This window comes from Ailuropoda melanoleuca, chromosome 6 (genome assembly GCF_002007445.2).
Source record: "Ailuropoda melanoleuca isolate Jingjing chromosome 6, ASM200744v2, whole genome shotgun sequence".
In the NCBI taxonomy this organism is placed as follows: Eukaryota; Metazoa; Chordata; class Mammalia; order Carnivora; family Ursidae; genus Ailuropoda; species Ailuropoda melanoleuca.
In genome coordinates, this window is record NC_048223.1 from 69,944,860 (window position 1) to 70,016,948 (window position 72,089).

Consider the following 72,089-nt stretch of genomic DNA (forward strand, 5'->3'; position numbering starts at 1 on the left):
AAGAACTTTGCATCCTCTTCTGGGGAAAGGTTAGTTAGCACTTTCAGTCATACACGTGATAGTTGCATTATGTTAGATCATGTTTTAGTATTTCCTTGCCCTGTGATGGAAGTCAGTGGAAAATTAGAATTGTGACCATGCTGTTGTCTTTATTTAGACATTAAGTATGACTTAAGGAAATGTGTGTGAGTGTCATTTTGACAAGCGTAAACTCATAATGTTTAATTTTGTGTGTCAACTTACAGAGTATTTTTTATAAGATTAATATTTAAATCAGTGTACTTTGGGTAAAGCATGTTGCTCTCCATTTGTGGATGAGACTCATCTAATCAGTTGAAGGCATAAATAGAATGAAAATACTGACTTCTCTGAGCAATAGAGAATTATCCCGAAGACTGCCTTAGACTTCATCTGCACTCTCAGCAACCTGGGTCTGCAGGCTGCGGGTCTTTGAACTGGAACTGTACCATCAACTCTCCTGGGTCTCAAGCTTGTCAGCATATACTGCTGATTTTGAAGTTGCCAACTTCCATAATTGTGTGAGTCAAGTCCTTATAATATCTCTGTATATATATATGCACATCTTATTGGCTCTGTTTATCTGGAGAACTCTGAATAATACAGAAGTATAGGCTTTTATGTTTTAGTTTATTCACTGAATAGGAAAGACAAAGAAGAGATGCTGGAGGAAGTGCCCGTCTTGGACCACAACTACACGTTGGGTTATAATTCTTGCCAACTCTACGATGAACTTATTTGCAATAGCACTGCCTCATTCACCAAAGCCCAGGAATACATTTTTTATTCTGAAATGCAAGAAATCTGGCTCTTCTCTTCAAATTCTCAAGGTGATTTTTGAAAACCATGGATAAAAATGGAAGCTTAAAGGATAAGAAGCCTCCCTGGAACTTTATTCTGATGGATTGTTCCAGAAAGTATAAGAAGTGAGAATTTGATGGCCCATTTCTGGAGAAGAGGTTTCTACATACTGAGGTGCTTTTTGCCAAATGTTGGCCTAATTAAGCCCGAGAAAACCCATTTCTCTGCGGGCCTGGAGCTGCCGGGTAGAGACAAGCAGGGCTGCAGCATCATGAGACTTCATTATAATGCTGGCAAGACTCTTTTATTCGCAGTAGTTGGGAGGACACCTGGCTAACTGGGGTTTACAGGATATATGATTTCTGCAACATTGCAGGTGGAATGTTAAAGAGCATAATACAGTTTCTGGAGGAAGGTGCTCTGCAGTTGCTAAGAGCCTCAGTATTCCATAAGGATGCCAAAACCTATACCCCGCTTCATGTTTAGAATGTTCTGCAAAGCAAATTAAACATTTGAGACTGTGGAGGTGGACTGATTCCTCAAGCCAGTGACAGCAGTGAATAAGATCAGGCCACCAAACAAACTTTCCAGACTGATCTCTATGCATTTCCTAAAAACAAACAAACAAAAAAGCACAAGGTGCTTATAGCAGGGTCATACTCTATAAATAACCTAGGCCAAGAAATATCCTTTCTCTCTACTATCCTCAAATTAAATTTGAACTAGTTTCAGTGTGAGCCTTGAAACTAGTTTTGTTGGTCTTTCTTTGTAAAACAATACTTTGTTTCAACATTTGCTGAACAATGGATTTCATAGCAGTGGCTCCGGGGCCATTTGCTCATTTCCAAAGGGTTTCATTTGTGCTGTGCAGATTACCTTGGTTAGTTTCTTCTTCTTCTTTTCTTTTTTTTTAAAGCAAATTTAAACTTTGTTGTTAACAAATTACAAAGACAAACTCTGAAACTAAGAATATGATTGTTTTTACTCTAGAGGAAGTTTTAGCCCTCTTGTTTTAAATCTTAGCAGTTTTATGCATGTAACAAACATAAGCTGCCAATATTTCTGACAGCAAACAATGAAAGAGAGTTGCAATTTTTCAGATCTTCCTTTATCCTTCGTTCTATAACTTCTAGGATGTTCTTTTACAATTTTAAACCAAAAGACTTTTTGAAGATTGTGTTTTGTGGGTTAGATTGCGTTTGCCACTGTATATAGCCAATCACAATTACAAAGTAATGGTATTTTAATTTTTCTGTAAAGGATAACTTTTATCTACAGTTCATACACCTATTTTTTCCTTATATATATTTCCTGTCCCATCATACCTTGAGATAATTTTTTTATTTCTCAATTCAACATAGTTTCTTAACTAAGACCAGAAGATTAAGTGTATTATTATCCCACTTATAAGATGAAAATATTTTCAACAGGAGCCTTGCCTTATAAGAGATATCAAGATACTGTGTGCTTATAAAAACAACTTTATATATATATATATATATATATATATATATATTTGGCATATTATATATGCCCATAATTTTAAGAAAAAAATCACACATAATTAATACAATCTCTTATTATGGTAAAGATTGCTTCCCCCAAAAAAGGTCTTTGCTAGCTCTTCAGTTACTTACGAACTGACCTTATGACATTTTATCTTTCTCCTTCAATATTCTTTCTTGATCATCAATCACTGTTTTCTTTCTATTCTATGTCAGTGAGAAAAGTAGTGATGCAGCCACAGATAATGAACCATGAACAAGCTCTTGCCATTTATATCATAAATATGACAGTGTGGTGCCTGCAGACAGTGTTATTTCCGGTCTGCATTCCTGGACACTGAAGTCAATAAAATTGCTACCAGTCATAAAGCATGGACAGGAGACATACTTGTGGGCAGTGAATCTTCTGACAGGAGCATGAATTACTATTTCAGGATGACAAAATCAAGGCATTCAGGGCCTCTTGGAGGAAGATGACTCTACTACACTTTGGGCTTATTCCTTAGACATCCCTGTCATGATTTCCTATAACGGCCTAAGAACTGGTCTGTTTACTTCTTTCATCACTGCTAAATAAAGCTTTGCCTCAGTGTCTCTACTTCCCCTGATATGCAGGTGTAATAGGTCTCTAAGTCAACTTCATCACTTTGACCACTCTCAGAAGCAAGCATAGCCCACCACACATTTTAATCCTGTTTGAAGTCTTGTACTGCTGTGTATTGTGGGAAACAGTCATTGGTTAGGACTGGTGAAGAGTCTCTCCTTGACCAAATTCTAGCCAGACTTCTCTGAATTCTTTTCAAGTAGGTCCTGAATTTCAGCTTCCATGTTCATCTCTGCATTGTCTTTATTTTAGCAAAGTCCGGTTAAAGTCAGTTTATCCAAAATCCCCATCATCTAACTGGCCAACTTTGATATAAGATCAAGTTCCTCAACCTTCACCATTCCAGTTTCTCAACCTTCACCATTCCCTAGGTGATGTGTGATCACCTTGGCCTGGTCTTCAGCAAAAGTCCTGTTAACCAGAATCCCCCTCCTATCACCAACGCTTCCCTTTTTTTTTTTTTTTTTTTTTTTTTTTTAAGTAGGGCCCGTGCCCAGGGAAGAGCCCAATGTGCGGCTTGAACCCACAACACTGAGATCAAGACCTGAGCTGAGATCAAGAGACAGACTAAGCTACCTAGGCACCCTGATGCTTCTTCTTAATTTTCCAAGTATTAATCTCCGTCTTGCTCCTTGAATATAAATTCCCACTTTCCCTTGTATTTGGAGTTGAGTCCAATCCCACTGCAAAACTCCACTGTAGTGGCTCCTTAAACCTATTCCAATAGTCCCTGCTGAATAAAGTTTGCCTTACCATCTTTAACACACATCATGAATAATTTTAACAAAATTTTTTAATTAGAACTAATAAACATTCAGAAAAATAAAATATGAGTCTTAAGTTTTAGCTTCCCAAAATTTTCACATCACCTTTTCTCTCATTCCTTCTTTAAAGTTTCTTCAATAATCATATTTACTCTATAAATACAGAGCTACCTAATATACATTCCTTCTTTGAACCACACATTTCCTATTTCTCCTTTTAAACTTTTTGGAGCTTTTGATAGCATGAAAGAGTAGGCTATCAAATTAGCATCTTTTATGCAACCCAAGATCAAATGGAATTTATAATTTATTCTTGGATTCTTGCCTCCTTTTGCACATATTCTCTTGACTGTTTTTTCTGGTTATCCTTCCTTGGCCCCACACCTACTCACTAGCAGGATATTGTAGGGATTTAAGGAAAGCCTCACTCCTTTCTCTCTGCCATGCAAGTTTTTCTGACCCTGTTCCATCAGTTATAGTTTCTGCCTGGATCTTCTCCCATGGTTCCAGAATTACTAGTTTGCCATGTCAGGGCGAAATATATGGTAAGGGTTTCATATTGATTCTACTTACTATGTGCCTTATCGTTGCTCTGCTGATTTCTTTAATCCTGCCCAAACATCTGTAAATATTTCTTGCCTTAAATTATTTTGAATTAAATTATTTTGAATGTGTCATCTGTTTCTGAATGGAACCCACACTGAAATGTCTGGACAATTTTTCCCTTTGCCTACATGGGCCCCCTTCATATAATTAAAGATTCTTTTTGTTCAATGCTAGCTCAGTCTTTACTTTGTCAAGAAAAAACTCTTCAACTAATGGTTTCAAGAAACACTCTAACTTTTCTTAGAAAGTTAAAATATTATATTCCGCTACATAACTATCTTACTGTCTACCTCATTTAACTCTATTTTCTGTGAGAGCTGGGCCCAGGTTTCCCTCGCTTTTCATTATATTCCCAGTGTCCAACCAAGCCTTCTGCCACATTGTAGGCACTCAAAAAGTAAGAAAAATTGAATGAGTAAATGAATTGTATTCTGATTCAAGTTAACATGCACTGTTTTCTCTCATATCAGTAACTCCCTAGGCATTATTCTCTTTTTCTGAATTTGCCACATTGGGCCATTTGCTGACTTTTCTCTCTACAATTCAGTAACAGATATTGCTAAAAATAAAATAAAAAATTCCTTTGAGGAAGAAAAATTTAGGTTGTACAGGCTAGCAAAGAAATCTTTAAAAAAATTTGTACTCATTTGAGTGTGGTAGTTTTGCTGATCAAGATATTTGTCAATATAGGCATCATTACTTAAAATAGTTAAGAAAATTTCTGCCACAGGAGACTGATCTGACTTCCAGATCACTTGACCTTTCCAGATCCTTGTAAAGGTCAGGATGCAATTCCCCCAGCTCTACCTAAAGCTCTCTCTCTGATTTTGAATTTAGCTAGAATGTTTCCTTTCTCTTTCATTATTCTTTTCCCTGTTTATTAGTTTAGTGCATCTATTAGATACTCTCAGTGATCTCACCGTATTTTTAATTTAATTCCCAAACAATTGTAATGTAATTCTTCCTCTTAATACAAATAGATTTATACTTGTTTGCCACCTCCACACTCAGTTTCTTATTTATTCTGAGGAAAATAAGAATATAATCCTACCCAGAAGTTTTCTTCATCTTGTTTAGCTAGTAGTTCAGCTTCTGGTGACAAGTAGAATCCGTTTTTGTCTTGGCCACTTACTTTGGTAAAATTTTAGAATTCAGTAAATTTCTGAATAAGCATTTCCATTGATAACAAGCCAGGAAATTCCTAGTGGGAGAAGTTTTGGGGAGTATCAGCAAGCTGCAAATAATTGTAAAATATTCTATTACTTATTAGTGTAACAAAAACCACAGTCCTTATTTTGTACTTTATTTCCTCTTCAGTTTCCAGAACACTATTCTTTTTTTTTTTTTTTAAAGATTTTATGTATTTATTTGACAGAGATAGAGACAGCCAGCGAGAGAGGGAACACAAGCAGGGGGAGTGGGAGAGGAAGAAGCAGGCTCACAGCGGAGGAGCCTGATGTGGGGCTCGATCCCATAACGTCAGGATCACGCCCTGAGCCGAAGGCAGGCGCTTAACCGCTGTGCCACCCAGGCGCCCCTCCAGAACACTATTCTTAAATAAATTTTTATACCAAAATTAGTGTACTGATGGTACAGCATCTTCAAAAATCATACATTGGCATTTAGGTGAAATACATTATTTAGGATAGTTTATGATTTCTGATGTTAATTTTTATCTTTTCTCAGACTAAATATTGACTAGAAAGCAGAGTTTTAAAAATTAACTTGGCCACAATCGGTAGCAATAGTTTCGTATGAGCTATCTCCATATACTAGAATTTATATTCACAATTTTTAAATAAAAAATCACAATAGCTACAGCTTATTACGTGTTGGTCATTTTCCATGAATTGAGACAGGCTGCTTTATGTGTTTATTGTCACGTTTTTTTGTTTTTTTGTTTTTTTGTTTTTTTTTAAGATTTATTTATTTGACAGAGAGAGAGACATCCAGCGAGAGAGGGAACACAATCAGGGGGAGTGGGAGAGGAAGAAGCAGGCTCCCAGCGGAGGAGCTTGAGTTGGGGCTCGATCCCATAACGCCAGGATCACACCCTGAGCTGAAGGCAGGCGCTTAACGACTGAGCCACCCGGGCGCCCCTATTCTCTGTTTTTTATGATCAAAACAGTATGGGTTTATCTCTACTTTATAGATAGAGGAATAAAGCTTAGAAAACTTAATAAGTAAGACACACAGCCAAAAATTAAAATATAGGTCTTCCTCAATCCACAGTCTCTTTTTATGCCACCTTAGAAGAGTCTGAAGAGCAGGGGTGCATGATCGCTCAGCTGGTTGAGCATGAGATCAGCCCCACCAGGGCTTGGCGCTCAGTGTGGAGTCTGCTTGAGATTCTCTTCCTCCCCTTGCCCCTCCCCCTGCTTGCATCTGTGCGTGCACTCTCTCTCTCTCTAATAAATAAATAAATATTTAAAAAAATGCAAAGTGGACACAATATAAATCTTTGTTTTAGACTGCAATGAAAATAAAGTTCAAAAGATTTTATTTTTGTGTATGGTATAAGAAAGTGGTCCAGTTTCATTCTTTTGCACATAGCTAGTGGCCCAGCTTTCCAACATTATTTATTGAAGAGACTGTCTTTTCCCCATACATATTTTTGCTTCCATTATTGTAGATTAATTAACCATATAAGCATATGGTTATATATAAGCCTATATAAGTTATATATAGGCTTATATATTTTTATATATATATAAATATAAATATATTTATATTATTATATTTATATTAAATATAAATATAAATATATTTATATATATAAGCATATATTTCTGAGCTCTTAATTCCATTCCATTGATCTATATGTCTATTTTGGCGCCAGTATCATATAGCTTTGTAGTATAGTTTGAAATCTGGGACTGGATTCCTCCAACTCCAGTCTTTCTTAAGATGCTTTGGCTACTTGAGGTCTTTTTGGTTCTATACCACTTTTAGTCTTTTTTTTTTTTGTCTAGTTCTATAAAAAATACTATTGGTATTTTGGTAAGGACAAAAATAATTCAAAATGGATTAAAGTCCTAAATGTAAGACCTCAAACCATTAAACTTTTAAAAGAAAACATAGACAATAATCCCTTAGACATCAACCTTAGCAATATATTTATGGATATATCTTCCAATCCAGGGAAATAAGAACAAAAACAAACAACTGGGACTACATCAAGCTAAAAAGGTTTTGCACAGTGGAGGAAAACATCAACAAAACAAAAAGGCAACGTACTGAATGGGAGAAGATATTTGCAAATGATATATATAATAGGGAGCTAATACCAAAGATATATAAAGAACTCATACAACTCAACACCAAGAATAATAATAATAGCAGTAATAATAATAATAATAATCCAATTAAAAATGTGAAGATGACCTAAAAAACCTTTTTTTCTTCCCCGAAGAAGACATCCAGATGGCCAACAGACACATGAAAAGATGCTCAACATCACTAATCATCAGGGAAATACAAGTCAAAACTACAATAAGATATCACCTAACACCAGTTAGAATAGCTAGTATCAAAAATACAAGAAATAACAAGCATTGACAAGGATGTGGAGAAAAGGGAACACTTGTGCACTGTTGGTGGGAATGTAAATTGGTTCAGTCACTATGGAAGTTCCTCAAAAAACTAAGAAATAGAGGTCTAACAGGTTCACTGTCTGGGTATTTATCTAAGGAAAACTCACAATTTAAAAAATAACACCCAAAATATCTTGCCATATGAGAAACTAAGAAAGCATGACTAATTCTCAGGAATAAAGACAATCAACAGATGTCAACACCAGATGACAGAGATGTTGGAATTATCAGATAAAGACTTACAGCATCAATTATAACTATGCTCCATGAGGTAAAAATTAAAAAGAAAAATGATCAAAAAATTGAGAGAAATTCTCAGTCACAAAATAAAAACTATAGCGAAGTAATCAAATGGGAATTCTAAAACTCAGAAAATATAATATCTGCTTAAAAAACTAACTGGTTAGACTCAATAATAGAATAGTGATGAGAAAGGAAAGAGTCAGTGAACTTGAAGGTAGATTAATTTAATTATTCATTCTGGAGAGCAGACAGAACTGGGACAGTAACAAAAAGCCTAACATTTATGTCACTTGAGTCCCAAAAGGAGACTAGAGATTGTTTCAGAAGAATACTGTGAAAAGTAGCTGATAACTTTCCAAATTTGGCAGAAAAAAATACATTTACATAATCAAGAAAATCAGAAAACCTCAAATACCATAACCTCAAAAAAACCATGACTAGACACAGCATAATCAAACTCCTGAAAACCAAAGATAAAATGTAGAAATATAGACCTATATATATAGCTGTACTAAAGTTATAGATTAGATATCATGTTATATATAGATATAGAATAAATATATAAATAAACATAAATTAAAATAGGTATAAATATAATATATAAATATATAAACAAATATTTTATTTATATTATACATATTGTATATATATTAGATATACAGTTTACATATATATTTATCTAATCTATATATACATATTAATATAATACATATTTATCTATCTAATCTCTATATAGTTTGTATATCAATCTGTCCATATGTACATGTACCTATGTATCTAGCTATATGAATATATCTTGAAAGCTGCTAGAAAAATATGTCACATTAGATAAAGAGGTACAATGATTTGTGTGACTGAAGATTTCCCATCAAATACCACAAAGGCTGGAAAAAGAAAACAGTGGAACAACACATTTAAGTTCTGAGGTAAAATACAAAGAAAAACAACAACAACAAAAAAACCATCCACCCAGAATTTTGTATCTAATAAAAGTATCCTTTAAGAATGAAGGCTATATAAATACATTCTCAGAAGACAAAAACCTAAGAAAATTTTTCACTAGCACATTTAATATAGAAGAAGTGGTGAAGGAGTAATCCCAGGCTAAAGATAAATTATACCAGAGAAAAACATAGAACCTCAGGGATATATAAAGATCAACAGAAAATATACAACTCTGAGTGTGTGTTATCTTAAGATTAGTTTAATTTTCTCTTCTTAAGTTTTTAAAACAAGTATACCAACCAATTACATGGTAAACTTTTCCTGTAAACAACTCAATAATAAATATATTTGGCTTTGTGGGTCAAATGGTCCCTATTTTAACTAATCAATTTTGCCAATAAGGTTCAGAAGCAGGCACAAATAATATATAAGCAAATGGGTGCAACCCATTTGCAGCCTGGATTTGGCTCATGGGTTGTAGATTGCCAGCCCTAATTCTAAACGTACCAAATAAAAGAAAGATGTCTTATTGAATAAAAACATAAGACTTAGCCATTCTCTCCACAAGAAAACTGTAGCCAATATAAATACATGGATTAAAGGATGATTAATTCCAAATAATCAGAAGGGAGCAGGAGTGGCTATTTTGATATCACAATGTACTTTAGAACAAGGTATATTTTTAGAGACAAATAATCATAATAATAGAGTCAATTTACCAAATAATCATAGCATACTAGATATGTATACATCTAAGAACAGATCTTCAAAGCACATGAAGCAAAAGCTGATAGAGCTGAGAGAAAAAACAGACAAATTTATAATCATAAATTATCTCAACTTTCACCCTAAGAAAATATAAAAGGAAGAGCATATAAAAATAAGCAGAAAAGGGAATAATGGTAAGGTATCTATAAAATTAAAAATGGAAAACAGTGGAGAAAAATGACTGAAAGCTATTTCTTTAAAGAAATCAATAAAATTGATAAACATGTAGCCAGACTGATTAATTAAAAAAAAAAAAAAGAAGACACAAGTACAAATACAGGAATGAAAGAAGGGATGTAACTATAGACACTAAAACTACAAAAAGAAAATAAGAAATATTACAAACTTTTTGCTTAAATTTGACAACTCAGATGAACTGGATGCATTCCTTGAATGTCACAAACTGCAAAAGTTCACTATTTAAGGAAAATCTCAATATTTCTTAATCTGTTAAAGCAATTGAACTTAGAGTTAAAATCTTTATAAAACAATAACAATAAGATAAATTTTAGCTTAGCTATCGTAGTGTATGTACTACCAAACACTTGAAGGTGGAAACATCAATTCTACATAAACATGTCTAGAGAACAAGAGATTAAACTCAACTCATTTTATGAGGCCCTCTTATTCTGGTTCCAAAACTAGACAAAAATATTACAAAAAATGAAAGCTACAAACCAATTTTCATTATGAATAGAAATGCAAAATGCCTCAAAATATTAACAAATCTATTCCAGCAACATATAAAGGACAGTATAATGTGGAAAATGGGATTTATGCTGGGAAGGCAAGGCTGGTTTGATTCAACATTAGAACGTCAATCAAGTGTAATTTATTATATCAAAGGATTAAGAAGAAAAAAACATATAATCATCTTAGTCGATGCAGAAAATGTGTTTGGCAATATCCAATACCCACTCATGATTCGAAATTCATAGAAAACTCTGACTACAAGGGAATTTATTTAATGTGACATTGAACATCTATAAAAACCTGCACCTACCATCTTAATAATTAATATCCTTCTTAATGCTATTTTTTCTGTAAGATTGGAAATAAGGTGAGAAGGTTTATTCAGCTTTGCAGTGGAGGCCCCAATCAATGAAGTAAGGCAATAAAAAGAAATAAAAAGTATACACATAAAAAAATGAAAATATTTATATTTGCAGACCACATAATTTCCCAAGTAGAATCATCCCCCCAAATTTACAAAGAGCACAAAATAAAACAAAAATTGATTAGAACTAGGAAGTTTTCAGGATGCAAGGTAATGAAAATAAGCAATTGTATTTTTAAACACTAACAGTAATCATCTGAAAATTTTAAAAATAAGTATTAATTACAATACTTCCCAAAAAGTGCCATGATGTACTTTCTTATATATCTAAGAAATCTGTGAAGGATGTTGATGATGAAAGCTGCACAACCAGACAGTGTTCGATTAGCATGGGTCCCCCAGGCACAGATTTCAGACATCATGGTTCATTAAATAATGCCAGTATTGCAAACACAGTTCAAATTCAGTCACCATAATATACTAACCATGACTGATTGCATAAAATAGAAACTTTGGCGCTAGTTCTCTAGTCCACAAGTTTCTGCATAAATAAGCAGATGTACAGGGTGATCAGTAACCAATGATGTCACTTCTTTAACAGTGTGCTGAGTGGTCACTTTGCATCTGTTCTTTAGTTCATGCTCATACAGAAGAGTGTGTAGCTGTGTTGTCTCTTTATGTCCCCATGAGAAACCCCCATGGCATTTTTCAAAATGAATAATCACAGGAGGGATTGCCCAAAAGAGATGAGAGTACAGCAAGGACACAAAAGGTGATCGTGCTGGAAGTGAAGTTATAATCGAGCATAAATGGAGTTACAGAAGAAATGGCTGACGGGGGAATGTTGACACTACCGTTTCAGAGACTCTACGTATGCAATCAGAGGAACTTAAAAAGGAGACCATAAATGGGGGAAAAGTAATCAAAAGTAATGCAAAAGATGAAGACATCCCAGAGGAAGAAATGTTTACAAAAAACTTTGCATTAAGGAAACTCTCAGGGATATATTATACATTGAAAGTATAAAAGGTAGAATGACAGGAGCTAATACAAGCTTAGAAAGAAGGATGACAATTCACAAAAGCTCAGAGAAGATGCTCCCTCCCTATCATTACTTATAAATGACAAGGAGTAGGCAAGCATTGTTCAAACTTCTCTAAAATGTGGAAAGGAAATCTATAAAAGTAAACATGAAAAGAAATGTAGCTTGCTGAAATAAGGTTGTTATTTACCTTTGCCATTGCATATTCACTTACTTTTCTGTAATGCTGGTCTGAATATTTAGACTTATTTTACTTGGTTATCAATTAAAGTGATCATAATTATTTTTTGTTAGTTTGCTTATTAAGCAAAATACCATGGTCATGAAATGTATTTTAGTGTATTGTAACAACCTTCTACAAAATATGAGTTCAGGACAATCAAAGATAGTTAAATTTTATAAAATATGCTAATTAAACCATTTTTTGTAAATCGCTTTTTTTCCTTTCACTGTTTAAACTATCAGTACCGTTAAAAATCTGCAAACTGGAACAAAGGAAATAAGGAAGCTAATTACCAAAAGATGTAAATTAAAAATGTCAATCAGACTAAGGTTTATTTTTGCTCCCCCATTATTACAATCATTGCATTTCCTTAATATTTCATCTTATTTGGGTGAAATCAAACTCTGAAGAAAAATGCAGGAGTAGCTCTTTGAGATCCTTCATTTCTCTGGCAATATTCTGCCCTGGTATGTACAGGAAGGACCTTTCACTGTTTCCATAAATCTCAACAACTGGTTTTAGTTCAAGCGGTTCAGAGAGATACCATTACAAATATTTTGTTGGGGGCGCCTGTGTGGCTCAGCGGGGAACCTGCTTCTCCCTCTGCCTGCCACTCTCCCTGCTTGTGCTTTTTCTCTGACAAATCAATGAAATAGTTTAAAAATAATATTTTGTTTGTTTTATAATTCATTTACAGCAATGAATTTTAATTAATTTAATCTTGATTCATTTGGGATTCATCAGATTAACATAGTTTGTAACCATTCTGGTTCCTGGTGATTTATTTTGAAGCAATGGACTACAGCGTGTGTGTAGGAATACTGGAGTGCGCAATCGTCCTGGAAAGGAATACCCTTTTGTTTCAAAAGCACCGAAAGAGAACCCATCATTATTATCATTAAGTGTGCTTGTTGCTTGTTTCATATTATTATTATTATGCTACAGGCTTTGATCTAAACACTTCAAAGAGGGCCTCTGGGTGGCTCAGTCAGCTAAGTGTCTGCCTTTGGCTCAGGTCATGGTCCCAGGATCCTGGGATCAAGTCCCGCATCAGGCTCCTTGCTCGGCAGAGAATCTGCTTCTCCCTCTGACCCTCACCCCGGTCTGGTGCTCTCTCTTACTTTCTCTCTCTCTCAAGTAGATAAATAAAATCTTAAAAAAAAACAAACAAAAACCACTTCAGACATTTAACTCACTGAAGCCATATGAAAGGAAGTAAATGTTATTATCTTCTTTAGTTAACAGACGATGAAGCAGAGGCACTGAGAAGCTGATGTAACGGCTCGGTGTAACACAGGTAGCACACAGCAAAGCCACCATTCAGACCTAAGCATCTGAAATCCTGATTCATGACCTTATCCACTACACTAGATTGACTCAGGACAAGTCCTGAGAGGAAGTCCGGGACTGTTAAAATGCATTTTCTCCACCACTAACATCAGTGCGATCTCAGACCCTGGAAGTAACCACTCTCAGCCAAGTTTCATTTTCTATAAAATGTGAGGTTGAACTGCAGCAGAATGGATGGCTTTTACACTGTGATGCAATTCTATCTACTTTGACTGGATTGAAAGCTTCTTATGATCAGGTCATGCTATGCAGACCTTGCCCACTTTTGCAAACAAGTTTTTAAGCGCTTGATAAATATTTCTTTTCAGAAACCCAGCAGGAGGAGGTAGAGGGGAAGGGAAGTACACTGAAATCTGGATGATCTTCACTTATATAATGATGAAATTGTGTGCTTGATCTGGTGGAGTGGGAAAATGGATCTGACTCTCCTTCAACACTATCCTTTTCATCGTCCTATCAGCCACGATTGGAGAAACCTTATTATACTTGGCAGTGCATACGGATACTCAATACTGAAAGCCCACATGCATACAAACATAAACGGAGAAAAGGAGAAAACTAAAAGACATACAAAACTAAATCAGTTTATGGAAGTTATCTATAGTTAAGGGAGCAATATCATTTTTCTGACTGTACAGCCTGAGAAATCTTTTCAGTGACAAAACAACTATTTTATGAGAATCCCTTTCATAGATATGGAGTTGGGACATATGACTCAAAGTTCCACTTCATATGGAGAGTATAGTTCATTAATCACTTCAGTCATGTCACTCTTCTAAGTAAAATTATATCAAATCAATGTCGCCTTTGTACAAATTAGGCAAACAGAAGGTGAAGGTGGTTGGCATTTTGTTCTCTTAGATTAAAGAGAAGGCTGTTACCCTTGTCCTCAAGATCAAGAAGATTTTTGTTTTGTTTTTTTATAATTTTGAAAGTGAATGGAGAAGAAGCAAATAGGTATCCATCTGTGACTTCAATCAATAGAGACCAATTCCTGTGACACACAGGAGGTATGGCAAAGGCCAAGGTAGGTCTCATCAATCAATTTCCTGCAAGAAGCCAAAGTCAAGCAGGGCCAAGATCTGAACCATGTGCTAACACTGGAGAAAAACTGTAGACCGTTAGAACGGGAAAAATTGTTAGAGACAAACTTATGCACTTCTTCATTAAATAGATGAAAGAAATTGAACCTAAATATGTTTGGAGACACTCCTAAGCTCCACAATGCCACAGAGATGGCTTATGATCCAGCTGTCTTGATGTATTCTAGAGAATACATGGAAAATAAAAACTAAAGACAGATGAGTACGTTTATTTAGTATCTCAAATCTTTCCCCTTCCGTGGCAACAGAGGTCATCTTTTCTGCAAATAAGAGATACTACAAATATGGCTGATGGTTTCATTTACTCATAGATTCGTTCAATAAATGTTTTTTTTTAAAAGATTTTATTTATTTATTCGACAGAGATAGAGACAGCCAGGGAGAGAGGGAACACAAGCAGGGGGAGTGGGAGAGGAAGAAGCAGGCTCATAGCAGAAGGGCCTGATGTGGGGCTCGATCCCATAACACCGGGATTACGCCCTGAGCCGAAGGCAGATGCTTAACCGCTGTGTCACCCAGGCGCCCCCAATAAATGTTTAGTCAGTGCTTTCCAGTCCATTCATCTTGCCTTTAATGGTAGACATTACTTTAGGATGCAGGCATCACAACGTAAAGATTGGCCATGTTGGTTACAAGTAAAAATCTTATGCCAACACAATAGATCTTCTTTATAAAGTACAGTGCAGTGGGTTGATACCCAGCTTTATTCATCCTTTGTTCCCATCCTTATTTCTCTTTCTTCACAATATATCATAGCAATCTAGAACACCTTGTTTCTCATGTATCTCATTTTCTGTTCCCTCCTTAGAATCAAAACTTACCATTATTTTGCTATACCTACAGCCAGGAAATTCTACTAGAGCTCTTTCTACAGCATAATGCCATCTTCTGAGAGTCAGATCAGTGTTGTTACAATAATTACATGTCTTTCCCAGTAGCTGGGCGCACCTAAAGCATTCTTGAAGACAGACTACAAGTGGGAAAAGGTACTTTATCCATGACTTGTGCAAGATGCCCCTTTCTTTCCAAGTACTTTTCATTTCCTATCCTACTTTTCGGTTTCTAAAAATAATCTGATTATTTTTGAGCTGTGGGTTGAAAAAACTAATCTTTAGCATATGGTCTCATCACAGATTGTGACAGTGTTATTTCTTAGAATCAACTGAGGCTCAGTAATTATTCCTTCCATGAGTCTGGTTATCCCTAGGGAACTAGAATGAAGAAAAATTTGGGATTTGTGTTGGCAGTAAGCAAGTGTGCTAGCATGATCAGAAGCTTTAGCTTTCTCAAAACTCAACCTTTTGTCCAATGTTAAACTCTGATTGAGTTACATAGTGTCTTGTTCTTATTACAGGGTCAGGAAGATTTGCTGATTTAATGCTAGGCTTAGAGTTACCTCTTGCTTCCTGCATCTTCAAATACCTGTACTATGTGAGGATATCCGGTAATAGATTGCCAAGGAACTACTTACAAATGTACAGTGTGCCATTTTTAGAAGATCTGCATTTCAAATAAATTTATTCAGAAATGAGATGTGCTGCTCAACCACATTGTTGACAAATAGTAATTGAAATTTAAGGAAATACCATGCACAAACTTCATGGTAAAATCAAATAAGATTTATTATCTAAAATATATAACAACAAGGCAATTCAGATGATTCAGAACCAAGGGGATGAGCAAGATTGTCCAAGAAATGTGAAGGGTCCTAAATTTCATCAGCAGCCATTGTGGTGGATGATAATATTGGAGTGAGGAGTTTGTGTGTGTGTGCGTTTAAATTTTTCTAATCATGACAGTTTTTATTAAGTTTCAGACTTAAGTCATTCTAAATGTAACCATAGTGTACCTCATTTGGGCCTGATATAGCCCAGTCCCTGAAATATATGGATTTCAGAATTGGAAGGTATGTATATCAGAATATATATTAAAATTGGAAGGTACAGAATACGAACATAGGCAAATTTCTGATATTCAGGCCAATTTCTCAGATATCTCCATTCAACTTGTCAAAACATTTTTATTGTGTATTTTCTAACAGTTTGATAGTACATCCTGACTCTGCTCCAGGTAACTTGGTAAGGGTTATAATATGACTTTGTTATTACCATCAACAAACTCAACATTTACTGGACTTCTAGGACATGTATCCATTATTACCATGTCATACAGAGTATTTTCACTCCACTAAAAATACTTGATACTCCACCTATTTATCACCCTCCCCCCAGCAACCATTAAGCTTTTCATTGTCTTTATAATTTTGCCTTTTCCAGGATGCCATATAGTTGGAATCATACAAAATGTAACCTTCTCAGATTGGCTTCTTTCATTTGAGAACGTGTATTTATGGTTCCTACAAGTCTTTTCATGGCTTGATAGCACATTCCTTTTTAGTGCTGGAGAATATTCCGTTGTCTGGATATACCACAGCTTATTTAAACATTTATGTACTTCAGGACATCTTGGTTGCTTCATTGTGAATGTAGTCACTATAAACACCCATGCACAGGTTTTGTGTCTGCATAAGTTTCCAGCTCCGTTGTGTAAACACCAAGAACACAATCTCTGGATCATATGGTAAGGGCATGCTTAGCTTTGTAAGAAGCCATCAAACTATCTTCCAAAATGGCTGTATCACCAGCAGTGGATGACAGTTCCCGTTGTTCTGCATCCTCACCAGCATTGGGTACTGTCAGTGTTATAAATTTTGGCCATTCTAATAGGCAAGTAGTGTTACCTATTTATTGTTTCAATGTGCATTTCCTTGACAACATATAATGAGGCACCTCTTTTCATATGCTTATTTGTCATCTGTATGCCTTCTTTGGTGAGATGTCTAAGATCTTTGGCCCATATTTTAATTGGGTCGTTCGCTTCATTATAATTGAGGTTTATGGCTTCTTTGTGTACTTTGCATAACAGTTCTTTATCATATATATCTTCTGCAAACCTTTTCTTGAAGTCTGTTGTTTTAATTATCTTGATATTAGTTTTTGCAGAAGTTTTTGTTATTGTTATTTTAATGAAGTCTTGTTTATCAGTTATTTCTCTCATGTATCATGTCTGTGGTGTTGTATCTAAAAAGACATGACCACACCCAAGGTAATCTGGGTTTTCTACCATTATTTTCTAGGAGTTTAATACTTTTGTATTTTATATTAAGCTCTGTGATCCTTTTTAAGTTAATTTTTGCAAACAATATGAAGTTTTTGTCTAGATTTACTTTTTGCATGTTGATATCTAGTTGTTCTAGTATCACTTATTGTACAGATAATCTTTGCTTCATTGTATTGACTTTCCTCCTTTTTCAAAGATCAGTTGACTATGTTTATGTAGGTCTATTTTTGGACTTTCTATTCTGTTCCACTAATCTATTTTTCTGTTCTTTTGCCAATATCATATTGTCTTGATTAATATAGCTTTTTAAGAAGTCCTGTGGTTGAGGGGAATCAGTCCTCTATCTTTGTGTTTCTCCTTCAATATTGTGTTGGATATTCTGGATCTTTTGTTTATCCATATAGACTTTAGAATCAGTTTGTTGATACCCATAAAATAACTTGCTAAGATTTTGATTGGATTGCATTGAATCTATAGATCAGTTTAATAAGAACAGACATCCTGATGATATTGACTCTTCCTTTCTAAGCAAGAACATAGAATATCCCGCCATTTATTTAGTTCTTTTTTTATTTCACTCATCAGAGATTTGCAGTTTTCCTCATATAAATCTTTACATATTCTGTTAGATTTATACCTATGTATTTCATTTTGGGGAGTGCTATTATAAATGGCATTGTGTTTTCAAGTTCAAATTTCAGTTGTTCATTGTTGCAATATAGAACAATTAACTTCTCTATAACAATCTTGTATTCTGCATCCTTATTATAACTATTTATTAGTCCAGGAGTTTTTTGGTTGATTCTTTCAGATTCCCTACATAGCCATTATATTATCTATGAACATAAATAGCTTTATGTCTTCCTTCTCAATCTGTATGCCATTTATTTCCTTTTCTTATCTTATTGTGTTAGCAACAACTTCCAGTAGGATATTGAAAAGCAGCGATGAGAGGAGAAATTCTTGCCTTGTACCTGAATGTAGAGGGAAATTCTAGGTTCTCATCATTAACTCTGATATTTGTATAAGATAGATAGTCTTTATCAGGTTGAGGAAATTCTATTAGTTTATTGAGTTCTTATCATAAATGAGTATTGAATTTTGTCAAATACTTTTTCTGCAGCTATTGAAATGATCATGTGATTTTTTTTTCTTTTTTAGTCTGTTGATGTGATGGATTAGATTAATTGACTTTCAAATGTTGAACCAGCCTTGCATATCCAGGACAAACTCCTCTTGGTTGTGGTGTCTAATTATTTTTTATCCTTTTTTGCATTGAATTTGCTAATATTTTTGTTGAAGAATTTTGCGCCTATGTTTATAAGAGATATTGGTATAATTCCTTATAATATTACTGTTTTGTTTTTTATTAGGGTATGGTTGTTTCCATAGAATGAGTTAGGAAGTATTTCTTCTACTTCTATTCTCTGCAAACGATTGTAAAAAAATTGGTATAATTTCTTTCATTAAAAAAAAATAGAAGTTTTCATTTATTTAAGTAATCTTTATACCCCGTATGAGGCTCAAACTCTTGGGGCTTGACCCCAAGATCAAGAGTCACACACTCCTGTTATTGAGCCAGCCAGGCAGCCCAGTATAATTTCTTTCTTAAATATTTGGAGAATTCACTAGTGAACCCATTTGCATCTGACTTTTTCTGTTTTGGAAGGCTATTTATTATTGATTCAATTTCTTTAATAGATATAGGCCTGTTCAGACTATTTCTTCTTATGTGAGTTGTGGCAAATTGTATCTTTCAAGAAATTGGTCCATTTCATTTAGACTATCAAATTTGTGTATATAGTAATGGTCATAGTATCCTTTTAATTTTTATAATCTTTAGGGATGTCTCTCCTTTCATTTCTGATACAAGTAATTCGTGTCCTCTCTTTTTTTCTTAGTTTAACTAGAAGTATATCAATTTCATTGATCTTTTCAAAGAACCAGCTTTTGGTTTCATTGGCTTTCCAAATTAACTTCCTGTGTGTGTGTGTGTGTGTGTGTGTGTGTGTGTGTGTGTGTGTGTTTCCCCCTATTCCATTGATTTCTACTCTAATTCCTTTTCGTAAGTCTCAGTTTCCTCATCTTTACAATAAAATACTGTTTGAAAAACAGCAAGACATGACATGTAATAAAAAACAACAAATTTACTGATTATTGTTATCATCATGTCTTGTTAAGACACAGAGTTTTACAGAATTTCAAACTGTTCTCTTTACTCTACCGCCTTCAGGAAGCAGGTAGGGATTTTTCCCCGATGTTTACTGTGCATGGCTGTTGAGCTCCTGGAGGTAAATCTCACAATATTATTGCCTCCCACCTCATGAGTAGGAGCCCCAGGAGTTCTTAACCCTCAGAATTGTCAGCCTTGAGTCTCTAGCAATTAGTTAAACACAGTTTGGATGTTCCTACCCTGGCACTGGTTGCCACAGAGTTTTCAACTCGGAAGTTTCTGTTCCAGTAAGCGACAGCTCCCTGTATTTGCTGGCTTGTCTCTCTGATCTCGGGGGAATGGATTAACTTGTGTCCTCCCATCTCCTATGGAGCTGAATAGAGCTGATTTTTCAGTCTATTCAGTTTTTTACTTGTGTTATGAAGTGTCAACTTCCAAGCTCCTTATATACAAAATTGGAAATCAGAAGTTACACTCACATTTTTAATTCATTTTTTAAATTATTTAGTAAACTCTACCCCCAATGTGGAGCTTAAACTCATAACTCAAAGATCAAAAGTCACGTGCTCTACTAACTGAGCCAGCCAGCCACCCCTTTAATTCATTTTTAAATGCATTTCAAAAAAAATAGTATTTCTTTCAAAGTATTTCTGCCAAATTATGTCACAAGCAATATAGTTTAATTTATAACATTCCTTATAGGTTTAAATAATTTCCTATTTTGTTCCTAGTGGTAAGGATCCCCTTATCTGGGTATAAATCAAATTAATACATATCAGAGCTTTTGTTTCTTTTTAGTGAAAAAGTGTTTTTCTGACAGAACAAATAGTGACATGAATCAGTCAGAATTTTACTTAAACTTATGCATTTAGCTGTTCAAAACCTGTAATTGATTAGGTCATAGTGGACTTGTAAGTACAAGGTGATTAAAATAATGCCAATATCAGATGTTCTGGGGACAAAATATAAGCAATAGCAAACATTACCATTCAGTGTTTCACCCATAGATAATCTCCATATTTTCCTCAGGATTTTGCTATTTTTTCTGCAGCAGCAGATGTTCAGCTCTCTGATTGCGCACATTCACACCTCATTCTGTATTTTCCCTTGCTCACTGTGACTGTCACTGAGAGCATCACAACTATATGCAACTGACATCATTAGACCAAAGGGCAGGGCAACAGTATGGCCTTCAGTATGAAACTGTCATCTCTATAATATGACAAACTGGCTAAAAGGTCTGTAGAGTCTTCAAAGTAGATTAAAAAAATAAGGAAAAAAAAGACAACCACAATAATACAAACCAATTCTATTATTCCCAAAATACTGTACATGTATAAAAGCTATTTAAATCATAATAGTGATGATATAGATAATAATGAGAAGAGTGAGTGGGAAGTGTGGGTCCTCAGTGAACTGGCTACAAAATGATAAAAAGGAACAAAAGCAATCCAAAGGAAGTTAAATTATAGAAGAATTGGTCAGGAGGTAAAATAACCAACCATTCAAAATATTATGTGAAAGCCTAGATGTTAAAGAAAGAACAAGATGTTGGGGCACCTGGGTGGCTCAGTCAGTTAAGCATCTGCCTTTGCCTCAGGTTATGATCCCAGGGTCCTGGGATTGAGTCCTGCATCAGGCTCCTTGCTCAGTAGGAGCCTGCTTCCCCCTCTCCCTCTGCTTGCAGTTTCCCCTGCTTGTTCTCTCTCTCTCTGTCAAATAAATAAATACAATATTTAAAATAAAATAAAGATTAAAAAAAAAGAGAGAGAGAGAGAAACTGTTAAACTGGATAATGATATTAGCTTTGAATTCTTACCCCAGTTTACAGCTCCTGGCCTAGATTAAGGGAATTTATAATTTTTTATCATGCCTAGTGTTTATGTAGTACATTATTTTTATAAAATTATATTCTCATTTTACATCAGAGAGAGAGAGAGTTATGTAGGTGACATTTTGGCTTAAGCTTCATAGCCAGTGACAGAGGTGGGCTCAGAACTGTGGATCTCTGATCCAGTACAATACTTGTTAGAGTACACCCCATAATCATATGCCTGATTCTTCCTATACACCCCCACTCTTCATGGCCAATTCTTCGCCTAACTTACCTCCTATGAGGGCAGCTGCTTGGAGAGTATCTGGGTATTTGTAAAGCAATCTGGGCCCACTGCATCTCCCTCATCCTGTTTGTCATCCGTCAAGGAATTCTAATACTGTGCAATCAGTGCTTGCTCATGAGAATGTTGACGAAGTCTTATTCCTGAGCCAGAAGTTTTAAGTAAAGTTGAGTATCTTGAATAATTTTTATACTGGTAAATCTTTTATATCCAATAGCTAGAAATGTAAAAAATATATATATATTTTTTCTGTTTTTAGCCAGATTCTAGGTAGATATAAATTTAAATTGGGCTTCAGAGAGCAACATATTTATATATGCCTAATTGTATATCTAGTATAAAGTGTGCATATAAATTCACCTAAACATTAAGAAAAATAATACGTTCAGGTGCCATTTGGCACAGTAGCTGAGCATCTGACTCTTGGTTTTGGCTCAGGTTCTGATCTCAGGGCTGTGGGATCAAGCCCTGAGTCAGGCTCCATACTCAGCATGGAGTCTGCTTGGTTTTCTCTCTTTCCGTCTGCAGCCCCCCATGTGCGCATGCTCTCTTTCTCTTTCTAAAATAAGAAAATAAAAATCTTTTAAAAAGTATTGTTATTAGACTCATAAAGAGCTTCTTAAATATTCCTCACACATCTTTCTTTAATGAGTTAATAAAATAGCAAATGTCATCATAACAATTTCTTACTCATCAAGGAAGAAAATAAGTAGAATGATTTGTATACACCTGTCTTTGATTTTCAAACAAAGCTCACAGTTCCCAATTTTGAAATTAGTGAAACTTTTCCATTGATTATTTTTACTAAATACTTACTTTTAGCATTAAAATTCTTTCATTTTTTAAAACCTTTTTAACTAACTACAGGTTTCAATAAGCCATATTGTTTGCATGTAATTCCTAGTCTCATGAATCACCTAGGGCCACCAAACTATAATTTACTGACAGATGGTTTTCTAAAGACACACAAAAAATTCAAATTAAGCACAGTAATGAGAGGGCTCTGAAGCTAAAGTAGGCATAATACACCAACTGCAGACACCAACACTTTGTCTACATGTACGATAATAAAAATTGAGATAAGGTAAGGGAAAAACTCACAAGGAAAGCATTCTACTCACATTATGAATTTTAATAGAGAGAATCATAACTTATGAACAGAAATCACTTCAGAAAAGAAATAACTTTGCATTTGGCATTTAGTGTGTGGTACTTCTTCAACTATTTAATGTGTTTTGCATTAAGGGAATCAGGAAAGAAACAGACATATGCAATTCATCAGTATATAAAAAAGAATTCAAAATGGTTTTGTCTGATAGCTTTAGTACCTTTACAATCTCATATAAAGTGTTTACAAATGTCACAAGATTGGAAGCTGCTGAAATGGAAGATAAAATATCATTATTATACTTTAGAAAGAGTAACTCAATAGCATATTAAGCATGCTAGTTTCTCTGAGTCGTAAAAAGATTTCCAAGCTTCCCAAAGACATTTTCTGAAATCACACTGTGAATCATTTTTGTATTTAAAGGGCTAACTGCAAAGAATATGTTATGAGAGTAGTGCCGAGATCTAGGAACATAAGAAGTAAGGAGGCAAACTCATCATGACACCTAAGATCTCATCCTAAGAAACATGTTGGAATATGTTTTTAACAACCTTATCAGCTGTCTGTTGGGCCCTCCAACTCTGAAAGATCCACTCTTCTGTAAAATGCATCCCTGGTTATTAATTTGTTTATGGTTACATAAATGCTTTTGCCTAAAGACAGCTTCTTGGGCAATTAATGAATATCCAGAAATGACTGAGTATGATAATATGATAGTGTCCCCTGAATGTCCAAGAGAAACAACTGAAATTTTTAGAAGAAAAGAGAGAATTCAGTAAAGATAAAACTTGTATTTCATTATAGAAAAAAAAAGAGACTGGTATTTTAAAAGTAACAAAATACAATGAAAAATTATACTAACGATAACCACAAAAATACAAAATACACAAAATTAAGCTTTAAAAAGTGTTGTGAAGTTCTTTCACAGGAAATATTACAAAATTTTACTGGAAATTTGAGAACTCTAGATGAAATATAATTACCCAGTGATATAGTTCTGGATGGGAAAGACTTACTATTTAGATGTCTATTCACAAAAAGTGAAGAATATTTTGAGGTCAATAGGAAATTTTTTCCCCTTAAACCATTGAGTCCATATTATTTTACTATATTATAAGTAATACTATAATACTGTATTATATTTATTATATTATATTATATGTATTATTTACATTATTATATTATATTAATTATTTACCTGCTGAATTCTCTGCAGTGCTTATGGACATAGGACGTCTTACCTGTACCCCAGAAAAGGGTCTTCCCCACTGGAGTTTAAAGCCTTAGAAGCTATTTATGGGCAAAAAGAACAAATTCCCAGGCCAAATCAAGACTTGCTGCTACAGGAGAATAAGTCTAGCTATTGGAGAAATTATGGAATTCAAAATTTCCTTACGAGACTCACTCTTGACAAAGAATTCTTCTACCCTAATTCATAGTCACATAGGTCTGGTTATTAGGTTATTAGGAAGAAAGTGGATAAATTTCCATATGGTTACAAGCTCCAAAAAAGGAAATAGTTAAAATCCTGGTACTGTCCCTTTGGTGATTCACTATAATTAAAACTCCTCGGGTTAATTAGGATAGCTCTGACTGAAGTCCATTGGCAAGAAAATCCCCAAGGACCTCTCACTGTGAGAAGGTGGATACTGGTCTACTGATCCAGACACAACGACAAGATCTTAGGGGTTTGTGGGAAAATGGTTGACTCCGGGACTATGTCATACTGAAGTTGAAAGTTTCTACAGAGCAAGATATGTGACATGGACTTGTGTTCTTGGGAAAATGTATCAGCATTTATCTGTAAACTAAAAGAACTAAATCCTTGGGAAATTGCTCAGAAGAAAGGTTTATTACATTTCAAAGCCAGTCTGACACCAAAGGTCATATCTTAACTGCCATCTGAAGAACTATCTCTATTGAACTCTAAGACATCACAAGTTCCATATTGAAATTATTTTTGGAAATTAATTAATATATTTATTTTAAGTATACTTTTCAGGATATTTATACCTGCTACTCAAAAGCTTCTTCATGAGTTTTGTGGAAGAAATATTATCCACAGCAGTTGCATTTCCTCTTGACCGTTAGTCTTTGTCTTGTGGGGCCTTGTAGGTTTCCTGAATGACTGACTTTCTCTTTTTATACTTTGGCCCCTTGAAAACTTATTGCTAAATTTATAGTTACAAAGGCAAGTGCTTAGAAGATTGTGGTATGTATTCTTTCTTTTCCTCTTTCTACCTTTAATGTATGCTATTTGGTGGGGTTTGGTATAATTTTAAAAGTCACCTTAAATCCTTCTGTATTTTTGGTTAAACTTTATAGAGCAGACACTGACATTGAGTACCACTCCTTCCTAATATTCCATAAAAATGGTGGTAAAAAAATGAAGACAACTTCTTGTCCTTGTGGGCTTATTCTCTGCAATTGCTATCATTTTAATGGGATTTTAAAAAGACAGGATGATAAATGCATATATTCAGTTTGCTTTGTTTATACAGAAGTCACAAACTTTTAAAAATAACAGGTTATAAAACTAATTGGATCTTAATTACTTTAAAGGAACTATTAGTAAAATTGGAAATAGCAACTAATAATAGTAATCTTAGCAACTATTTGTCTCCTAGGTGCCAAGTACTCTGCTTTACATTTTAACATATATTGCCTCCAACCCTTAGAGCAGTGTTGCATATAGGTAGTCATATTGTTTTACTTATTCATGTCTATTATAGATAAATCATTTATGAAAATATTCTTGATAAGAAAAATTACATTAAGATGCACATATACAAGACAAAACTCAAAGATCACTTCAATTTCTCCAATTCTATTCTTCTCCCTGGAGATGCTGTTATCTTACAGAATCATATTGAAGAAACAGCACATTAAAGAAACAACCTTGATGGTCCAGATACGTGCTTATAGTTCAGTGTGGGGCTGTTTAGATTATCTCTACTGAAGTTACTTTCACCCTCAGTAAGTGATCTTTTAAATCAGTTGACTGAAACCAAAGTCCCCTAAGTGAGTAAAGAATGCTCGAATCAGATGTGTTAGCAAATTTTTCTTAGGTGAAATCCCTACTAACTGTAGTTAATTTGCAGCTTTAACTTTGCCACTGGTCTCTTCCCCTTTAATCATACAGAACACTGATAGAAAACATACATAACATTTTTCATGGACTAGACAAAGCCATACAGAGAGAGAGAGAGAGAGAAAGAGCAAGAACACAAGCACACCCGCGAGGATATGAGAGGTAGAGAGATATGAGAGGGAGACAACGGAAATTGCCACCACCAAATGCTTACACATGAGTAAGTATTGCACATTCAGATAGATGATTGCACATGAAAATTGGTGCTTTCCTGTCCTGGAGGCTGTTTGAGAACATAATTATCCATTCAGCACTCAGGGTTGTGTTTTTCACAACTCAGACATTAGTAAATGCATATTTTCCACTTCACAAACTTATTTAAGGGTTCTATTTTAGCACCTGCATTTGAAAACACTGTTACTTGTGTAAACTCTCATTTGTGATAATTTTAATGCTTAAAATCACAAGGAATTGAGTGATTTTCTTTTATATAACTTTATTGAAGAAAAAAGAAACACTAAGAAACCTCATAATTTCTCCATAATTGATTCCATTAAAATTTATAGATATAATGCATTTTAGTAAATAAATATCTGATCCTTCTACACTAGAACCAAGCATGTCAAGGAGAATGGAGCAAATTCCACCACCACTCTAATTTCATCCAGAACCAGAGTAGAAACTATATACGCTCTGTTAGTACATGGAGGAAAGCAATTCATATAACTTTGTTACGATCACTCTACTTGAAATTTTATGTGAAATATTCTTCAACAATAGTAGGAAAATAATTAAATATGCTAGGTGTTATGGGTTGAATTGTTTCCCCTTCCAAATTTCTATGTTGAAATCCTAATCCCCAGAGCCTCAGAATGTGACTATATTTGGAGATAGGTCTTTTACCAAGGTCATGAATGTAAAATGAGGTGGTATGGATGGGCTAGATTCAATAGGACTGGCGTCCTTACAAGAAGATGGGATTAGGACACAGTCAACAACAGAGGAAGACCTTACGAAGGCACAGGGTGAAGATCTCCGTCTACAAGCCAATGAGAGAGACCCACAGAAGAAACCAACCTGCTGATATTTTGATATTGCACTTCTAGCCTTCAAACTGTGAGGAAATAACTTTATGTTAAGTTACACAGTTTGTGGTACTTTGCTATGGCTGCCCTAGTGAACTAATACACTAGGTATTAAAGAAACATGAGTCGGAGCTACTAGAGAACACACTATAAAAATAGTGCAAAAGACAGTGGTCAATAACCAAATTTATATTTGTAATCACATGAATTAATATATAGGAAATAAAATGGTGATGAATTTGAGATAAAGACTATGCAATTGACATGNATTTCTTTTTTTTTTATAATTAATTTTATTTTATTATATTATGTTAATCACCATACAGTACATCCCCTGATTCTGATGTAAAGTTTGATGCTTCATTAGTTGCGTATAACACCCAGTGCACCATGCAATACGTGCCCTCCTTACTACCCACCACCAGTCCATCCCCTTCCCCCACCCCCTCCCCTCTGAAGTCCCCAGTTTGTTTCCCATAGTCCATAGTCTCTCATGTTTCATTCCCCCCTCTGATTACCCCCCTTTTCTTTATCCCTTTCTTCCCCTACCGATCATCCTAGTTCTTATGTTCCATAGATGAGAGAAATCATATGATAATTGTCTTTCTCTGCTTGACTTATTTCACTTAGCATTATCTCCTCCAGTGCCGTCCATGTTGCAGCAAATGTTGAGAATTCGTTCTTTCTGATAGCTGAGTAATATTCCATTGTATATATGGACCACAGCTTCTTAATCCAGTCATCTGTTGAAGGGCATCTCGGCTCCTTCCATGATTTGGCTATTGTGGACAATGCAGCTATGAACATTGGGGTGCATATGGCCCTTCTCTTTACTACGTCTGTATCTTTGGGGTAAACACCCAGTAGTGCAATGGCTGGGTCATAGGGTAGTTCAATTTTTAACTTTTTAAGGGACCTCCACACTGTTTTCCAGAGTGGCTGTACCAACTTGCATTCCCACCAACAATGTAGGAGGGATCCCCTTTCTCCACATCCTCTCCAACAATTGTTGTTTCTTGCCTTGTCTATCTTTGCCATTCTAACTGGCGTAAGGTGGTATCTCAGTGTGGTTTTGATTTGAATTTCCCTGATGGCTAATGATTTTGAACATTTTTTCATGTGTCTGTTAGCCATTTGTATGTCTTCATTGGAAAAGTGTCTGTTCATATCTTCTGCCCATTTTATGATTTGTTTATTTGTTTCTCGTGTATTGAGTTTGAGAAGTTCTTTGTAGATCTTGGATACCAGTCCTTTATCTGTGGTGTCCTTTGCAAATATATTCTCCCATTCCGTGGGCTGTCTCTTAGTTTTTTTGACTGTTTCCTTGGCTGTGCAGAAGCTCTTTATCCTGATAAAGTCCCATAAGTTCATTTTATCTTTTATTTCTCTTGCCTTTGGAGATGTGTCGTGAAAAAGGTTGCTCTGGCCGATGTCATAGAAGTTGTTGCCTATGTTCTCCTCTAGAATTTTGATGGATTCCTGTCTCACATTGAGGTCTTTCATCCATTTGGAGTTTATTTTTGTGTATGGTGTGAGAGAGTGGTCAAGTTTCATTCTTTTGCATGTAGCTGTCCAATTTTCCCAGCACCATTTATTGAAGAGACTGTCTTTTTTCCACCGGATGTTTTTTCCTGCTTTATCAAAGATTAGTTGCCCAAAGAGCCGAGGGTCCATTTCTGGGTTCTCTATTCTGTTCCATTGGTCGATGTGTCTGTTTTTGTGCCAGTACCATGCTGTCTTTGTGATCACAGCTTTGTAGTACAGCTCGAAATCCGGCATTGTGATGCCCCCAGCTTTGTTTTTCCTTTTCAACAGTTCCTTGGAGATTCGGGGCCTTTTCTGGTTCCATACAAATTTAAGGACTATTTGTTCCAGTTCTTTGAAAAATGTCCTCGGTATTTTGATCGGGATAGCATTGAAAGTGTAGATTGCTCTGGGTAGTATGGACATTTTAACTATGTTAATTCTTCCAATCCATGAGCATGGAATATTTTTCCATCTTTTTATGTCTTCCTCAATATCTTTCAAAAGTGATCTATAGTTTCTAGCATATAGGTCCTTTACGTCTCTGGTTAAGTTAATTCCAAGGTAACGCATGGTTTTTGGTGTTATTGTAAATGGGATGGATTCCCTAATTTCTCTTTCTTCAGTCTCGTTATTCGTGTATAGAAATGCAACTGATTTCTGGGCATTGATTTTGTATCCTGCCACCTTACTGAATTGTTCTATAACTTCTAATAGTTTGGGAGTGGATTCCTTTGGGTTTTCCATATAGAGTATCATGTCATCTGCAAAGAGAGACAGTTTGACTTCTTCTTTGCCGATTTGGATACCTTTGATCCCTTTTTGTCTTCTGATTGCTGTTGCAAGGACTTCTAGTACTATGTTGAATAATAGTGGCGAGAGTGGGCATCCTTGTCGTGTTCCTGATCTTAAGGGAAAGGCTTCCAGCTTTTCCCCATTGAGAATAATGCTTGCAGTAGGCTTTTCATAGATGGCTTTTATGAGATTGAGAAATGTACCCTCTATTCCTACACTCTGAAGGGTTTTAATCAGGAAAGGATGCTGTATTTTGTCAAATGCTTTTTCTGCATCAATTGAGAGGATCATATGGTTCTTGAGTCTTTTCTTGTTGATATGATGTATCACATTGATTGATTTGCGAGTGTTGAACCATGCTTGCATCCCAGGTATGAATCCCACTTGGTCATGATGGATAATCCTTTTAATGTACTGTTGGATTCTATTAGCAAGGATCTTGTTGAGGATTTTGGCATCCATATTCATTAGAGAAATCGGTCTGTAATTCTCCTTTTTGAGGGGGTCTTTGCCTGGTTTGGGGATCAAGGTAATATTAGCCTCATAGAATGAGTTTGGTAGCTTTCCTTCTGTTTCTATTTTTTGAAATAGCTTTAGGAGAATAGGTATTATTTCTTCTTTGAATGTTTGGTAGAATTCCCCAGGAAAACCGTCTGGGCCTGGAGTTTTATTATTTGGAAGGTTGTTTATCACTGACTCAATTTCTTCATAGTTAATTGGCCTATTTAAGAAATCTATTTCTTCCTGTTTCAGTCTTGGTAGTTTATAGGTTTCCAGGAAGGCCTCCATCTCTTCCAGATTGTTTAGTTTTTTGGCATATAGCTGTTGATAAAAGTTTCTAATAATCCTTGCAATTTCAATGGTGCTGGTCGTGACCTCTCCCTTTTCAGTCATAATTTTAATAATCTCAGTCCTTTCTCTTTGTTTTTGGACAAGTTTTGCCAGTGGTCTATCAATTTTATGGATTCTCTCAAAGAACCAGCTTCTAGTCCTGTTGATCTGCTCTACTGTGGTTCTGGTCTCTAATTCATTGATTTCTGCTCTAATCTTGGTCAACTCCTTCCTTGTCAGTGGGTTAGGCCTGTCCCTCTGTTGCTGTTCCAGTTTCTTGAGGTGAGAATATAGAAACTGCATTTTAGATTTTTCTATTCTTTTGAGTGAGGCTTGGATGGCTATGTATTTCCCCCTTAGGACTGCCTTTGCAGTATCCCATAGGTTTTGGACCGTTGTGTATTCATTCTCGTTGGTCTCCATAAATTGTTTAATTTGTTTTTTGATTTCCTGGTTTATCGAGTCATTCTTGAGCAGGATGGTTCTTAGCCTCCAAGTGTTTGAGTTTCTTCCAGGTTTTTCCTTGTGGTTGAGTTCCAATTTCAGAGCGTTGTGGTCTGAGAATATGCAGGGGATAATTTCAATCTTTTGGTATTGGCTGAGACCTGTTTTGTGTCCCAGAGCATGATCTATTCTTGAGAATGTTCCATGGGCATTTGAATAGAATGAGTATTCTTTGGTTCTGGGGTGTAGTGTTCTATATATATCTATGAGGTCCAACTCGTCGAGTATGGCATTCAAAGCCTTTGATTCTTTGCTTAGTTTTTGCCAGGGTGTTCTGTCTATTTCTGATAGTGGGGTGTTGAGGTCCCCTACTATTACTGTGTTCTTATCTATATGTCTCTTTATTTTGGTTAAGAGTTGGCTTGTGTATCTTGCTGCTCCCCTGTTGGGGGCATATATATTAATAATTGTCATATCCACTTGTTGAATACTTCCTTTAAGAATAATATAGTGCCCTTCTGTATCTCTCTCTATGGCCTCTAGTTTAAAATCCAGTCTATCTGATATGAGAATTGCTACTCCAGCTTTCTTTTGAGGTCCATTTGCGTGGAAGATGGTACTCCATCCCCTTACTCTAAGTCTGAATGCATCTTTGGGTTCAAAATGAGTCTCTTGTAGACAGCAAATGGATGGGTCATGTCTTTTTATCCAATCTGCAACCCTGTGGCGTTTTATGGGAGAGTTTAAGCCATTTAGATTGATAGAGATTATTGACAGATATGATTTTAATGATGCCATTTCTCTTTAAAGTCTTTGTATCGGTTGTGACTTGCTGCTCTGTATCACTCTTGGGGCCTTTTTACCTTTATAGAGCCCCCCTTAATATCTCCTGTAGGGCTGGTTTCGTGGTTACGAAATTGGTTAATGATTGGCGATTTTGGAACGTCTTTATTTCTCCATCAATTCTGAATGACAGCTTTGCTGGATAAAGGATCCTTGGCTGCATGTTTTTCTCTGAAAGAGCTTTAAAAATGCCCCCCCAAGCCTTTCTCTCATTCCAGGTCTCTGTAGACAGGTCTGACGTAATCCTGATACCTTTGCCTTGGTACGTGAGAAATTTCTTTGCCCTGGCCGCTTTCAATACTGTATCCTTGGATCTAATATTTGCGAATTGCACTATGACATGCCGTGGCGTAGGTTTGTCCTGGTTGAGCTTGGATGGGGTCCTCTCTGCCTCTTGGACACGAATGCTTGTTTCCCTTGCTAGATTAGGGAAGTTTTCAGCTACAATTTGTTCAAATATCTCTTCTAGACCTCTGTTTTTCTCCACCCCTTCAGGGATGCCGATGATTCTGACATTGGATCGTTTCATAGAGTCAGTAATCTCCCGTAATCTACATTCGTGGGCGTGGATTTTTTTAAGACCAGCTTCTATTTTCGTTTTTTCTTCTACTAACCCATCCTCCAATTCGCTAACGCGTTCCTCTGCCTCGGTGACCCTGGCCGTCAGAGCCTCTAGTTTTGACTGTATTTGGCCCACTGAGTTTTTAATTTCTGTCAGATTCGCTCTCATTTCTGCCCTTAGGGATTCTATATTCTCAGCAACGCTTTCTCTGATGCTTTTTTCAAGTTTACTCATCATCTTGACCATTGTTGCTCTGAATTCCATTTCTGATAATTGGGATACATCCATATGTATTAATTCTGTGGCCGAGGCCAATTCTGTGGCAGAGGCCACAGACTCATTATCTTTTCTTTGCTGGGGGGGACTTCTCCTTCTCGTCATTCTGATGAAGAGAGATTGCAGGGTTGTCCAGAGCCCAAGTGTTGACTGGGACCCAGGCCGTGCGCCCTTGTTTTATAGAGATCTTAGGGATGTGGGCTTCTTCCTTAAAGAGTTTATTTATTTATTTGAGAGAGAGAGAGACAGTCAGCAAGAAAGGGAACCCAAGCAGAGGAGTGGGAGAGGAAGAAGCAGGTTCCCGGTGGAGAAGCCCGATGAAGGACTCCTTACGGAGCGTTGTGATCACACCCTAATCCGAAGACAGGTGCTTGGTGACTGCGCCACTCAGGCGCTCCGGGTTGTGGGCTTCTTGATTTTTCAGCCTGCCTTCTGGGGGAGGGGCCTGCCTGCCGGTACTCAGAAAACCCTGTTTGGGTAGAGTCTCTGTGTCCCTTGCGAGGGGGGATGGGGATGGGCACCCTGTGAGCCGGTATTTCCGGGCTTTTGTTCTCTGGCGGCTTTCCCTGGCGGTTTGCTATGCCTCTTCTGAGAGAGCAGCAGCGGCTGAAATTCAGCCTCTGTCTCAGAACAGAGGGATCGCGGATCGTTCTCCACTGATGTTCTGGCCACTTTAACTCTGTTTCTGTTGGTGCTGCTCAACCCTGCAGCATCCCGGGCTGTGCGCCCCACACCCGGCGTCCCAGCCCTCACTTCCAGGGCCGGCACGTCTCTGTCCTTTGTGTTTCCAACCCCGCCAGCCGCCAGCCGCCCCGCGCGGGCTCCCGGAGCTCCCCGTCTCAGTCTGGTGTCTCACGGGTGCTGACCGCGAGTCCGCCTGCTCCCCCGTGCAGGTGGCCCTCCAGCCGCCAGCCGCCCCGCGGACGCTCCCGGAGCTCCCGGTCTCAGCCTCGATCCAGTGAGCACACCGGAGCTCCGGAGCTCCGTGAGATGCTTGGTGGTGCACGCTCCCGGCTCACGGACTCAGTCTGCCGTTTCCAGAGTGCGGGTCCGCGGTCCGCCCGCTCCCCGGTGCAGGTGGCCCGCCAGCCGCCCTGCGCGCGCGCTCCTGGAGCTCGCGTTCTAAGTCTGTTGTCTCGCGGGTGCCGTCCGCGAGTCCGCCTGCTCCCCCGTGCAGGTGGCCCGCCAACCGCCAGCCGTCCCGCGTGCGCTCCCGGAGCTCCCTTCTCAGCCTGCTGTCTCAAGCGTGCGGGTCCGCGGTCTGTCCGCTCCCCCTTGCAGGTGGCTACCGCTTCCCGGCGCCCTGACACGGCGGCTCCCTCCCCCTTCTGTTTAGCTTCCGATATCTGTGCGCGGTTTCACGGCTCCCCGCTTCGTACCTCGATACTCAGCGCTGGAGATGTTCATTTGTAGAGATCCAGATGTATCTTCCTGCGTCTCAGGCTGATTCCGTGGATATTCCTGCTGGTCTGGTACCTATCCAGCTCAACTCAGGGGACCGGCTGAAAAAGGGGTCCCCTACTCCTCCGCCATCTTAACCTCCTACCGGGATGCCTTTTGAACAGGGTGACATGGATTTCTTTATTTAATGTCTAAATTTTTAATTCCACAGGAATTTCCAAGGTACCAGTTTATGAATTCACCAGTTTTGTTGAATTGCTTATGAGATGTACAACATAATAAGAGACTTCTTGGATAAGCAAATCTTATTTGTATAATTATAGGGTTAGAAGAGACCTTGAATTAACTTACGATTTTTTCCTTTGACTGAAATCAAATGAAATATGCTTTCCAACCTAATCATGTGAAAGTGATCGTCTCTGTAACTTGCATGAACATGATTCTCTGCCTTTCCACTAGTAAGCCCCTTATATTTTCTGTTACTTTATAACACTGATTCCTGTCAAGCCATGCTAAATTAACAGCTATCAACCTCTAATTAGGAACATTTTAGCATGTATCATCTTCTATCTTGTTAGATATTCTGGTTAGTTCTCTGAGTTTGAAACCTAAAGTAAAGACAAAATAAAATGAAAAGCAGCTGTCTTTAAAAATACAAATTTTGGGGTGCCTGTGTGGCTCAGTCGATGAAGCAATGGACTCTTGATTTCTGCTCAGATCATGATCTCAGGATCCTGCGATCAAGCCCTGTGTCAGCCTCTGTGCTCAGTGGGGAGTCTGCTTGAGATTCTCTCCCACTGCGCCTCCCCCCACTCACACTCTCTCTCCGTCAAATAAATAAATTTTTAAGAAAAATACGAATTCCTTTATAGGATCAATATGCAGACTGCAGAACAACCAGTGGACTTTGTAACATATGATTTTAGTTGGATGTCCTTGGGAAATATATTTAATCTATAATCAATCATTTTCAAAAATGTAAAATGGGGGGCGCCTGGGTGGCTCAGTTGTTAAGCGTCTGCCTTCTGCTCAGGGCATGATCCCAGAGTCCTGGGATCGAGCCCCACATCGGGATCCTCTGCTGGGAGCCTGCTTCTTCCTCTCCCACTCCCCCCTGCCTGTGTTCCCTCTCTCGCTGGCTGTCTCTCTCTCTCTCTCTCTCTGTGTCAAATAAATAAATAAAATAAATCTTTAAAAAAAATGTAAAATGGAAATGCCAATATTTATGTCATAGCACCTTTGTGAAGATTCCATTAGATAATGCTTGTGAAGTGCTAATTATGGTGATATTTACAATACTTGCTAGAAGTAATACCTTGTGCATTTGTTTTGAGAATTCAATAAGGTGATAAATACCCATCCAAGACATGGTGGGCACTTGATGTATACTAGTTTTAGTAAAAAACACAACAACCCCACCCCAAAAAAACAAAACAACAGCAACAACAACAAAAAAACAGGAAGTCTGAGTATGTGATTTGAGAGAGAGAAAAAAAGAGAAAAGGGAGGCTGGTGGTTGGGAGGAGATAAGGAAGTTGTTGGAATCTGCATTCAAATTATCTTTCTTTCACAGGGTAGCTACTTCCTCTTTCTGTATGTACATTTTGAATTGATTTCCCCCCCTCGTTTTTATGTATCTTAGTGTCTTGCATTTAAACGTGACTAAATCTTTCCTGCCTGGTAATATTTTATTCTTATTCAAGAGAAATTTGCTAAATATTTAAAGATCAGTTAAAGATAAATTTATAATTTCTTCTTATAACTAATTGGAGTCATTTATCATTTCTATACTAATTTAAATATCTGGAAATACATGTGCGCGCACAAGCCACTTCCTCTGTACCGTTGCCATTTACCTATATATTCTGTATGTGTCCGTCCATATCTTTTGCCCCGGGAAATATTTTGTTATCATCTAATTAAAGCGGGTTTTTAAAAATCTGTTTATCTGTTTGCAAATAAACTGTAAATATCCCTGATCATGACCTGAAGGTCTCTTTGATTGGGGTAGCAGAGGTAGAAAATATGTATGATCCCAGTTTTAGAAGGTACGATTGAGGTTTGCTGGATGAAAATACTCAGCCAGGAGTGTTCTGGAGTAAGTTATTCCGATTTTCCTTTACTCTTATCATTAAAATTAAAGTGCTGAGGGTAACTTTTTTCATGAGTCTAATGCAGGATGGGGAGGGGCTCAGAAGGAATCCATGTGGGGTCTAAAAACCCTGAAGGTAAAGGGCAGATTTTATTGATTTCAAAGGTCACCGTCCAAATCTGTTGTCATCAATTAGGCAGTTTTTCCATTCTAAAGTTTCAATCAGCTGAGCAGCAAGCAGCGAACTGGAATAAATTTCTCATCTAGGTACTGCTGCTTTTTCTCCCTTATCATATACTCAGGCAGGTTGCTAATCAGGTAGTTTTGTGACTGTAAGTTCAAAATAATTTGAGAAAATGACAGATATTCAACAAATCTAATATAGGAAGTAAAAATAGCTTCTACACCATTTATACAGTACAAAATAAAATTCACTACTAAGAAAAGGGAAGAGGCAATTCTGGCCCTAAAGATGTAAAAATAATTGAAAGTTCCCGATTTCCTTAAGAGGTAGCCTGTAGTTAGTGACTGCCAGTTGCGGCTGAAACTCTAATAGGAAGGAAAATAATGTAAACACGTAATATACTGCAAAAAGAGCCTCAGGAAAGTGCTTAGCTGCATTTAGCATAATCATTATTACGCTATAGAATGCACTTAAATGTAATTGAGTACAAAACAAGCATGTTATAGATATCCCATTGTGAATCCTGACAATTCCTGCTAACTTTATTTTTAAAAACATGCTTATGTTTTGAAAGGAAAAAAGAAAAAGTTATTTAAGAGATACTAACATAGTCTTCCTACAGTTTTTGTTATACTGAAAAGTAGAATTGCTTGTTTCACTTAAGTGAAGCTGAAGAATTTCCAGGGTTTAAAAAACAAATGGGAATCATCACAAACCAGTCGAAACTCTATTTCTGAGAAACCTTATCTGGAAGACCTTAATACATTAATTATTCTTCACATATGTTCTTGTAAATGTGGTTTTATCAGTAGAGGAAAAGTATGGCTACCGTCGAGGAGAGAAAAGATACTGCTTTTCCGGGTGACACAGTATATTTTGAGTGTTGGGGCCCACATACATTGGAGTACCGTGTGTTGAATAAATTCTCTCTCTCCTTTTTTATTTTAAGATTTTATTTATTTACTTGTCAGAGTGAGAAAGAGAGAGAGCACAAGCAGAGGGAGAGGCAGGCAGAGGGAGAAGCAGCCTCTCCTCTGAGCAGGGGGCCTGATGAGGGACTTGATCCCAGGACCCTGAGACCATGACATCAGCCAAAGGCAGCCACTTAACCGACTCAGCCACCCAGGTGTCCCTTGATTCAATTCTTGATGTCACAGAACTTGTAGCTGCAGCAGCCTCCTTCCTTCCAGAATCTGCACTGTTTTCCTCAGTTTTACAGAAATCTAAAACACAGTATGGTCCTGTGGAGCAATCTTCCTCTAACTAGATGATGGCTAGGGTCTGTCTAAGAATTACAAAGCTTTTGCATTTGAGAGAAATAGGGGAAAAATAGGTGATGACTTCTTATTTACAGATCATGTACCAATGTCATTAAATTGGAAAGTTCATTATCACATCTAAAAATTGAATGATCAATTAGTCTTCCTTTTAATCATTGTAATACCTGGCTTTTTGGATAAACCTAGCCATTGTGTGACCACATCAAATTTGAAATTTCAAAAGCACCAGATAGAATATCTCAGACTTAATGAGAAAATGAAATAATAAATACTACATGCTTACTAGTCAATGATGATACATTTGATTTCAGGACATTCTGATATATGCATCAAACAACTCCAGAAGACAGAAATAAATATCTGATGTAAAACTACCTTGTACCTTAAAAAAATATAATTACATATTACATGTGTGTCATGTTTTATTAAACATGCTATTTAATTAATACCTTGATTTGTTTTAATTATATCATACATAGAGTTGAGGTCCGTTTCTGGGTTCTCTATTCTGTTGCATTGACCTTTGNATGCTATTTAATTAATACCTTGATTTGTTTTAATTATATCATACATAGAGTTGAGGTCCGTTTCTGGGTTCTTTATTCTGTTGCATTGACCTTTGTCTTTTTTTTTTTTTTTTAAAGATTTTATTTATTTATGAGACAGAGATAGAGACAGCCAGCGAGAGACGGAACACAAGCAGGGGGAGTGGGAGAGGAAGAAGCAGGCTCATGGCGGAGAAGCCTGATGTGGGGCTCGATCCCATAATGCCGGGATCATGCCCTGAGCCGAAGGCAGACACTTAACCGCCGTGCCACCCAGGCACCCCGATCTTTGTCTTTTTTTGTGCCAGTACCATGCTGTTTTGATGATTAGAGCTTTGTAATAGAGCTTAAAGTCTGGCATTGTGATGCCACCAACTTTGGTTTTCTTTTTCAACATTCGTCTGGCTATTCGGGGCTTTTCTGGTTCCATAAAAATCTCAGGATTATTTATTCCAGCTCTGTGAAAAAAGCTGATGGTATTTTGAGAGGGATTGCATTGAATGTGTAGATTGCTCTAGGTTGTATAGACATTTTCACAATATTTGTTCTTCCAATCCATGAACACGGGATTTTTTTTTTCCATTTCTTTGTGTCTTTCTCAATTTCTTTCATAAGTGTTCTGTAATTTTTAGAGTACAGATCCTTTATGTCTTTGGTAAGGTTTATTCCTAGGCCTCATGTGGTTTGTTTGTTTGTTTGTTTGTTTTGTGCTATTGTAAATGGGTTAGATTCCTTAATTTCTTTCTTCAGTCTCATTGTTAGTGTAGAGAAATGCAACTGATTTCTGTGCACTGATTTTATACGCTGCCATGTTGCTGAATTCCTGTATAAGTTCTAGCAATTTTGGGATGGAGTCTTGGGTTTTCCACCATAAAGTATCACGTCATCTTCAAAGAGTGGGAGTTTGATGTCTTCTTTGCCAATTTGAATGCCTTTTATTTCTTTTTGTTGTCTGATTGCTAAGGCAGACTTCTAGTACTATGTTGAATAAGAGTGGTGAGAGGGGGCATCCCTGTCGTGTTCCTGACCTTAGGGGAAAAGATCTCAGTTTTTCTCCATTGAGAATGATATTCGCTGTGGGCTTTTCATATATGGCTTTTGTGAACTTGAAGTATGTTCCTTCTATCACTACACTGTGGATAGTTTAATCAAGAAAGGAAACTGGACCCTTTTCTCACACCATACACAAAGATAAACTCAAAATGTATGAAATACCTAAATGTGAGACAGAAATCCATCAAAATCCTAGAGTAGAACACAGGCAGCAACCTCTCCAACCTCGGCCACAACAACCTCTTGTTAGACACATCTCCAAAGGCAAGGGAAACAAAAGCAAAAGTGAACTATTGGGACTTCATCAAGATAAAAAGCTTCTGCATAGCAAATGAAACGGTCAACAAAACCAAAAGACAATTGACAGAACAGGAGAAGGTATTTGCAAATGTCTTATCAGGTAAAGGGTTAGTATCCAAGATCTATAAAGAACTTATCAAATGCAACACCCAAAGAACAAATAATCCAACTGTGAAATGGGCAGAAGACATGAACAGACATTTCCACAAAGAATACATAAATGGCCCACAGACACATGAAAAAATGCTCCACATCACTTGGCATCAGGGAAATACCATTCAAAACCAATGAGATACCACCTCACATCGGTCAGAATGGCTAAAATTACCAAGTCAGGAAAAAAAAACAAATGTTGGCAAATGTGCAGAGAAAGGGGAATCCTCTTACGTTATTGGCGGGAATGCAAGCTGGTGCAGCCACTCTGGAAGACAGTATGGAGGTTCCTCAAGAAGTTAAAAATAGAGCTACCCTACAACTTAGCAATTGCACTACCAGATATTTATCCAAAGATACAAATGTAATGATCTGAAGAGGCACATGCACCCCAAAGTTTGTAGCAGAAATGTCCACAATAGCCAAACTGTGGAAAGAACCGAGACGTCCATCGACAGGTGAATGGATAAAGATGTGGTTCAAAAATACAATGCAATATTACTCAGCCATCAGAAAGGATGAATACTTACCATTTACGTCCACATGGATGGAGCTGGAGAGTATTATGCTGAACAAAATAAGTCAATCAGAGAAAGACAATTATCATATGGTTTCGCTCATATGTTGAATACAAGAAACAGTGCAAAGAATCATAGGGAAACAGGGAAAACTGAATGGGAAGTAATCAGAGAGGGAGACAAACCATGAGAAACTCAACTATAGGAAACAAACTGAGGGTTGCTGGAGGAGAGGTGGGTGAATGGAAGGGGTAGTTGGGTGATGGGGTAATTGGGTGATGGTCACATGATGTGATGAGCACTGGGTGTTATTTGCAACTGATGAATTATTGAACTCTAAATCTGAAACTATGTATGATATGTTGGCTAATTGAATTTAAATTTTAAAAAAATAAGTATATCATACATATGTTAAACTCAAAAAAACAGATTCCATGACATAAAACTGCCCAATTCTACTTTTACAATAGGTAGAAGTGGGTTTTAATTAAGCAACAAAAAAAATGATGGGAACCGAAATTGTTAGGAATAGCATATTTCTTTAGATATCAACGGATATGAAGAGAAGAGAAATCTCAAACTCAGAAGTGAGAATTCATAAAGATGCATTAAAAAATGAGATGACTTATTACTATAGTCTATGAAAAATAGACTATAGTAATAAGCCAGAGTCTATGACCATGACCTACATCAGACCACAGGTGCATTGTCCCCACACATACTACTTACTACCTTCTTTACACTGGGTTTAGTTCATCAGAGCAGACCAGTTACGTCTTTCCACTCACTATCTATTTACATTAAATAATGCCAAAAGATGCCATTCTATAAAACCACATTCTTACAGATTCATACATAATTTTACTAGTCAAACAATATCAACTGTAAGGTTTCAATTCTGTAATAAAATATCCGAATAGATTTGGGATTATAAAAATATTTAAGTTAAAATGAAGCAGAACTTGAGACTCCATTCAGAAGATAATTATTTATTAATATTCCTTTCCCTAAAGCCAGAGAAGATTTTTGATTAATACATAAACAATATTTATTTGATAGATAAAACAGAATAAAATTTTAGAATATGTGCCCTGGAAAGTGAAATTATAAAGTCTTTGCTACTAAGAAATCCTTATGCTTTTCTTGAATGAGACCACTCTATCTCCACACAGTCTTACCAGCAAATCCAGGTGGAAGATTGGGAGCTTTTGACTATTCCTCTCTTCTGACAAGACATGCCAATATTCCTACTACATCAAACACCCTATCACTCTTTTGCATTCCCACTCTGAACAGAGATGGGGAAAGCACCACTGTATCTCTGTTCTTCTCATTTAACCAGTTTCTAACCCAAGGTTGAGTAGTGAGGGTTCCATTTTAGGCAATCCTCTTGTTTCACAAATAATTAACCAAGGTCCAGAGTAGTTATTTCACATTCATGTGGGTGGGGCCAAGGCCAGGATTAAAGCCCAGTTCAGCTAATAATTTCATTTCCATGTCAAATTGCAAGCAAGTAATCAGGCAACGCATTTTGCAATGCATTTTGCACAGAACTCATTAATAGCCATTTTGTGTATTGTCTGAAGACCGTCAAACTATTATGAGGATTTCTTCCCAACAGCTATACAGAATTTTACATTAGGAAATTTACTCTGTAATTAAAGCCATAAAAAGCATGCATTTATGACTTTAACAGATCATTAAAATATATGTAAGTACCATTCTTGGAAAACGCTGAGTCTTAGAGAGACTTTTCTGGGAGTCATGTATTTTTATAAAGCATATTCAAAAATTTGCACTTGCTCTGCCAATCTTTACTGTACACTTCACTGCACAGGCAGACGGCATTCTTGCCACTGTAAAACAGTCTCTTGCTTTATTCTTTTCATGCCATTTGCTCCTATCTGAAATTATCTTGACCGTTTGCTGTCCTCAGCAAAATGGAAACTCCATAAGCACAGAAACATTGTTTTATTTCTTTTTCAAAGTAACAACTGTTACAAATGAATGAACCAAGGAATGAATGCAAAGACACGTGTGTAAAAAGGGGGGACATGGCCATCTAATCTCTTAATAAATTTCCTGATTTAGAAGATTTTGGACTTCCTCAATCAATAGACAACGTAGAGGAATTAGTAGTAACTTGTATCTCTGGCCTTTCCCTGGAAAGGAAACCTCGGAAAACTAGTCACAGTTTTGCTGCCTTATATGGATATGGAAAATCCATTTAACTTAACATTCCCTGAGCTTCAGACTTGAAAAGATTGGGGCATTTTCTGATTTAATGACAGGATTGTTACATAGATGTCTGGTTCCCTTGCATTCAGTTCTATTATTCTCTCCTTCCTCTTCTTGGGATCATCACCATAGCCAATTTTGACTTGGCTGCCACCATTTTGTATCTGGTCAATGCTGGTTGCCTAGGAAACACAAAGTAATTTCAAATCATCTCTGTTAAAAATTGAATTGTAACTCTGTGAGTTCTGTTCCCTTCCAGCTTATCCTGCTCCCGAATTATAAGAGATTCCAAAACCTCATAGAAATTACTTGAGGTTAGTCCTCCTTTGTTTGGAAGAGGCAATGAATATCTTTTTGTGAACAGATGTACAAATTAGAATCTGACAAGATTTTGTTAACAATGAATTTGTAGTTAAAAACTAATCCAAACCAAAACAAACTATCTTCCTAAAGAAAAAGAAATGTGCCCCCAATAGAGTTGGCATTCACTTGGATTTTGCATTATTTTACCCTCAGTTTGATTGTTATTAATTAGAAATAAAATTAATTTATTGACAATTGAAATGCTTCAAGTCACTTTTCCTCAATCTTTAAAGACTTTTCAATTTACCTCAGGAACTAAGAAAAAGGGAGATAAAAAGTTCTCCAAAATGAACATTAATTTGGATTAGCTTTTCTATGTAGTTAAACATTTATGTAACTATGTCTCTGAATAGATTTTTAACCCTGGAGGCTAAGGACAGGTGTTTTGTTTTGTTTTCTTAACATTTCCCAAATTTCCACATCAGTGCTACTAATTAAAAAATAAGGAAATTATCATTTTTAATAAACATAGTTATTAGTGTTTTAAGATAATATTAAGATAGTAAAATCCTCCAAAATCCAAAATTTCTGACAATAATTTTGTGCTGCCAAGGAGACAGTGTAAGACAGTAGTGCTCTCAAGGAAGGCAATCCTGTTTTGTTTAACTTTGAATTCTCAGTTTGGCCCATAACAGGTACTCAGGAGATAAGTCCTGAATTTAAAAAAAAATGTTGAATTTTTAAATAAATTATAAAAAAATATGATATTTATATTGCGTCTTTAGACCCCGTCAGTAATTGATCGTTTTAAAATTCCTGGAATATTCAAGATTATTTACCATGCCTGGCAGTAGATGATATTTTAAACAAGTATCAAAAAAGAAATATGGAAAAAGCTCTTATCCATCTATATATATATAGATGGATATACATATCTATGTATACTAAGTGTATATACATATATACGTATATATTCTTAAATATATCCTTACATACACTTAATATATATACTTATATATATCCATCGGTAGTATATGGATATATATCCATATATATACTAAGTAGATACTATGCATATTTTATCTTTTTGTAAGACAGAATGAACAGAGAAGTCAGTGGAGAAAGAAAGCAAAGGAGATTTCAGAAACTTATTTTAGGAACATTTCTTTTGGTTTAAAAAAATCAGGTTGATGAAATTCGGGAAGAAATTCAATTTTTTAATATTTTTAGACTTTGAAAACCCACACAGAGCACCCTCAGATTCTTTGAATCTGATAGAATAAAAGTGTCCTGTTGTATCTGGTCCTAAAATTAAGGCATTCTTTCGTATCTGTAGAAATAACAATAAAATCAATATTCTGAGTAATTTAATTTAAATGGGTATTTTACTGTTTTATTTTGACCTAGGATGATGATATGTCAATATTAATGTGATCATTAAAGTCTGTTATATTGTGTCTACAGGAACAGGACTCATTTCGGTAGAGTATGATCACTTTCTAAATATGCAGAGCTTGTGCAAATGTCAACATTGATCAAGCTGCATCTCTGTGTGTATTTCTAATTGAACATTGAGATAGACTCTTCGTTTTTTCTTCTGCCAATAACAGTTAAGACAATTATGGTTTATCTTGTAGCAGAATGAGTTAATAAATTTTTAACTGAATACAGCTTTTCAAATGCCAGCATAACAGAGAAGGAATGAAATAAGGAGTGTGTTTATGATTCCTCTCAAAGTATTAAAAGGCTTGTAAAAAGCGTGACATTTTGCCTTCGCTTGTATATTTTCCTATAGATACTTGGGCATTTCTCTGAGATATTTATAGGTGGGATTTTTTTTTTTTAATTTACAATATGTTGACTCTATAGATGGTTAAATGTTATTTTTGTCTATGTGATCTCAGTCTAAATTTGAAAGACGAGAAAAACAAATACCACATTTTAAAACTATTATTAAAAGTGTAAATTAATTTTTAATTGCTTCCCCCAACTTTATTGAAATATAATTGACTTATAATATCACGTAAATTTAATGTGTGCAGTGTGTTAATTTGATACACTTAGATACTGCACTATGATTACTGTCTTAGTGTTAGCTAAAGTTACTTGTCACCTCAATTAATTACCATTTCTTTTTCATGGTGAGAATATGTAAAATTTACTCTATTAGCAACTTGTAAGTATATAGTCCAGGATGTTATCTGTAAGCACATTGCTGTGCATTAGATCCCTGAAATTTGTCTTCTAACTAAAAATGTGTGCTGTTTGACTAGCATCTCCCCATTTCCCCCACCTCCAGCCGCTGCAAGTTCAGCTTTTTTAGATTCCACATATAAGTGAGATCATGCAGCATTTGTCTTTCTGTCTGACTTACCTCACTTAACATAATGTTCTTGTGGACCATCCATGTTGTCTCAAATGGCAGGATTTCACCCTTCTCAAGGATGGATAATATCTCATTATATGTATTTGCATGTGTATATATACCAAATCTTCTCTATCCATCTACCCACTGCTGGACAATTAAGCTGTTTCCATATCTTGCCTATTTTGTATAACACTGCAGTAAACATAGGAGTACAGATATTTCTTCGATATTCTGTTTTTAGTTTTGATTATATACCCAGAAGTGGGATTGTTGGATCATATGGTAGTTGTACATTTAACTTTTTGAGAAATTTCCATACCATTTACCATAGTGGTTACACCAAACTGCATTCCCACCAACAGTGAACAAAGGTTCCCTTTGCTCCACATCCTCGCCAACATTTGGTATCTAGTGGGTATTGGTTTTGATTTTTTGGGTTTTTTTTGATGATAGCCATTCTAACAGGGTTGAGGTGGTATCTCATTGAGGTTTGGATTTGCAGTTTCCAGATGATTAGTGATGTTAAGCCTCTTTTTGTGTACCTGTTGCCATGTGTATACATTCTTTGGAAAAATGTCTATTCAGTTCCTCAGATTATTTTTAATCAGATTGCTTGGTTTTTTGTTTGTTTGTTTTTTGGCTACAGAGTTATATGACTTTTTTATATATTTTGGATATTAACACCGTATCAGATATATGGTTTGCAAATATTTCCTCCCATTCAGTAGGTTGCCTTTTATTTTGCTGATTGTTTCTTTTGCTGTGCAGAAGCTTTTTAATTTGATGTAGTCCCATTTATTTATTTTTTCCTTTGTTGTTTTTACTTTTGTTGTCATACTCAAAAAATCATTGCTGAGACCTATTTCAGGGAGATTTTCCCAGTGCTTTCTTCTAAGAATTTTAGTTTCAGATCTTATATTTATGTTTGTAATCCATTCTGAGTTCATTTTTGTGAGTGATGTAAGACTGGATTCCATTTCTTTCTTTTGCATGTGGTTATAGAGTCTCCCCCACCCCATTATTGAAGAGACTATTCTTTCCGTATTGAACATTCTAGGCTCCCTTGTCAAAAATTAGTCAACTGTATACGCAGACATTTATTTCTGGGTTCTCAATTCTGTTCTATTGGTCCATATGTCTATTTTTTGCCAGTACCATACCTTTTGAATACTATAGCTTTGTAGCGTGGTTTGGAACCAGGAAGTGTCACGTCTCCAGCCCTGTTCTCTCCTGCCTTACCTTCTGAGGCTCTCTCAGACCATGTATGAAAGTACCTGCTCCGTATTTCTTGCTCCCTCTTGTGGCAGAATTCGTAAGCTTGTATGTTTCAGATCTTAACACACGAGGCTGGCTGATGATAAGCCTCTCTTGTTTTCCTAAAAGTGGCACTACAGCTCAAGTTTAAGGTTTTTCTCTGGCCCACAGACTTCTGTGTGTGCTCTGGGTCTACCAGAACTCTCTCAGCCTTTTTCAGGAGTGCACAGAGAGGAAGCCAGCCACAGAGGAGGGGGCGGTGTTGCTTGGCATCTAGGAGCTGGGGCAGATTTGGGTCACTTGAGGGGAATCTGGGTTAGGCTTTTCCCACAACTATTGGCAGGGATGGGGCCCAGAATGCAGTTAGCAAGAACCATGTTTCTTTGATGTCCTCTGAGAGTCTAATATGCAGCTTTCTTGATTCATTCCATTCACAGAGAGCTACCACTTCAATACTGTGAGATCAGAAGCTGTGAGAGAGAAAGGAGTCTCTTCAGCAGCTTCCTACACAGCTGAAGAAGCCAGGCATTTACTCACTGGATTTTTCTTTACTCCGTGGGAGAAACCACAGGCTGTCTAGTTTAGCCCTAAGCTGTGCTGCCGTGGAGGAGAGATCATGCTGGCAAAGTCAAGTTTTTCCACTTACCCGTTCTAATGCATCCAAATGCATTCGTTGTTGTTTTGGGGTTTTATTTGTTTCTTGTTCTGTTTTTTTTTTTTTTTCCCCTCCATTGGAGTGATGAAACTTCTTGTCTTGAAACCCTTGCCCATAGGTGACCACCCAAGTCAGTGCTTTGCTGTCTCTCCAGGACCACAGCCGGGATGTGCTAGAACTGGTTTGCAGTCTTCTGTGGGTTCCACAATTGGCACCGAATTCTGTTACCTAGTGCCCAGGTGGGTGACTTCTCACAGGTTCCTTGGCATATTGTGCTGGATCCCACAACTCCCGCAAAAACACTTCTGTTCTTGGATGAATGCCTAAGAGGGGGTCAAAAAAGGAGGGATGGCTTTTGCTGCCATGATGCTGACATCATTTCCAAATTATTTTTTTGTTTTGCCTTAAAAATTGTAAACCATTTAATCTCTATTTTTCCAGATGGAGAAATTCAAGTTTAGTTAGGTAACCTCACATAGCAAGGAAATAAACAAGCTTGGATTTAAGTCAAATCACCATGATTACCCAGGTAAGTAAAAAAAAAAAACAAAAAAAAACAACTATAAAGTTTAAGTTCAATAGAATATTTCCTCAAATTTGATTTGTGGACCACCTTTCATGTCAAAACCAGACCCTTATACTAGGGTTAAATGTAAAATCAAGAGGATTGAGGAAGGTGGATGTAGAATTCTAACCCTGCCTTCAGATGTTTCCTTGGAACTACTCATGTTAGGGTATTTTATTGGAATTAAAGAATAGATATCATATAGGTACTATAAACACAAATAGATATGCCTTATTAGCATTATCATTATATCAATATATTATTATATTTATTATTTTAACTATTTTTTGTTAAAGCCTATTATTTTTAAACATGATGCTAAATGCCTTACTTATGTTATATAATCTTAGCAACAAAGCAAGGAGATTGTTATTATTAATAGCCTGATTATACAAAATGAGGAAACTAATTCACAGAAAAGCAGGGCCAATTGTTTAAAATGCATAGTTAATGTACCAATAACTGATAAAATTCAGAGTAACACCAAACCGAGATATGCTCCAGAGCCACAACTTTTAAAAAACAGTCAATAATTAATGGTTTAAAAATCAGATCAATATCACTTATTAGCAACAGACTAATAAAATTTGGGGGAAAGCAATGGACAGAGATTAATTTATAATGAGGGATAAAAACATGTTTGGCTTTTTTAAAACTTTGTCTTAAAAGTATTAAATACATTGAACTCTTTTTCTCTACAAATAATGACAAGAAAATGTGAAACATAACATTCACCTAATAATCAAACACATTAAAATGAAAATGACCTTTTTTTGATCATTGAATGGGCAAGCTGATGAAGCTACTTGTTGGAATGAAATCTTACTATCTTTTGAGCAATTTGATAATACTCATCAAAATAAAAAACAATCATACATTTTATCTAGAAAGTCTAATAGTTTAATAAATCTATAATGTATATTAAGATAAATGGAAAAATGTCCATGGGCAAATATTGTCATTATAGCACTAATATAACTAAAAATAAGAAACAAACTAAATACTTTCTTTATTATATAGTAGCTTCGTGAAATAGTGTTTTATCTATTTATACTATAGTTACCTCTTACCTGTTATACTATATTATTTATGTGTATGTGTGTCAGTGTGTTTTAATATACATATTTAATATGTTCAATTAAATATGCTAAATTTAATTTATAAGTTTAAAGTAGATGAAATGAATAAATGTGATAACTTCATTAAATTAAATATTTAATAAATTTATTAAATTAAAACAAATATATTTAAGATATGTTAATTAAACAAATTCATTGTTTATATAAAATGCATTAAAGTATATATGTACATATGTGTTCCTATGTGCATAAATAAGAATAAAATGCTATGAAAAAAATCTTCCAAATTTTGATGATAATTGTTTCACTTAATGACATAATGAGAAAAAAATTTTGCTTTCTTTTGTACTGTTTCTATGTTGTGAAATTTTTGTGGTGGGTTTGTAGCTCTTTGTAAACAGAAAATGCAAATTAATGAAATACGAAAATGTATTTTAAATATATTTTTGATATTTTCTATGTACACTTATTTTTTTTCCTGTATTTTGACCTTGGTATTTTGAATCTACTAGACCATTAAAAAATAGAAATTCCTATAAAAGAAAAATAGAAATGTGTCTTCACATATTTTTCAATTTTTAAATGTATCATTATGAAACCTATTATTAGCAATACTAGTTTTTTTATTTATTGTAATTTAATTTATACCTTAAAGCTTGAAATGTGTTCAGATTTGTAGGTTGTTTCACACACAAAAGAACTGCATCTATAAATACTCTGAATTCTCAGCCTTTCATTTTATTTAAGCAAATAAATTATTTCTCTGTGTCTGACTGTATTCAAGGATTTTAAAGAAAAGTTGGAAAGCATTTTTATTCACATTCTTAAGTGCTAGGTCATCTTGTATTTTGTAGATGAGATATGATTATTGCACCTTTATCTTGCATGAGGACTGGCATCAGTTATAAAATTTTCTAATGTTAGCAATGATCTTACTGATTTCTTGCTGTTATAAATTTGCTGTTATTTTCCTTTTGGCAAAATGCTGTTACTTTTTATTTTTGCAAATAGTTTAGCCTTTTTTTTTGTTTAAAGGTTTTATTTATTCATTTGAGAGAGAGAGAGCATGGAGGGAGAGTGAGAGGGAGAAGCAGACTCCCCACTGAGCAGGGACCCCAATGTGGGACTTGATCCTAAGACCCTGGGATCATGACCTGAATGGAAGGCAGATGCTTAACCGACTGAGCCACCCAGGCGCCCCTAGTTTGGCCTTTTGTTTGACAAAATCAGTAATATTGTTGAGCAGCTAATTAGTTTGTTGTGCTAATTTATGAATGCTGTGTAGGTAGCATTAACATACCAAAGAACAAAGTGGGAGAGAGCCTAGATTTCAGATCCATCCTTACCATACCTTAGCTACCTAAACTGAAATACATGTCTTCAAATATCATCTCCTGTTTCTTCATCCTTTTAGCAAATTGAACCAGAATTCGTCCACCTCTCTCATTTCTAAAGAGGTGAGGCACAAAAAAAAAAAAAAAAAAAAAAAAAAAAAAAAAAAAAAAAAAAANAAGAAAGCATTGCAGGTGTGGTTTCTGGGCTGGGCCTCTCAAATGGTGGGTTACTGTTTCACACACTATCAGCTTACAATAGAGAATATGACACTGTTTCATTCATATGTCCAGTGAATATTTGAATACCTAAAAATGATCTAGTGTGGATACAGTCTTTGTGCTGTTTAAGAAGCTAACTAGGTCAGCATATTGCAACTTGAGTGTAGAAGGAAAACGGTGTATTCTCTGTTTGACTCTCCTTTTTAATTGCATTTATCCCCCCATGCTGTGGCTGAATAAACTATTACTTTTTATCGTCTCCCTAATATTACTTCAAAATATTTTACTATTATTTTTCTCTAAAACCAGAGTAACCTAAAAGGCTGTCTTTTGCAGTTCCCATTGGGGCACTAGTTCAAGAGTTTGAAATGAAGAAATAGTTTTATTGTGGCTAGAGTTCTTTATATAAATACTCCCCAGCATTTTTTTTACTCACATTGAAGACCTACTTCTCAAGAAAGAAAAAGTTTTGTCTTGCTGTACCTGTTTTAATGATGTTATGTTTATGGGATGAAGTATTAAAACTGCTACATAAAAGCACTCTTTGTTTCCTTGTATTTTTCTTATAATTTCAAATAAGCTACATTTAATTTTAATAAATAATTATAAATCAGACCTTTTTATTATCAGAAACACTCATCAATCCACTAAGAGGGGCTTGAGATATTAAGAAATATCTCCCTTGTTTACATAACTGGCTTTAAAAAAAATCAAGGAAAATGGGGCACCTGGTGGTTGGGTAGGTTGAGTCTGACTTAGGCTCAGGTCCTGATGTTGGAGTCCTGGGATCAAGCCAGCCTTAGGCTCTGAATTCAGTGGGGAGTCTGATTCTCCCTTTTCTTCTCCTTCTATCCCTCCCCCTGCCTGTGCTCTCTCTCTCTCCCAAATAAATTAAAAATCTTAAAAAAAAATCAAGGAATGTGGTGACATCGGCATAGATTTTTTTTATAAGTATTAAATCTGTATTTTATCGTACCTGCAGCATTCTGAGGCAACAGTGGGATGATAAAGGAAGCACTCGAATCATAAAGAATGCTTAATTACATGAGTTTTGGAATTAAAACAGCATTTGAATTCTTGGTCCGTGATTTTAGAAAGTTAAGTAACTTCTCATCTGTAAATGGGAAGCAATCATATAAACATCCTCATCTGTAAAGGGTGGTAATAAGATAGAAGTTCCTCAAAGGGTTTTTGAAGGGATAATGTCTATACCCGGTAAATGGTCATCTAACATCCAGGTAACAGTCAATAAATGGTATCAATACTTGCCAAGTGTAGAAAAGGGAGAAGAAGAAGAAATGAAAACTGGGATAGAGAACTACCTTCGTAACTCACTAGCAATGTCATCTTGGGCAAAGTGCTTGAATTCTCTATTGCTTAACATTCACACTTACAAAATAAAGATGAACATGCCTCTATCTAACTGTATTAGTTTCTGTTACCGCATAGCCAATTACCACAAAGCTAGTGGTGTAGTCAGTAGACTACTCAGTAGTGCCCATTTCTTATTTTACAGGTCGTTTAGGCCGGAAGTCCAGTCACAACGAAGCAGAATGTTTTCCTCAGGGTTTCACCCGGCTGCAGCCAAGGTGTCATTGGTCTGCAACCACATCTGGAGGCTCACTGGGCAAGAATCTGTTTCCAAACTTATCCAGTTGTTTGGAAGAATCTTTTTCCTAGTGGTTGCATGAATGAGGACCCCAGCTTCTTACTAGCGGTGGGGTGGAGGCTCCTCTCATGTCTGGTGTGGCCCGCAGGGTCCTGCCACCTGGTGTTCTCCACAGATCCTCTCACAACTTTACTTCAAGGCAAACGGCAGAATCTCTCACTCCAGTGTGCAAAGATGGAGTCCTATAGAACATAATGCAATCTTGTGGTGTGATATCACCGTATAGTTGCCTTGCAATGGAACCTGATCAAGGGACTGACGACCCATCACCTCGGCCATTTCTATTGGCTAATAGTAAGTCCCGAATTCCCCCTTTAGCGAAGAGTGAGGGATTTTACAAATGTTCAACCTGTAGGTTGTTACCTTACATTATGTCTGCCACATTATATCATAGGTTTTGGGGAATACAAAATGATCAAAATATATGGTTACGTATGTAATTATGAACAGTCTTTCTAAACTTTAAAGTATTATGCAGATCTAAGAAGGCATTAGCTTTTTTTTTTTTTTAAGATTTTATTTATTTATTTGACAGAGAGAGAGAGACAGCCAGCGAGAGAGGGAACACAAGCAGGGGGAGTGGGAGAGGAAGAAGCAGGCTCATAGCAGAGGAGCCTGATGTGGGGCTCGATCCCATAACGCCGGGATCACGCCCTGAGCCGGAGGCAGACGCTTAAAGACTGAGCCACCCAGGCGCCCCAAGAAGGCATTAGCTTTTGATAAACTATTTCAACCAGGATTTATCTTAGTAATACTGAACTAAAAGTCTAAAANTTGCTTAAAGACTGAGCCACCCAGGCGCCCCGAGAAGGCATTAGCTTTTGATAAACTATTTCAACCAGGATTTATCTTAGTAATACTGAACTAAAAGTCTAAAAAGATCTTCAACCATCAAAGAACGTTTCTGGTATATGTATAAAGAAGTAGATAGATAGATAGATAGTCTGTGATTAATGCAGCAAAGTATATGCATACATTTGTGAAAAGATCACCAAATCTACTAGGTGATTAACATTCTATGTGCATGCAAAAAGGAGGATGCTGAACTTGGTCAATTTTTGCCCTTTCAACATCTCATATAACTTAACTGAGTTATATTTTGTCATAGTCATTTTGAGTAAATTTGAAAAATTAGAAACTTGATTTTGAAGGCTTTAATTGAGTTTTACTAATACAGAGAAAATAATATTAAAAATAAAGAGATGGAACATAGATGAATGCATATTAACTTCCAAAGAAATGTGATTTTTGCACAAACTCCATATATATCACTTGATTGTGGTGACATAAAATTTAAAACAAAGATATTTCCCTTTGACATTGGTTTGACACAATTCCTTCAATAAATATGTTTCAAGATCTCATCAAAAGATTGACTAAAGCTTGGTTTTTACTTTATATAATTTACAGAGTTTATGAAAGAATTTCTGGAAGCTTTTTAAACTTTCATGTAGTGTAATAATAAATATTAATCCTGGTTGTTATGGACTTCATAGAAATGCCAGAAATCTCCCAGTAAGCTATGAGGATTGAAATACTAACTAGAAACAGTAACTCAAAAATAGGTTGTAATTCTGAATTCATCAGAGCAACTATTTTGAGCCTTCCTTGTCAACAGAAAGTATAAATGGAGAGTGATTTCTCTGGGAGACAATATGTGGACTGGTCTTCTTTAGAAAGGGCATACATGCTTTCAATTCATGATTTAAACATGATTTAAAAGGTCACACACAGTAGTCTTTAAAATTATTTTGTATGGTGCAAAAGTATCTGTTTTATTCTTCATCCAATTCAGCTGAGATGTATTACTTCTTTTTCTTACAGTGGGAACAGAAGAAGAAAATTTTAAGACTTTTTAAAGAAACTGGTCCTATTATGATTTTAATACATTTTATCATATAATAGCATTTGAAATTTATTTAGTTCTTTATGCCAGAAATTAATGTAATTTTCCATATATTAACCTTATTTTTTTTCAACAATTCTGAGAGAAATATACCCACAAGGAAGCTAAAATGTGGGAAATTGAATAATTTATCCAAAGTCACACAGTTATTTAATGGCAAAGTCGGGATTTGAACCCAAGCAGTCTGACTCGAGAGCACTTGCATTTATCAAATATGCTCAACTTTCTTCATGTGTCATATTTTTGCTTCTGATATGAATTCATAATCTACGTATTAAATTTAATGTTAGCGTGAGAGCACTCTACTGGCAGAATCTCAGAGAAATGGTATTTTTCTCAATTAATTCTAAGTAGTTGTGGGTTCATTTTGATGGGGGTAGCGATTTTAAAAGGAGGAAACCAAGATGCTTTTAGACCTACTAAAGTAGTTAATGGACTAAATAAGTTTGAAAATCACTAATGAATAGCTGACCAGAAAAGAACACATTTCTGCACTAATAAACTAGAGTTATATGATTCTGGAACTCAAAAATTAATGAGGAAATTTATTCCGGCTTCTTCTTAATTTCCAAATGTGTTTGCTATTTTTAATGAAGTCTAGAAAATGTGCTTTACTGGGTGTGTGGGGGGGTGGGTGGGTGCTTGAATGGGTTAATGTGTTTTTACCATGCAGTTTAATAAAATCATCACAGAGTTAGAAAATAGGCAAGGATTCACATTCTGGCTCTGTTAGCCATTTTTGGATAATGCTACATAAATAAACTAATCCAAAAAAATAAAACAAATGAATAAAATAAATAAACCAAGCAAGTAAGCAGGTAAAAATCTTGATTGACATTAGTTAACTTGGATGAATTTGTTACATTTTAGACCTAATTTGTATACCAGTATAGTTGGTTAATTACCAGATCCTCACACATTTTGGAGGTTAAGCAAAAAAGGAAGAGATTGTGGAAAGCGTGGAGAGATTTTTAGCTATAGAAATCACAAAACCTATGCTGCTCAGAATACTTTCTTCCCTAAGCACTATAATCACTGTTTGCTTTTTTATTATATTTGTATGACCTTGTGGTAACCTAAATAATTTTTCTCCAAAGTGGAATGTGCAAAATAATCCAATGCAGTACAAGAAGAAAATACCAAAGCATCTATTTATATTGTTATTTTATCTAAATAAGCAAAGGCAAGGTTAATGCATGCAATAAAATTAACTTAATTCATGAATCAGCTAAGCATATGCCACAGCCCATGAGGCACAGGGGGAAAAGGGAAGTTCCAAAAGGATGGGCAGCACTGCCTTTAAAGCATATTGTTTACTTTGGCCGGTTAAGTAAACTCTTGCATTAAGTTATCTATTTTTAACTATGGTAATTCTCAGAAAAGGGATAATTAAAAAATATTACCTATGAAGAAATGGTAAATCTAAAATAGCATTCATAAAGCAAGCTCCAGAATTAAAGAAGGTCTCCAACTCTTGAATGAGCATTTTATTAGCACATTACATTAAATATAATGACAACATATCAGAAATGACAACTTTTGACATATGAATTTACATTCTCATTAAAAATGAGCCTTCCTCAAAGTGGATATTGAATAATGTATTTATTGATTCCTTAGGTATTATATGTTTAGCTATGATAGAAATAACAATTAAGTATTAAAGTGAACTAAGAATCTAATCTTAGAACATTGCTCTCACTAAAACCATTAAATCCATTATGAGTGAAGGGTAAAGGGAGATACAGGCTTCCAGTTACAGAATGAATAAGTCATAGAGATAAAAGTCACCGCATGGGGGATATAGTCAATGTTATTGTAATAGGGTTGTATGGTGAAGGATGGTAGCTACACTTCGGGTGAGCATAGCGTAATTATAGATCTGTCAAATCCTATGATGTATACCTGAAACTAATCTAACATTTTGTGTCAACTATACTTCAATAAAATAAAAATTAAAAAATAAAATAAAGAAAAAGAGCTAATTGAAAAAAAAGAAAATGTATTTTATAATTATATATATACGATGGAATATTATCAGATATGATAAACAAAATCCTGCCATTTGTAGCAACATGGATGGAATTTAAGCCCTTATGCTAAGTGAAGTGAATCAAACAGAAATAATAATAATAATAATAATGGAGAAAAATGTTTTTATAATTCATTCATAAATGAAATAATATTTATGCTAAATTTTTATCTTTTAGAACTTTTATCCCTATCTCTGTCTTACAGATCATAACATATTAGTAAAATAATACATATATAAGCTATAAAAATATAAATGAATATAATTTTGTTTGCTAATTTGGATTTGAAATTTTTTCTTTTTTCTTGGGAGATGATTTATATAATCTAAATCTTTGGAAAACTTTCTTCTGAATAACCTGTAAATATTTATCTTATTTCTGTACATAGTACATTTAAAACAGACCAAACATGTACAACTATACATGTAAAGTATAAATTATTTATTAAGCCCACAGTTCCTTTTAAGAACCTTTAATCCTTTAATGTATTTTGAACACTGCTTTGTCATCAAATATTGTTTTACGTCCCTCTTTCTGTACATTCTGGTTACTTTTAGTTTCTGATGTTATAAATAACTATCACCAGCCTTCCCTCTCTATAGAGGGCTCTCATGGCCAACCTATTCTTCAATGACTTCATTAAATTCAACATATATATTTTTTTACCCTACTTCCTCCAGACATGTCTCCTCCTTTCTTGAAAAAAATTCCTTTTCTCTTGTTTTTCTGATACACTACTCTTCAGTTTTCTTTTTCAATCCCTGACTGCTTTTTGCCATCTTTCTAGGATTATTCTCCCCTACCTCGACATTTAATTTTGGAATTCCTTTGAGATTTGCTCTGTACCTCTGACTTTCTCACTCTCTCTGCCCTACATACTCCCCTCAGATTACCTAACTCACACCAGGAATCCATTCATTACTTACAAAAATATAAAATCTTATCTTTAGCACAAATCTCTCTTCTGAACTCACAATCTATATATTCAGCTGCCTTCTTTATATATTCTTGTAAATGTCTCATAGACTCCAGAAATCCTATTTTCAAAGGAAAACTCATGATCTCCATCCAGTTCTACCTGGCAACTCTTCAGAAAACTTTGTCCATAAACCAAACTCAAGAATCAACTTGGATAATTCTGCTTCCTCATTCACATGTGAATTTTTCCTACTTGAAATATCTAGAAACATATTAATTGGCCACTCTCCCTGCCTCTATTCAAGTCCAAGCCACCAGGATCCTCATGGAGCCAAATGCAATAGTTTCTGATTGGGTTTATATCAGTGCACGTGTGAATGTCTCTGTTCTTAGCTTCCATCACAGCCAGAGAAATATTTTGAAATGATGAACTTAATTATATCAGTGCCCATCACTATCTTCTCACCATTTAAAGGTAACTTCTATTAGGTGCTAAAAGACTCAGCCCCCACCTTGTCTCAAGACAGCCTCCTTACCATAGCTACATGTTATCCCATTTACTCTGACATCACTGAACTACTTTCTGCTACTTGTACTTTTCACATTTCTTCCTCAGTGTCTATTACACCTCTGGTTGCATGTGTTCCAGATGTTTCTTATTTATTAATTTATTCTCATCCTTCTAATAGCAGATTGGGATTTACCTGCAGGAAAATTCTTCTTTGGTCTCCCTAAATAAATCATGTCATTTTTACTATCATAGGCCACGTCAGGGGACACATTCTGTACTACAGCTCTGAATAGATGTGTTCCAATCTTTCTTCAAAAAGAAATATTGAGGGGTGCCTGGGTGGCTTAGTAGGTTAAGCCACCGACTCTTGAGTTCAGCTCAGATCATGATCTCAGGACTGTGAGATCAAGCCCCGTGTTGGGCTCCACGCTGAGCAGGGAGTCTGCTTGAGAGTCTCTCTTTCCCTCTTCCTCTGCCCCTCCCCCAGCTCACACTCTTTCTAAATAAATACATAAATAAATCAATAAATAAATCTGAAAGAAAGAAAGAAAGAAAGAAAGAAAGAAAGAAAGAAAGACTGATTTGTATTTTAGCAGCAGCTGTGGATTATCTTCACTGCAGTGGAAATTTGATATGTTCATTAAATTATTAAAATGGTGAGGATTATGAATACCAATGGAAAAATTGTTCTAGATAAGTGATACACCTGCCACCACTTGTGCCAAAATATTATCTCCATGGGGAAAAGAGCTTTTGTAATATTAATTAATAATGCAGTCACAAATATGCCTTCTGTAGGAAAAGAAAAAAAAAGAGTTGGTTTCCCTCATGTACGTTGATGAGTAACTGGTATGATTTGAGATGTCAGTGGTTGAGAATCACTAGCCTGGATCATTGTTTGGTTTGAAATGAATAATATCATCTAAAGAAACATTTTTAAAAGAAAAACTATACTTGAACTGATTTCATCAGCATATTTAAATTACAAAGCACCTCTTGTACTAGTGTCTGTAAACACAAAAGTATGATTGAGGATTGTAATCTAAACTCTCTCATAGCCAATAATTTTAATAAAGCAGTTATGCCATTTGATTTTTTGCCATTTTATAAGCACTTAACGAGAAAATAAATGGTCAACCAATTCCAGTACAGCTGAAGAAAATAGGATAAATTATGTAGAACTCCATAGCTCCAGAAGAATGTCTGAAAGAGGTTTTTCTAAGTCTTTTTACCCTAAAAAATATAAAAATTAGGAAGATATTGATTTATGGAATTATATGTGTCAATTCAAACAAGATTCGTTACTGAGCACAGAAGAAACACTTGAATCTCCATTCCAGACTGTTTTTATTCAGTTGATTTACATTTACATTTCAAATGATATTTATATTCAGGAGGAGGAAGCTTATAAACTGTCACTCTTATTTCTCAATAAGCTGGTGATTTCAGTTAAATTAATTCCTAACTAAGTCACTTTAAGACCATTGAACATGCTGATTTGCTTCTATTGGTTGGAATAGATTTCTGTTTTTCTTATGATGATTGTAATAAAGAAATCTATAAATGTTAAGGACATAAGGCTTTCACATGGTGTTTGGCATAATGGAAAGTGTCAAACTGTTCCTAGTGATTCTGACATGTTTTGTACAATTTGTACTATTTTAATGGCATGATAAGATCTATATGTTTACTTGGATATGAAAAAGCACAGGGGAAAAAATAGTTTTCCAAATGTGAAAAGCAATAAAAGAAATCACTTTTTTATGAAACAGTATATAAAATTTGTTACTGATGATGGATTTATAGTAAACTAATTTGTGGAATAAATGAAGTGTAGAGATTGAAATGTGCTTGAAGTATTAAAACTTACCTTGCATTACCCATTGTGATTACTGATAACTCTAGGTGCTTATGGAAGATTGAAAATGCCTTTGATCTGAAAGCACTGTGATTGTGAGGTTGCATCACATTTTGGGAACTTCATCCATTCATTCGACATTTTTATTTGTCATGCGGTAATAACTATCATAATGAAGATTCCCCTTCCTTGAAGCATACATATTTCTCAGAAATTTCCTATTTAGAAGAAGAATAAAACTAGATTTGCAGAGGCACATTCTAGAGTTTTGTTTTTTTAAAAAGGCTATAGTATTAAAAAATCCCAATGGAAATGTCAATAAATATGTTACAATTAATAAAATAGGTCATATGTCTCTGGGATTTTTGATTTAGCTATAGAGAAAATCATATTTTGGGGTCATGTTAGGGATATTTAAGGAATACTAGAAATTAAGTTCTGCTAAGAATGAAATTTTTTTCTGATGAAAAATCTGACAACAGAATTGCAAATCAGAGACATGGATCTCAGATCCCATCACGAAAGACCTGTAATGAAGTGACACAGACTCTTCCACAGTCGAAATCTCTTGAGACTATTTTATACATCTCCTGCTACACCGATGACTGCTTCCCCACTTCATCTGGATCCCTGCGGGCTGTTGGTGAAGAACAGATTTTAGATTTTCTGACCAGCTCTACCTTTCCTTGAGTCCCTCCCTGGACCTGCACTATCCAATATGAGAGCCGTGAGCCAGTACGGTGGCCCATGACGCTGTGAACACTAAAAGCCACCGTATAAAATAGCCTGGGTTGAGATGTGTTGTGTGCATGAAATATACATTTTTAAAGACTTAGTACAATAAAAGGAAGCAGGGTGTATCAATAATTCTTACATTAGTTACATATGGAAATGATAATGTTTTGGATATTTTTAGTTAGATAAAAAGAAAACTATTAAGATTAGTTGTACTTTTTATTTTTTAGTGTGACTACTAGAATATTTAAAATTACCTATAAGGCTCATATGATGTTTCTCTAGTGGACCAGTACCATAGTAAACAATGAGTATTGCAGGGTTCTCCTGTCTGCCAACTCAGATCCCCCTAGCTAATGTCTGAAATTCCAGCAGGTTTGGAATAGCGAAAGGGAAGGAGAAAAAGTTATAATATAGAAAGCTGGAAGTGCTAATGTCTGATCAAAGTAAATGTAATGTGAGTTATTATTTACATAGGGCATAAAACCAATGATTTGTCTTAAGGGGGTGCTACTGATAATTCATGAGATCCTTTCCTGTTTGGACTCAAAGATTGAGGTCAACTGGAGTGAAGGAAAGGAAAGTAGATTATGAAGATAAGAGACCTTGGATGGATTAAAGGAAAGGCATCACTTGCAAAATGGGATGGCAGAGGAAGCCTGCAGGGTATTGATGCCTATGAAAGCAGAAAACAATATTTATTACTTTGTAAATTTGGACAACACCTACCTTCAATTAGGTCATAACAGTAAGTAGCTATGTAGGGAGGTATTCTCATCATAAGCTGCAGATCCAGCCACTTCTTCAATGATTTAAAAGAAAAAAAAAATTCTGTTTAAATAAATGATTTAAAGCAGAACTCTCAGGAGACAGCTTTTCACCTGACAGTTTCTGTTTTAGTGAATGTAAACTCTAACATGACATTAAATCCAAATTCTTTTATCTACATTATATTACAATCACTATTTTGTCAAAAAGTGATTTTTCAAATACATTGCTGTGGAGAAGTAAAGATATCTAGCCGAATCCATCATGGCTGCACTTATGCCAAGCAAATATTTTGCAAATGGCAACAATTTTTTTTTCTTTTCCTTTCTAGGCTATAAGGTGCTTATCAAAAATAATAAACTAACAAAAACAGCAAAAGGAATATTCACTCGTGTGGCCTATCGATACTGTGCAAGCAGTTAGAGTGAGGGACAGTGAAAAAGCTGGGCTCAAAAACTCATGATCCATTCCATCCTTGTTATGATTATTCTTATCAACTTTTGAAATTAAAAATCAATGACTAAGCAACATTCCATTCTCTATATATACGTACTATATATATCACATCTTCATCTATTCCTCTACTGATGGACATTGGGCTGTTTCCATATCTTGACTATTGTAAATAATGCTGCTACAAACACTGGGGTTTACATATCCCTTTGAATTAGTGTTTTTTTTGTTTGTTTGTTTGTTTTTTTTTAGTAAATACCCAGTAGTGCAATTACTGGATTGTAGGTAGTTCTATTTCTCACTTTTGAAGAACCTCCATACTGTTCCTCAGGACTGAATCTCCACAGCGGTAGCCTCAGTGGGCCTTCCCACCAACAGTGTATGAGGCGTGAAACAGGTGATGGGGATTAAGAATACACTTATCGTAATGAGCACTGAGTAATGCATAAAGTTGTTGAATCATTAGGGTGTACACCTGAATCTTAAATGACACTGTATGTTAACTATACTGGAATTAAAATAAAAAAAAAAACTTAATTAAAATAAGTTTAAAAACAGAAAAATCAATTACTAAAAAGAAGTTAAAAAGATGACATTAAAATGGGCTGATAGAGGTTTATATTTGAGCAATGTATATTAAAATATACGTCTGTTTCTTTCTTTGCAAACACATATTTTTATATCATTGGACAAAGAGCAAAAAAGACATAAAACATAAAGAAGTAAAAAGATCCTAAATATTTATTGTATGATGCTCTTATGGATCTGAGGTAAAATAGTATAAGCTCGTATCAGTATTGTAGAAAGCTCTTTGAGATATTAAGTAAGAAAAAGAACTATGTATGCTCACATATTCATAAAAACATACATGTATATTGTTCTGATACATATGTAATGTGTACACATAATATACACATATGTTGCACAAATATGCTCTATACATATTTGTGCATAAAATTCTAATACAATACTCCAAATCATTGAGTATTTATTTGAGTATGAAGGAGGGTATATGAGATAAAGTCTCGGTTCATTTTACAATATTTCTACATCTGTAATTATTTAATCATTTTTTTATTTGAAAAAATAATTATTGGGCACCTGGGAGGCTCAGTCGGTTAAGTGTCTGCCTTCAGTGCAGGTCATGATCACAGGGACCTGGGATTGAGCCCCGCATCAGGCTCCCTACTTAGCAGGGACTCTGCTTCTCTCTCTCTCTCCCTCTGCCCCTCCCCACAGCTCGTTCTCTCTGTCTCTCTCAAATAAATAAACAAAAGCTTTAAAAATAAAAAAATAAAATAAAATAAAACATAATTACCATCCACAAGACTAGATAGAAATACGGTGATATTTATGAAAGAATATGAAGTTAGCATAGAATATAAATGATTAACAACATAGTCATTGCATTTCTGGAATTCTGTAATTTAAAGATTTGCATATAAAACCAAATATGTAAGGGTTAGCATGGTTGATTCGGGACTTTTATTTCTGTAATTGTCCTCTTAAAAATGTTTTGCTCAATTAAACCATGTTAGTCAAACTAAGAAGTTGACATGACTGGCATCCTTATACAAAGGGAGGAAATTTAGGCAGACATACACGAGGGAAGACAGTGTGAAATGGTCATGTGATGCCTGAGCCAGACATTGAACTGATTCAGCTGGGACCAGGGAATGCCTAGGATTGCCCACCACAATAGGAAGGCAGAAAGAGGCAGGAAAGAATTCCGGGAGCCTAAGAGGGAACATGGCCATGCAGACAGCTTCATTTGGGACTTGCACATTACAGGACTAAGAAACTATAAATTTCTGTTGTTTTAATCACCCAGTTTGTAGTCCTTTGTTACCGCAGTCCTAGAAAACTATCATACTGGTTCTTTCCTTTAAATATTCACTTCACTTTCTTCTTATCCTTGCCCCTTTATAGACAAAGTGGTTTTTCCCACTCCGGCTTCCTTCAAGAATTTTCTCTGTGCCCTTGATTTTCTGCAGTTCGAATACATTATACCTAAGTGTAAGTTCTTTTACATTTGTCTTGCTCAGTGCTCTGAGAATTTTCTGGTTTGGTGTCTTATAAATTTGAGGAAATTCTCACTATTTCTTCAAATGTTTCTTCTGTTTCTTTCTTTTTCTGTTATTCACAATATATGTATGTTATACCTTTTGTAATTGTTCCACAGTTCTTGGACATTCTCTTCTATATTTTCCATTAGTTTTTCTCTTTGAAAAAGAGTTTCAAAGAGTTTGGGAAGTTTCTATTGATATTTCTTCAGGCTCAGAGATTCTTTCTTTATTCTTATCCAGTCTATGGATGAGCTAATCAAAAAAAGGCATCTTTCATTTACATTACAGTGTTTATTTCTAGCATTTCCTTTGGATATTTTTTTAGAATATATATCACTCTGCTTACATTACGCATCTGTCTTTGCTTGTCCTTTTGTTCCAGTAGAGTCTCAAGCTTATTAATCATGGTGGTTTGAATTCCAGGTCTAATGATTCCAACGTTATTGTTACATCTGAATCTAGTTGTAATTCTTGCTCCATCTCTTCAAAGTATGTTATTAGTATGCTTTGTAATATTTTGTTGAAACCCAAACATGATACATAGGGCAAAAGGAACTGAGATAAGGCATTTAGTGTCAAGTTTTGTTAATCTAGCTACGAGTTGGCCTATGTTAACCATTTACTGTAGCTGTGGTAGAGATTAAAAATTTCTCTGGTGTTTTTGTTTGTTTTTCTCCTTTTGATATATTGGGTTTCCCTAGAGATTTTTTTTTAATAAGGTCTGAGATGCAGGTTATTTTGATTTGGTTTGTTTTCAGTCTTATTCCAATTTATTACCTAATCAGGAAAAAGAAGCCTGCTATAGTACTATGATTAGTTATCATTGTTTTAGTGATCCCACACCCCTAGGCTGTGACCTCGTCAAATGCTATACAGTGTTCCTCCCCCCCTTAGGTGAAATAAGAAGTCCTTGGGGCCTTGAGTTGGGTATTGAGAAGAAAGGAAGTCAGGGACAATACCCTCCCTTCCCTCAAGAGGAAACCACCCTTAAAAGGATTTCACACCACCCTGGAAGGAGCCCTCCTCTTCCCCCCCCCCATGATAGATAGATGACAAAAACCTGATTGGATGACAGGCACGAGGTGGAGGGAGGGTGTTAATCAGATTAAAACAGCCCTCCAACAAACCTATAAAAACCCCTAGACTTAGAAACTCCAGTGGCAAACTTCTCGGGTCCCCTCCCTCTTTGGAAGCTTTGCACTATCGCTCAGTAGGCTTTCCTATGGCTCAATAAACTTTGCTTTGCTGATCCCCACTCTGTCTGGTCTGCCTCTTCATTCTTGGAAGGAGCGTGACCAAGAACTACAGGCACTAAAGGAAAGGAAATCTTGCAACGGAAATTCCCTTCCACCAGGTCTTTTAGATCAAGGTAAAAGTCCAGTTGGTTAGACTGGTAAAAAATTTCTCTTGGGAGGAGGCCTTGTGAAGAAGAACAGAGTGCTCTGGAGATATTTCCAAATGGTGACTTTACCCCCTTTGATGTAAAATGTACCAGATCAAAAGCGTATTGGTAGTAAACAAGAACCAAAAGATTTAAAGTAATTTTAAAATATGTACATGGCTGTATCTTCTTTCTCAATATACACTTCCTTTCAGATTGAAAACTCTTACCTCCAAAAGTACATGTAATCTTTTCCACAAGTAACATACATAGGTACCTATGAGAATTTTAGTTAGATAGCTAAATAAGCCTGAAAATTTCCTCTGCCAGCATATTTATTGTCAGCCTGTCTTCAGTAACCAAGTTTGACATCATCATTTGTTGATCCATTATCTTTGTATAAACTAAGATTTACTTAAGTAAACATATTCTTAAAACTAGAGTAAATTTATTACCAGAAATAAACTTTAAATTTTAAAAGTTTCCAATTGTGAGACTACTAAAGTAAAACTACCTTTGATGTTCTGGGGCCTTGCTAAATAACAACAAAAATATTATGCTTATGTTGTCTAGAAATCGGGAAACAGGAGACAATTACTCTTGAAATCCAGTTTTAGATAGACTACATTTATAAACACTGTGCTAAGAATTATAATTTTATTGACCTTCCATTTTAGCAATTGTATAATCACAACTATAGCAATCAAACTGAAAAAGAAAAATCAAATTTCAGGCGCCTGGGTGGCTCGGTCGGTGAAGCGTCTGCCGCCTTCAGCTCAGGTCATGATCCCAGGGTCCTGGAATTGAGTCCAAATCAGGCTCCCTGCTCAGCGGGGAGTCTGCTTCTCCCTCTGCCTCTGCTGCTCCCCACCCTGCTCATACTCACTCTCTCTCAAATAAATAAGTAAAATCTTAAAAAAATAAATAAAGGAGTTTTAGACTTCCCTGATGATAGGAAATATCTCCCATAGCATCTTTCAGAGCTTCTCTGTTGTTCATTCTTCTGATGGGTGATGGAGGATGCTTGGTGGCAACTGCTTGAAATTGCACGTGTTCTGCTGTACTTGGTATGGACTATGTCAAGCACTGTCAGACACAGGCTCAAATTGTTCTAAATGGTGAGATTCATTTTCTCTTAGTTCTTTTTGAAACATGTTCATTTTAAGCCCAAGTAAGAAGTTGCATCCTTGGGGTAATCTCATTTGTTATCATTCTTTTTATATGTTGCTTGATTCAGTTTGCTAGTCCAAGATATGTTTTAAAGATTATTTTGTCCAAGATATGTTGGATGGTGTAAGGGAAGTAACACATAGATATTATTTTATATTTTTGCTCAGAAATGGCATGGTAGGGTCATGGTTTATTGTCTTTCATAAACATAGACAATTCTATATTATAAAGAATGATACTATATATCTATATACTATAACTATACTATATGCTATATACTATATCTGTATACTATAACTATATTATATATCTCTATACTATGACAATACTATAGTGTGAATGCTGATATCTCCATTCTTCCTTTTGTTTGTGCTACATAGTTAGGAAATAGTTTTACATTATAAGTTGTGTGACTTGAGATATGCTATATAAAATTTGTGTGCCTCAATTTTCTTATCTTTAAAATAAGGATGAAAATAATATCTACCCACAGAGTTGTATTACAAATTAATGCACGTTAAGTGCTAAGAACAGGGCTTGGCACATAGAAATGATCACTGGATAAATTCTACTTACTATATATTATCACTATTATTATTATTATTAATTTGGGGAATTTTCCCCATGGGTTAGGTGTATTTATTTTTAAAGATATACTTTTCTACTATTTTAAGTGTAAGTGGTGTCATACAATTGAGGTTGAAATCCATTTATACTTTAATTTTGTAACTATTTTTGTATATAATTACAAGTACAATTTTTGTCTTAACTTTCAGTCAGTCAAATTACTGATTTTATTTATCTGTTGAACAATTTTTTTTCTGATTCTCTTCAGATTTATAACTACTGAAGCATATAATCTCTAAATCACAGCTTTCCCTTCTCTTTTGTGAAGACTTTAACTTATTTTTTCTTTTGTTTAATTTCTTGTTTAATTTCACTGGCTATCACTTCAAGAAGTGTGAGAATGTTTTAGTCAGCTTGGGCTGCCATAACAAAACACCATAAATGGGTAGTCTCAAACAACAGGTCTTTATTTTTCATCGTTCTGAAGATGGAGAAGTTCATGATCAAGGTGCTGGCCTATTTCATTCTCTGGTGAGGGCTCTGGACCTGGCCAGCCACCCTGTCACCAGGTCACCATGTCCTCACACTGCAGAGATAGAGAGAGATAGGGATAAAGAGGAAAGGAAAGGAAGGGAGAGGGAGGGGGAGGGGGGAGAGAGGGAGAGAGGGAGTGAGACAAGTTCTCAGTAGTGTCTTCTTTTAACGGCACTAATCCCATCATGAAGTCCCCTCCCACCTGAACTTATCTAAACCTCACTACCTCCCAAAGGCTCCATCTTCAAATATCATCACACTGGGTGTTATAACTTCGACATATATATTTAATAGGAAACAATTCAGTCCATAGTAAAAATGTGCCTCTTTAATTTCTGAACTCAATTGGGATTCCTTTAGTATTTTTATTTAAAACATAATGCTAGCTAGCCCTTTGTGTCTTAATCACATACTCATTAAATAAAGATTTATAAATTTCATGCTCAAAATTCTCCTAGGGAGGTGAAAATACAGTTTTGAAACAGTAACTTTGGTCTCTAAAAAACACAGTCCCCAAAACAATAAGCCCTAAATACAAGAGAGTATATAATAAACGTAATTATTTAATAGACACTGTGGTAAGAAGGTAAAGGAGAAAGAATTCACTGCAATTTATCAGGACAAGCTTCTGGGAGAAATGGCACTCATCACAGACTTGAAAATCTGGGGTATTTGAATAGTTGTATGCAAGGAAAATGAAATCAAATTCGAGATAAAGCATGTAAATCAAGTTCAAAAACATTTTGTTAATAAACATGATATCTCACAATTTTTCCATTATTCAGAAGAATAAAATACTAAGTCACAATGTGTAAAAAGTGTTTTACAGCTCTATTAAAGAACTGACTTCATTTAGAGGAAATATATTTCTTATTAAACATAGAAGTTGTGAAGTATTTTGTATATGTGCTCAAAGAATCAGTGGCATTGCTAAAATAGTACTTTGTGTTTTCCAATCATAAAGTTTTTCCATCAAATACACAAATACGTGCAAGTGAAGAAACAAAAACCAGTGAAGATTTGAAAACACTGTTGCAGTTCAGTTTATTTATTCATATTTATATCTATATGTACACACACACATATACAAAAATATGCACACACTATACACATATCCTCATATATACATACATATATATTCCACATTCACACTTGTGTATGTGACGTATGTATGTTCCAAATACATGGTTTATATATTCCAATATGTAACATTGGACAAAAAAGCATGAATGTGATTTATCATACATAGTTGTTGTATTTTTAAAGGCTGTCCTCATCCCCATTTCCCTTTTTGCTTGTTTTCTCAGCCCTTCTCCTTCTACCAAATTATACTTAAACATTCAAGCATCTCATATAATGGAAGCAGTGGTTTTTTTTCCCCATAATTTTCTATATACTTATATAATTATATATAACATGAAATAAGGCATAAGCACATAATTCAAATAAATACATAGATTTTGTCATTACTTTTACACAAAATATTAAGTTATACACAGTATACAGCATCCTGTTCTTTTTACTTGTATATACAATATGAGAATCACTTTAAGTCACCAAAATTCTAATCAATTCTTCCTAACAACTTCCTAGTATTTCTAGATATGATTTATAGTAAAATGCACTCAACTGTTTACCTATTAGTAGGAATTCACTTCGTTTTGGCATTTTTCTCAAATATAAGTAATACCGTAATAAATATCCATATTCTCATATACTGGTACTTTCTGTTCTGTGGGACAGATTATCAAGAATGGAATTGCTGAATATATTTTGTGTTTTAATAGACAATGACACATTTTTAAATCAAATTTAACTTAATTTGTGATAGCAAGATTTTATTAACATATATACAGTCAAATATATTTGTTTTTTTTTAAACTTGAAAGTTTTTGTTTTAATTAATAACATCTCTCTTTTCTTAGTAGTACAAGTAGACTTCTAAGACTTCTTCTGGAAATTTCATTGCCTTATTTTTTACATTTATGTTTTAAGAATCTTTATTTTTACATTCTACTTTTAAGAGAAGGGAGTGAATTTAGCTTCTTCCAGATAGATATACTGGCATCATTTATTCAATAATTAATACTTTTCTCTACTTATTATTATATCATCCTCACTGTCTATTAAAATCTCATTTATAAATTGGGATTCATATCTTTATTACATTCCATTTTGGTCTAGTTAACTAATTTTCTCCCCCCATGACAATCTCATTTAACGTGATTTCAGTGGCATTATGGATTTATGGTTTTTTCTTGAATACAATAGGACAATTCATTTATATTTTGTTTTTTCCCTCTTGTGCATTTTTTCACTCTTGAAAACTTAAACATTTCATCAGCAAATTCAGAAAAAGAAAAACAACAACTGCTGATCTTCCTAATTAGAATTGCACCATATTAATACAATAATTTTAGATATCCAGCACTTTTTTTTTTAAAGATTTTATTTATTTATTCAACAGAGATAGAGATAGACAGTGAGAGAGGGAACACAAGCAGGGGGAATGGGAGAGGAAGAAGCAGGCTCATAGCAGAGGAGCCTGATGTGGGGCGATCCCATAACGCCGGGATCACGCCCTAAGCCGAAGGCAGACGCTTAACCGCTGTGCCACCCAGGCGCCCCCAGCACTTTTTTGATATGGTATGGAATATCCCCAAATCCAGGCATGCCTTACAACTTCGGCACTGAGAATTTTTTTGAGGTATAATATTATTTCAATAATTCATGGCTCTTGATGGTATCCACAATTACATTGGTTAATACATAGATCAATTAACTGTTTGAGAATTTAATAAATGGAAAGCTCTGGACTCTAGGAATGCCTCACTAATGTGGAGAAGATAAAAATGCACATGAAAGTTTAATTGACATATAATCACGCAGGAGACAGTAAATGTTTGACTACTGGCAAGCAGAAGACAGGGTTAGACAATTTAAAGCTATGTTCTGAGGGAAGACACGAAAGGGATGCCTTTGGATTAGATATTTCACAAATAATTCAGTTAACTGTTGGCTCTAAACTGGATTTTGAAAAAAGATAAAATTTAAATAAGTAGATCAAAATGGAAGAAACTTACAGAATTGAGAAAAGTATGAGTAGCACTGTGGAGATAAAGCCTTAAAGTTTATTTACATCAGTGAGAGACCAGTCAAACGAATTGTAGATTGTGCATATGAGGATAAGAAATTGAAATTAGAATGGTACATAGGTGCTTGCCTATAGACGTTTTTGAATCTAAGTTTATCCTGAGTTATTAACAGCCAGTTTTTATTTGTATTTTTTGTAAACTGGACAAAAGCATGATTTTGCAAAGAATATTCTGGAGGCAATTTAGGAACGAAATGGATAGAACTTAAACTGGAGGTGTGAAAAACAGTTCCATTCACTCAAGCTACAGCTGATAAGCGAATAAATTAGAGTGTTGGACGTAGAAACTGAAAGAACAGATGTGATACTTTCTGAAAGAAACATTGGGCTTTAGGATTTTTATTAGAAGTGTTTTCCTTTATTATACACTCAGATGTGTGAAAAGTTTATGGCTATGTCTATTTGATGCCAAAACTTTAGATTTAAAACTGGCCAAACAGCCAGATATCATAAAATGATTTTGTATGACAGGTGTTGGGAATTATAACACCAACCACATTTTAGATTTTCTAGAGTTATCATAGCCAGACAACACAATTTGCTCCAGCCCACGCCTTTGTCTCCTGAGATTTCCTATGCCTGTGCATCCGTGCCCAACAAATACCTCATTCTTTGCTAGGAAATAAGAAAGTCACTTTTCAATGGAAAATTTGTTTTTTGCATAAATATTAATAGTATAATAGACTTTATTAGGAATAGGAGAAGATAAAAGCTGCTGAGCCATTGATTTCCATCCTACTTGTCCATACTAATCTCAGGAGATGTATTCATTCCTTGAATGCAGTGGAGCCTATAACCTCAGGTTAAGGGTAACTTTCTATTGCCCTCATTCCTTCATGTTGCCAATTTTCTGATGTCTCAATGTTTTTCCAGTCCAAGAGCTGTGATTCCCACAAGTCAGATTGGAAATAGGGGAAATTAGGTTGAATCCTATTACCCATCCAAAGTCTATTAAAATATGCCACACAGAAAGAAGGTAGGGAGGAAAGAAAGGAAGGAAGGAAGGAGGGAGGAATGGAGGGAGGAGGGAAGAAACTGCTATAACTTCAAGTCAGGATTTTTGCTTTCTTGAACATCAAAATTAGTACACACACAAAACTCATCCATAAAGGAAAGAATTTGCAATGTGAGAGTGGTAGTGAGTCTTCTTTCATAGATTAGCTGATTAACATTTTTTAAAAACTTTAATTCTAATCAATTTATAAGACTGCTATCTCTTTTGGAAGTTTTCAGGTATGTGAGACACATGAGACTTCCAAAAATCATCAGTTGTAAGGGGATGTAACCCACTGCATTCCTATGATTTGTCCAAATTTGAGAGACATTTCTGCCATATGTTAAAATTATCCATGTGAGTTCCAACCACAAATCAAGCCAGGCCATTGATTCTTAGAAGACTTTATATCAACATGTAGGCAAGAGACAATTCAGCCATCCAAAAGTTAAACAAAGAGAATCTAAAATTGTCAAGGGCAATGGATCTCAGTTCTTCTCCTTCCAAAGAATACATACCATTTATGTGATGCAATGTGGAATTGAAAATTAGAATGTGCTCACATTTCGTACAGAGCAATGACATCTCACTAGATGTTGAATGTATTTATCAAAAAGAATGTAGGAGTTGAGGCATTCAACATAACTTGTTCTTTCCTATATGAGGAGAAAGTTATAATTATTTCTGAAGCATAGTGAAATTTTTCCATTTCTTTTAAATGTATTGTATATATATAAAACCTTTATTTTTCTGTCATACCTCTTTATTTTAGTGGGACACTCGAAAATATACTTATTGTACTAAAAATGTACCTTAAAAGATTAATTTCTAAGGCACACTTTTTATTTCAATGAGACAAATCTATTTTCAGAAAATTCTGAATATGTAGCAGGATATTTTACTTCTCATTTAAATAATGGATATCTTAGTTATAAATCATATGTCCAAGTGGTATTTCTTTCATTAAAAACAATGAAAGGAGTGGTTGAGTATTTAATAAGTAACAATATATAAATAAAATTGATAATATAAATTTTCATATACTATATATCTAAGGGATATTTGTTTCATAGACTTTTGTGAATTTTATTCCCCAAAGATGAAGTAGTCAACATTTGAAATAATAGAAAATAATTAAAATAGTGATCATCTCATTTTGAGAAAGAAGAATTAGTTCAATTGTAATTATTATTGGAGGGTTAATTAATGGAGGGATAAATTAAACGGTACTGTATGTTTT